Source organism: Haliotis rubra, unplaced genomic scaffold, assembly GCF_003918875.1.
Source record: "Haliotis rubra isolate DU_JTF1 unplaced genomic scaffold, ASM391887v1 Scf578, whole genome shotgun sequence".
NCBI lineage: Eukaryota > Metazoa > Mollusca > Gastropoda > Lepetellida > Haliotidae > Haliotis > Haliotis rubra.
In genome coordinates this window covers 76742-129744 of record NW_025767277.1, presented here as the reverse complement: position 1 = coordinate 129744, position 53003 = coordinate 76742, and the positions used below count along the sequence as shown (strand labels likewise).

The 53003-nt window shown below is 41.9% G+C and overlaps 2 protein-coding genes across 3 annotated transcripts; both read left to right on the top strand.

Annotated features, from left to right (window-relative positions):
* Positions 1–3534: 3534 nt before the first annotated feature.
* On the top strand, positions 3535–16054 carry LOC124254620 (beta-1,3-galactosyl-O-glycosyl-glycoprotein beta-1,6-N-acetylglucosaminyltransferase 4-like). The gene is made up of 4 exons (XM_046688456.1): positions 3535–3728; positions 10785–11483; positions 13602–13834; positions 15251–16054. The coding sequence occupies exons 2-4, from the start codon at positions 10789–10791 to the stop codon at positions 15559–15561; spliced, it is 1239 nt and encodes a 412-aa protein (XP_046544412.1). The 5' UTR covers positions 3535–3728; positions 10785–10788; the 3' UTR covers positions 15562–16054.
* A 9867-nt stretch (positions 16055–25921) lies between these two features.
* On the top strand, positions 25922–40880 carry LOC124254619 (beta-1,3-galactosyl-O-glycosyl-glycoprotein beta-1,6-N-acetylglucosaminyltransferase 4-like). Of its 2 annotated transcripts, XM_046688454.1 has the most exons (5): positions 25922–26054; positions 26573–26668; positions 33460–34170; positions 35473–35705; positions 40385–40880. In XM_046688454.1, exons 3-5 carry the CDS (start codon positions 33464–33466, stop codon positions 40693–40695), a joined length of 1251 nt encoding a protein of 416 aa, XP_046544410.1. In that variant the 5' UTR covers positions 25922–26054; positions 26573–26668; positions 33460–33463; the 3' UTR covers positions 40696–40880. The 2 variants fall into 2 exon arrangements, with proteins under 2 accessions (XP_046544410.1, XP_046544411.1); XM_046688455.1 differs by lacking the exon at positions 26573–26668.
* The last annotated feature ends 12123 nt before the right edge of the window (positions 40881–53003 follow it).

Here is a 53003-nt window from a genome sequence, read left to right as displayed (position 1 = left end):
AATACCAAGCGCCAGGCAGGAACCAACAAGTACCATATTTTAACGTCTTTTGGTATGACGCGGTCGGGTATCGAACCCGCGACCTTCCGCTCTCCGGGCGGACGCTCTAACCACTACACCACGGAGGCGGCCATATAATCTCTGTATTTTTTTATTGTTTAACACCTGAAGATATTCCACAAAATACGAAATACCTGTGAAGATGCGGGTTAGAATTGGTCTCTAGCAACCCTTGCTTGTCCCTTTAGATGCGATCGGTGGTCAGGCTCGCTGTCTTGGTTGACACATGTCATTTCATCCCAGTTGTGCAGATCGATGCTCATGATGATGATCACTGTGTTGTCTGGTCCAGGCTCGATTATTTACAGACCGCCGACATAAAGCTGGAATCGTGCTGAGTGCGTCATTAAACAGAAAACCCACCAACCCATACGGCAATAGGACAGGACTTCCCATCTGACGATTTATTCGTAGGACGGTGATCTGATTTCTCCAGCCTTGGTCTAGAGCGATTTGTTAACTTGAAATCACGTGATGAGTATCGCCGGCACTTTGGGGGAGGTATTTTACCGGAGAGTTTTGTATATTCCCCTGAGGAAGGTGAAGTGAATATATATCTAAATATCCCCATTGCTGACAATACACACGATACAGCAGCGTCGACATAATCACTGTAGCCTGCAATAGAGTCACGCATGGAAGAAGTTTTTCAAGATACTTCTTGGAACCCTGTAGTTTTAGTTGAACAGCTCACACAGATCAGACACAGACCTTTTCCGTGAGATTATAATTGAAATAATGATAACATCAATTGATTGTAGGTCTTTTAATATATTTCGCACTGTACAATCCATACATGGCCAGCAAAACATTGCATTATTGTCTAAATGTGTGTGCTGTACGACATGATGTTACCTTTTTACAAGGAGATATTGCTGTTTTGAACAGACCTGTTGGCTTGGTCCTCTCATCGCCCATAAACGCATATAATTTGTATGTGATGTCCGTTCTTTGTCTTTTTCTTTCCTTCGTGTTTCGACATATATTGTCTATGTTAAACGACAGTTTTGCTGGAAGATACTCTGGAAGCTCTCAAGTTAAAGGCTTACAGAAAGTTGTCACGGCCAGCAAGTTGAGAACACTATACAGGGGACGTTTGTTCGACAGTAGCCTCTTGTTCTGTAATACCCGACACCGCTCCATATAACTGGAAGACTAAGACTGACAACCCCGGCGAATCAGAAGAAACGGAAACGGCCGAATCGTCTCTTCAAGACCATAAACGTGAGACGCTCGCAGCGTCTCAGTTGGGTACGATATCCATGGTGTTTCGATAACAGGACACTTATCAAAATACCGTATTTCCACTAATAGGCGCCCTGGCGCTTATTTTTTCAACGGACTTCCAGACCAGGCGCTTTTATTGGAGGCCAGGCGCTGATTGGAGACCCGGCGCTTATTGCGCTTACTGGGTGTACCGTAATTAGTTGCTAGTGAGCTTTACGTCAAAGTTTGGATCGAGGGAGAACCCGGCGCTTATTGGAGACCAGGCGCTGAGTAGAGGAAATACGATACGTTGTGTATTTTAAAATAATCCCAAAGAACCAGGTGTTTACTTTGTATTGTCATTCAGTTTTGTTTTGGTCATTTGATTGATGGTTTAGCCAAAGTGGATCTGATTAAATATCTTCAATGATTTCGTGATTTGGTGTATGTTTTCAATACAATCCATCGAATTAAATCGTAATTCGTTCAAATAAAAAGAATTGTCAGCCTTGGTAAAATTAGTCATGCAATTGTGGATGCTTCTGTTATGGAATCACATGGGTACAATGTGTGAAGCCCATTTCTGGTGTCCCACGCCGTGATGTTGCAGGAATATTGCTAAAAGCGGCGTAAAACCAAACTCAGTCAGTCAGTGTATTATGGAAAGCAGCTTGAACTAGTAATATCCTTTTTTCAAACATATCTGGGAGAGTGCTAATCATATACGATGTACCTTATGTTGAAACGTCGTTTTCAGCACTTTTACTTTGTCTCAGGTGATGGTGGATGGTATAAAAAAAACAGGAAATTTGAAACTGTGAAGTGTATTTGTGTGTGTAATTTATTTTGAATTGTTTTCGACTTCAAAGTGAAGGTTGAAGAGGAGGGAAATATATGACCCTCTTATATCCAGGAGGTAAAATTGTGGAAGTATTCGTCATTGGAAGGTCACTTGTCTTCTGGTTTAATCCCAGCCAACACCCGGTTTGACGCACCTTCCTCAGAACTACCGGGTACCCTTGTTCTTCGGTCCGGACGATTTGGGATGTGCGAAATCTGTGTTATAAGCGCTGTCGTTGCCGTTGTTAACGGAAATGGTGACACAGCCGGTGTTGTTATTGTAAGTTGAGTTGTTCCAACACCGCTATTTTAGGTCAAGTCGCCCTGTCTCCTGTAACCGGGCCCAGGTTCCATCAGTGAACGTGTTATAATAAATCAAATTTAGTTACTTACAGATACATAACATTTACGCCACTTTATGTGAAACGGGGGCGGTGGGGTAGCCTAGTAGTTAAAGCGTTAGCTCGTCACGCCCAAGACCCGGGTTCGATTTCCCACATGGGTACAATGTGTGAAGCCCATTTTTGGTGTTCCCCACCGTGATATTACTGGAATATTGCTAAAAGCGGCGTAAAGTTAAATTCACTCACTCACACACTCACTCACTTATGTGAAACGCGCTTAAGTGTTTCCGTTAGTGAATGTAAAACCCGAGGATACTCGTCCATCGCGGAATGCGATCTATTTCACAGTGTCCGTGCCTGCCTGCGTGCGTGCGTGCGTGCGTGCGTGTATGAGTGAGTGCGTGCGTGCGCGTGTATGTATGACAGACATACCAACATACCAACAACCCTTGCTTGTCCCTTTAGATGCGATCGGTGGTCAGGCTCGCTGACTTGGATGACACATGTCATCGTATCCCAGTTGCGCCGATCGATACTCATGCTGTTGATCACTGGATTGTCTGATCCAGACTCGATTATTTACAGACCGCCGCCAAATAGCTGCAATATTGCTGAGTGCGGCGTGAAACTAAACTCACTCACTCACTCTTTACACATCTAAACCGAAAACATGCTAGAAATGTCGCCTGAACGCAGCCAAAAGATCATCTCAGCGAGGTCTGTGCAGAACGTGATTTCTTCAGGAGAGTGACGTCATTAATCAGAGGTAGAGAGTTTGCCTGACCATATACACACGTCAGAATTGCGCCCCTTGGGCACTCCAGAATCCTATGACGGGTTGCTTCGAATCCCGGCCCGATTATGTTTCTAGGTATGAGCACTATGCTAATGAGTTTGACCACAGTGGCAACCATGTGTGACTGCCGCACTTCCGACATAGCCGACATGCCATGTTATAACTGGTAACCCGCATAACTGGTTCACGTGCATGACCACGGTTGGTTTGTGATGAGAAAAAAGATACTTTGCTGTGTGTACTTACTTGAAACTTTCAAAATAACAGTCAACAAAACCGAGGGCGTGTCACCCGTGGAGAATCGCACTGTAAAGTTTACGTTTGTTGAACAGCCGGGAGAGGGGTGACCGAGAACACAGTTTCCGGAAATGTCGAAACGTTTTGCTCAGACGCAGCAGGGCCGACCACGCAGACCGTGCAGGTGAGACGGGGACGATGGAGCAGACGAAGTGACGGAGGGAGGGGCGAGTCTTGGCAGTCAGGTGGGTGACGACAGTTCTCGGTGACAGTTATGACAAAATATTCCTTGATACTGAATATGAGGAGTAGCGTTATAACGGGGTATTATTTCTCCCTGTTTCGTATTTGAGGCCTGTTTCACTATGAAAGCTCACTGATTGCTTCACTATACCGTGTATTTACATAAAGTGACGTACATGTGCAGCGTGACAAATCACTCACGCACAACGTCAAACATCCTCCCGGTGAAGTGTTTCATTCATGTGTCGACTGTATCGTATTTGTATAACGTTGGAAATGTAGTCTCAAAAATAGACCTGTATTATATTAAAAGTTAGCTCGGTGTTGAACTGTTGATGTTGATACTGTTAATATGATCGATACTGATACACGGTGACACTTGTGGATGGACATAGCATCAGCCGTACGCTGGGTTCCTATGTCCACTGTTCGTCAAGGAACGAGCCTTCTGTTCACCTCGTTATAGAGCGGTTAAGCGTATTTATCGTGACCGCTGTTGCCAGAATGAGAGGTACACACAGTATGTAAAGGATGATTATTTACATTGGCCGTGTACTCGGGGCTGCTGCTGTTGAAAATCACGTGAGTGAGGGTGATTTTACGCCGCTTTGGGAAATTCAGTAATATCACTGCATTGGAACCAGAGACCGACGTATCACATTATCATTATGGAATCGATCCCGGATCTTCGGCGTGACGACCAAACACCTTAATCATTAGGCTACCCCATCGCTTCTTATCACATTGGGTATAAAAGAGGATATGTTTGGGGGTTGGTTTGGATTTTGCAATTTTGTTTGTATGTTTGTTTTTTCTCTCATTCACCGTGTCTTTAAAACATCGATCATGGTTGGAAAGATGTATAAATATACCACTGGAATAAAGTACCTGTGCACACACGTGCGGGGTCATGTTTTCATAAAAGCGTGTGTTGCATGCACCGCGCATGGTTGAAATGGTCGGATGCGTCAGATTAGACCTGGCCATTATGGTATGAGCCCACATTAACTACCTTGTACAACCTAATTCAACATTACTCATTTCTCCTGGTGTGAATCTTTGTTGTTACTCAGTATACTACACGCCAAAAGAAACGTTACCCTCCTACCTTTATGAATTAGTGAAAAACTATCAAAGATATGTTAGAAGGTACTAGTTTACAAGAAAGCTTAACAACACAGCTTTATGAAAAAAAATAATCTCAAATGCATTCATATTTAGGTGGAATGCATCCTTTTCAGAAGAGTTTAATTTTCCTATTTTCGTCCATGCCGACCAACAACAGTGATTTAGATGTCCAAAAGAAAGGTTGAAATATAATTCTGCTTTGAGACAAAGATAAACCATTTAAAATCACCATGTTGCAACTATTAAAACAAGAAACAACTGTTGTAGAGTGTGTAAAATTGTAAAATAATCATTTCTATGATTCCAGTCTTTTAAAACATTTTCTGCTGTTTTGCATTAGTGAAAACAAGTAAAACGTGTCTTTGGTATTGTGAAAAAAGTGTTTAGGAACATCTAAATTTATCTTTGTTAACATTTTTGCTTGCAAAGTAACATTTTTCCATTTTCTGTGTACACATAGCAATATCAATCGCCAAAACGCAGCAATATTCAAGCAGTATTTGCACCCATTTCACATGTAGAATGATTCAATATGGTATGAAGAGAGCCTAGAATACATGATATTATACACAAGTACGAGAAATATGCCACGATTAACAGCTGAAGAGAGAGAAAGAGCCATTGGGATGGTGCAGATGGGGTCGACGTACAATGCTGTATGCGGATGCCACCGTAACACGGTTATAAGACTTATTCTGGGCTTCAGACAGACTGGGGTCACCGTAGACAGACCAAGAAGTGGACGTCCACGCATCACAACGCCAGCTGAAGATAGGTACCTCCGTCACTAAGGCAGGAGGGTAACGTTTCTTTTGGCGTTCAGTGTACACATCTGAACCTGTTCTATTCTTTGAAAGTTATTTTCGTGTCATATATATACCATGTGATATGATGAAGTAAACTTATCTGAAGGAGAAAATATTTTCAATTCAGTGATCATACGGCAAGCTATTTGAAAGCTGATTGATGAACAGCGAGAATATAGAACCCATGCTCGAGACTAAACATATCTTGTCGTAAACTGGCTTTTTTATGCATGTGTAGGTCGACTTCGAGTTTACATATTGTGTGATTCACATCTAAATCATTTTGGTCATTTTTAATTTTGCCTTGCCAGTTTGTTGTTTGGCATAGATTAAACAATGTTCCCAATACTTGGTGTGAAAGATTTGCCTGGCATAACCGATTATGATGTCTGCCATTTTTGTTGCCGGTTCCTGTCAAAATAGGGACAAACATTGTGTTCGATTATGTGAAAACCTGATCGATGGCTTGATCGTTTGGTCTTCGATTATTTCGATTAATCGGAACACCACTACTTAATGTCTTAATGTCAGGTGTCCCGGTCTCAGCATGGACATCAGTGGGACTGCACGGAAACACTGCATATCCCTTTGATTCCGGATGAACAAATGCCTCATGATGGAGTTTCGCTGTTACCCAAGGACTAAAATAGATCACGGTTCACGGGTATATCACTGCGCCGTACACGCATGCCCTTTGCAACTACTGTAACGTCGATCAGACGGCAACGTTACTTCCACTGTGGTCGCTGCACAAACGCGTCAGCCTGTAGCATAAACGGAGTCCGTACATTTACCCTGTGATAGGGCACATATGTTATATTTGGGATTGCACTTTCTTAGTAGAGTACCACTCATTTCAGCCACCGCGGCTTCCACAAGAAATGGAAGTCTGACAATCGGGCCCTGGAAGTCTGGAACACGGACTTCGTGTACCCCTCTGATAAGAGAAAATTGGTACGGCTCCCACGGCCGAAAGCGATGAATACACATACCGGAATTGAACCCACACCCTCAGTCAGGTACCTAATCGCCAGCACACAAAGTCAGCCATCTAACCCATGCAGCCGATTAGGTGCCTGACTCTGACTGTGTGGGTTCGAATCCCACCAAAAGTACTAGAATCTGTACTTTACTGAGAAAGAGTAATCCCAAATATAACATGTTACATTTGACCACTTTCTAAATGGCATTGGGGGCAGTCGTCACGCCGAAGACCCGGGTTCCCCACATGGGTACAATGTGTGAAGCCCATTTCTGGTGTGCTCCGCCGTGATATGGCTGGGATATTGCTAAAATCGGCGTAAAACTAAACTCACTCACCCACTCACTGAATGGCATTGTGAAGTCACGTGATGGAGGTGTTTGTTTGTTTCCTTTTAACAAGTCATCTGGTACAGGGAGGGTCAAAGGTTTCTGATTGAGCCTCTACCTGAAATAAGTGCCCTCTCCACTTTATACTGTATGTTAACTTACCTTTTTCATGACTCACACCAAATATGTGTTTTATTACCCTCCTCTAGAACCTGTCCTATAATCTTCAAAAAAAGGAGGGAACCTAAACTTTTTGCAATTTGGATAGGAAGTATAAGAGATAAGTAAGTTTTCAAAGACAGACATCTTATGAACGCACCACCATTTCTCTTCATCACCACCCCTAAACACACCGCATGGATGCACGTGCACAACGTATTAGCCCCACACGCGTGCATGGGATGTCATTCTTGATTTTGACGGTTTTCATAAGGTCGATAAATCACTGAAGACCATTACTTTTGACAGTCATTTTGCATCACATAGTTGTTAGTGTTTCTTTCTGGCCAGTATTTTTTTGTTTGAAAATGAAATTCGTACACATGCAAATTTCACGTCACATACCAATCATCTTTCAAGAGCGATTACCGTACACACAACGATGGCCATAAGGAAGTGCAAGTGGTGATGCACTCTCAAAACATTCATTATTATCATATCAACTTTGATTGATTCCGATATATCTCCCAATGTTTTCAGTCGTACATTAAAAAGTTCCCCTGCTTTTTTAAGAGTATATTCTGGTGACTCTTCCCTGATCTCCGGTGACCGCCCGCCTTTGTAACGAATGGCTGGATCCTGTGCAGCGGTAAACCCTGTGACACTTGCACAACGAGCTTATACAGGATGTTTGTCACCATATGAGAACGATGAATTGCAAATATAGTGAAGTGGTTTCGTAGGCCTGGTAGGAAAGGTGACATTCATCTGTTGCCACCACGTGACCATATCTACTTCAAGGCTAATAGACGTCGGCATCATGTTTAAAACACCATTCCCCATTACTGTAAATCAGATTTTTTGCGTCACTATATTTTTGTTTTGTGTCACGCTCAAAACTAAATTGTAACTAAAAGTTCAACCTAAAGTGAATCCAATCACACATTAAAGGTTCCGCTAATCCTGCACTGAGCTCAGGAGAGTACTTCCGTGTGTAAGCAATCAGTGATGTTTTCCTAAAACCAACACACGCTACATAGGCCATAGTATGTGAGATTTGTTGCATTTCATCGTTCTCGGAGACAAACGCGGTGCAACTCCTTTAAACGAATTAATAAAAGTGAAAGAGATGCAATGTGTTATACAAATAAAAAACACATGGAGTATACAGAAAATAACTTAAAGAAATACATGAAATTGTACATAAGAATAGGTATATAGACTGATAAGGCCCTGCTACTCTGAACATGTATAAGCACTGGATTTGTTGTCGACATATTGAACCAGTGCTTCATAAAGAATATATATGTGTGTGCATCACGTTGTGTTTTGTTTCGTTGCTGTTGCTGCTGGTGTTTTTCCGGGGGTGGGGTGGGGTGTTTGTTGTTGGGTTTTGTTTTGTTTGTTTGTTTTTTGGGGGTTGGTTTGTTGTTGTTGTTGTTATTGTTGTTGTTGTTGTTGTTAAAGCGGGGTGTTAAAGCCATAGGTGTTTTCAATGTTGGGGAATAGAAATATCATTGTAGTCCATGGTATTTTCTATAAAAACGGGAGCCGGGCACCTCGCTAATCAGGAGTAATGTGTACCAGCACCAACCCATGGCCAGACAACGAGAGACGTGTCAATAAACAATGAGTGTATTGACCAACTACAGAGTCATCATACATCATCACTATACGTGGCGGTGGGGTAGCCTAATGGTTAAAGCGTCTGCTCGTCACGCCGAAGGCCCGGGTTCAATTCTCCACATGGGTACAATGTGTGAAGCACATATCTGGTGTTCACCCCCGTGATATTGCTGTAATATTGCCGAAAGCGGCGTAAAACCATACTCACTCACTCATCAAGCTACAATAGAATATCCATAATCAGGTTTTGTGACATTTGTAGAGAAACATGATAACCAGGAATCTTAATAATATAACATTTGTAGAGAAACATGATAACCAGGAATCTTAATAATATAATATTTGTAGAGAAACATGATAACCAGGAATCTTAATAATATAACATTTGTAGAGAAACATGATAACCAGGAATCTTAATAATATAACATTTGTAGAGAAACATGACAACCAGGAATCTTAATAATATAACATTTGTAGAGAAACATGACAACCAGGAATCTTAATAATATAACATTTGTAGAGAAACATGATAACCAGGAATCTTAATAATATAACACAAATACACAAGGAAAATAGCCTGTTAGTTACAGTACGTGTTCAGGCGCGTAGCAGGCCACGTTTTTAGTGTAAGCCCGAGAGGTTTATATTTAGATAGTATTGAGGCTTTCATTTTTTATGAGAAATGAAGTGTTATCGTTTGACGTTTGATGATTTCAACAACTGCAAAATGTTGTTATCTTATCAATGTTTTGAAATGATAAGGAGGAGAACTTAAGAGTAGCCTACTATTAATTGTAGTCAGTATGGTTCATAGAGGGGTTAGTATTTCTCAAATTATTCTGATAACGTGACTGTAGGTTTTTTGGCAAGAATTAGAAGAAAAACAACGATTGTTTTATAGCAAAACTCATATGTAAGCCAAGGCTTTATTTTATGATGGTAGCTACGCCCCTGGTGTTCCGATGTAACCAGCGTAACACAACTGTTTATACATGACTGAATATCATATATTGTCTGACATAGTCTAAGACATAACCACAGTAGGTATTCACACAATATATACAATATACATGATCATAATATATATTCAAAGGTAAACAGTGCAATAAAGTCAAACTGAATTAAAGTAATATGTTATAACAGTAGTACATGAGATTAGCAGTGGAATGACTAAAGTATGACGTGTTCCACATAAACCTGACGGTTGTGCCAAGGATAGTAGCATATTAGGATACATCAGATTACAGTTAACATATAACAGAATATTTATTATCTTCAAAGTAGAAGATAGTGATGTTTATTACCTGAGTGAATAAACAAAATCACACACACACAATGAGTTGGGACTATCGTCGTATCTTATACCTATTTCAGCCATCACAGAAACTCGCAGTTACTGAGATGATAAAGTAGTTATTGTGAACGTCTTGACAGAATTATGTCATTTAGTTTGACCAAAGTATTGATGATAAATGTGTATAACAGCTGACCAGCTGACACGATTGTGTAACTGAAAAAGTAATTGACGATGACAATGGGAGGTACTGGTCTCTGATTTTGCCTGATGCTGGTTACCAACTGTAACTATGGCAGGTTTAAGACTGTGGAACATGATAGGTTAGTGGGTACTATTAATGATTTAAATCGTGAAACATATTTCTCAAATTTTGTTCATTTCCCCCTTGTTAATATTTCTAAAGCCTCATCTCATTCGGACCAGTGATGCTGAAAGCTTCAAATATGATGCTGGGGGGACGCTGGGGTTAGGCAGAGTGTTTGCATCTCACACGGAATGTCTGGGTTCAATTCCCCACATCGGTACAATGCACCGTTTTTGTTGCCCCGCGCCGTGATATTATTGAATATGGATTAAAATTATATTTACTTCTGTCTGCAACATGCAAAATTGGGAAAGAAAGGCAAAGGCACACGCCAGCCATCTTGCCAAGAACCCTGCGACGGGGCTGTGTACCCCGAGGTAATGACACCCGTATGTCCACCCTGTCACCATGTGCTTGTGTTTTACAGGGAGATGCGGCGGGGATGGAAGACCCTCGCCCTCCTGGGCGTCATCAGTTTCGTCATCGGATACACCATATATTGGAATGGGGACAACGTGAGGAACACGATCATCTCGATGAAACAAGCCGCTGCTTTTGGGTTCGTCTCTACTCCGTCCCACCCCTTCCACGTCAACTGTACTGCGCTGTTGCTAGGCAACAAGACAGAGATATACAACGCCATCATGTACAAACAGGTTCCGGCCAGTCGCGGCGCTCTACCGCCCATACAGTCATGTGAAACGTTCAAACAGAGGTACATCCTGAATGTCAGTGACGAAGAGATAGATTTCCCCATTGCCTTCAGTATCCTGGTGTATAAGAACAGTCATCAAGTGGAGCGACTTCTCCGGGCAGTGTACCGTCCGTCCAATGTCTACTGCATCCATGTTGACACAAAGTCAACGGCCATGTTGGAAGATATGCGCCGCCTAGCGGCGTGTTTTGACAACGTGTTCTTGTCTTCCCGACGAGTGAATGTGAAATGGGGAACCTTCTCCGTCCTTGAACCGGAACTGATATGCATGGAAGACCTCTTGAAGTACCGGAAGTGGCGCTACTTCATCAACTTGACTGGCCAGGAGTTTCCACTCAAGACCAACTACCAGCTCGTCAAGATCCTTCAGGCGTACAGGGGAGCTAATGACGTCTCAGGCACCACCACAAGGTCTGTATCATACGTTCTGGCGCATAATCCTGACGTCCGGTCGCTTGGGTGGGTAATGTAGTGGTTGGGGGAGATAGGGAATTCTAGTAGTTGGTTGGGCAGCAGGGGAGTCTAGTACTGGGATTGGGAGGAGAGGGAGCCCATTGTTGGGGAATTTTTCTTGTTGGGGGTGGGGTAGCTGGGGACGGGGAAATCCAGTGTTGTTTGAGTTATGGAGATTGGAAAGACATAATCCATTATGCGCTAATAATTTGCGATCATTTTCCTTGGCAACAAAGCAGTAGCCATTTTACTGCCGCTTTAGTCAATTTCCTTAGCCTTTGGGCGCATTGACGTCGTTTTTACCGAATTTTGTTAAGGTTTTCTAATGAAGGGTAGAGTAAATGTACAGGTAGCTGCTAAAACCGTCACAGAAACTGTCATTTGGATCAACACTGACGAACTCTCAGAGTGTCTTGGTATTTTCTGTGAGAAGTATAACGTCTCACAATTATCGGCTCTGAATTTGTCAATGACGTCAAAGTACGTGCTACGCACAGAAAGAGCTGCAAAATAGGATTTGTAGAAGTCTTTTTTGCCTTTTTCTGGAATGTTTTAATGAAGTGTCGGGAAGATCGATGGCGTAACCTAGTGGGAGGGGATGGGGTAGCCTAGTGGGAGGGGTTGGGGGAGACTAGTGGGAGGGGTTGAGGGAGACTAGTGGGAGGGGGGAGGGGGAGACTAGTGGGAGGGATGGAGACTAGTGGGGGGGGTTGGGGGAGACTAGTGGGAGGGATTGGGGAGACTAGTGGGAGGGTTGGGGGTTGGGGACTAGTGGGAGGGGTTGGGCAGACTAGGGGAGGGATGGGGAGACTAGTGGGAGGGGCTGGGGAGACTAGTGGGAGGGATGGGGAGACTAGTGGGAGGGGATGGGGGACTAGTGGGACGGGATGGGGAGACTAGTGGGAGGGGTTGGGGAGACTAGTGGGAGGGGACTAGTGGGAGGGGTTGGGGAGACTAGTGGGGGGGATGGGGGAGAGTAGTGGGAGGGATGGGAGACTAGTGGGAGGGGTTGGGGATACTAGTGGGAGGGGATGGGGAGACTAGTGGGAGGGATGGGGGAGACTAGTGGGAGGGGTTGGGGAGACTATTGGGAGGGATGAGGGAGAGTAGTGGGAGGGGTTGGAGAGACTAGTGGGAGGGGTTGGGGGAGAGTAGTGGAAGGGGTTGGAGAGACTAGTGGGAGGGGTTGGGGAGACTGGGTAGTCTGGTAGCTCAAAGCCTAACAATCAAGTCGTTCTGCGAAGTTGCGCCCCCTTGACCTTAAACAATAGTTTGGTCGATTATTCGCTGTGACTATTTTCTGAAGCTACCACACAGGTCTCACTAAAATGGTCCACTACTGTATTACCAGCCCTGTGTCACCTTAAGCCTGAGTTACGACCGTAACTGACACTCTTGACTAGTGGGAGGGATGGGGAGACTAGTGGGAGGGATGGGGAGACTAGTGGGAGGGATGGGGAGACTAGTGGGAGGGATGGGGGAGAGTAGTGGGAGGGGATGGGGAGACTAGTGGGAGGGATGGGGAGACCAGTGGGAGGGATGGAGAGACTAGTGGGAGGGATGGGGAGACTAGTGGGAGGGATGGGGAGAGTAGTGGGAGGGGATGGGGAGACTACTGGGAGGGGATGGGGAGAGTAGTGGGAGGGGATGGGGAGACTAGTGGGAGGGATGGGGAGAGTAGTGAGAGGGGTTGGGGAGACTAGTGGGAGGGGATGGGGAGAGTAGTGGGAGGGGTTGGAGAGACTAGTGGGAGGGTTGGGGAGAGTAGTGGAAGGGGTTGGAGAGACTAGTGGGAGGGGTTGGGGAGACTGGGTAGTCTGGTAGCTCAAAGCCTAACAATCAAGTCGTTCTGCGAAGTTGCGCCCCCTTGACCTTAAACAATAGTTTGGTCGGTTATTCGCTGTGACTATTTTCTGAAGCTACCACACAGGTCTCACTAAAATGGTCCACTACTGTATTACGAGCCCTGTGTCACCTTAAGCCTGAGTTACGACCGTAACTGACACTCTGGACAATATATGAAATTACTTTTCAAAGCAGGAAATCCTGTCTCTTATGTCGACATTTTTGTTCAAGATACAATGAGAACATACGGCGTTTCTGGAGAGCAGGCACGGCTCCACACGGTCTCCGTCCTGTCATCGGTTCTGTCCACGTCGTTGTCAACAGGAACTTTGTCAACTTCTCCGTGCACGACCCTATAGCCAAAGATCTACAGAAGTGGCTAAGGTTCACTAAAATACCAGACGAAGCATACTTCCCAACTCTCAACTACAGCCCCCAACTCAACATCTCAGGGACATCCAGGGGTAAGTGTGTATACTCCAGAACAGTGATTATAGAGATAAAGACAGTGATGACGTTATTTATAATTACCCCTAAGCAACAGTATCCCAACTTGCAAGAAAGGCCTAGGCAGAGAATAGCCATTGCAATGTAATGTCAGACGAGAGGCAGGAGCTAGCTCCCCTGATGTATCTAAGGAAGAGCTACCAAGACAGGCGCGTAGCAAGCCACATTTTTCGGGTTTGCCCGATAGGTTGCAACTCTTTATATTTAGATAGTACTGAAAGGCTTGCCCAACCTTTTTAGGAACAATCATGTGTAAGCCCGGGCTTGTTTTTATAATGGTAGCTACGCCCCTGCAGACGTTTCTATAATGACTAATGCATCAGAGGAGAGTTGCACCACAGGCAAACAGTAGCCCAAATAGAGTTGCACCACAGGCAACTGTAGCCCAAATAGAGTTGCACCACAGGCAACAGTAGCCCAAATAGAGTTGCACCACAGGCAACTGTAGCCCAAATAGAGTTGCGCAACAGAGAGAAAAGTTACCAGTCTTCCTATATGCGACCAAAGTGAGCAAAGGTTGGCAAAGTACTTCACTCGCTTCGGTTCAACGGAATGAAGGAACAAGAATAAGCAGAAATTAAAAAGAATTTGCCTAATTTTGCCATTAAACTGTTATTGATAGAATTTTCGTAACATTTATTCTGAAAAAAAACCCCACTTCATTGGGTGAACGAAAGCATTGGAGGTAACTCCGCAAGTAATTATTTTTGCGGGAATACAAGAAACTAACAGTCAACAAGTATATTTAGAGATAACTCACCTGTTCCTTCACTCCGTTGAACCGGAAGCTGGCAGGGGAATGGAGGCGAACAACAATTTGATATGCCACGAGTGGCGCTTAAAATGATGAATCAATTATGATTTACATGAGTAATTGTTAAATATGTTTGAAATCTGAGAGCACAACCCTGTGAGGAAATGGGTGTCTGCCTTTGACGGTGGCGATATTAAATATTTTTCGTTGTACTTTGCCAACCTTTGCTGTCCTCGCTCACAAGCAGGAGGACTGGTCATTTTTTGCGCCATTTGCGCTACAGTTTGCCTGTGGTTGTACATTCCAGTACTCTGTCTTAATAGGGTCCAGTATTGATATAGAGCATACTACTGCCCGTACACAATCAAAAAACACTGCCAGTCCCGGGGCTATCAAGGGTAAGCGTCTACCAAACTACCCAAAATTGGGCTTGAAAGGAATTGCCGAGTCTTGCCCCCTCCCCAACACACACATCCACACACGCACGCACGCACGGAAAAAAGCGCACACACACACACACACACGCACGCACGGAAACACGCACACACACGCGCGCGCACATGCACAAGTACAACTGTACACTACATCACGTACTTACCTTGACTCCATGTATTTGCAGCTGCTCCTCGCCTTGAACCATTCCTTGCTCGATATAAGAACTGGGATCACGGCATACTGGCTTACAAAGACGATTGCCAAGGCAAGTACCTGAGGGAGATCTGCGTGCTGGGGGCGGGCGACTTCGCCCAGCTGACCACGAAGAGACATCTGTTCGCCAACAAATTCGAGGAGGATTTCCAACCCGCTGGCTTGTCGTGTCTGGAGGAGTGGTACTACCACCAGACAAGACTGGAACTGGCTGGACACCGGGAGTACGACACTTCCTTTTACTCCAAGCTGGACTTTGTTCTCAATCAGATATCTCGGTGAGAGAGTAGGTTCAACATTTTGTGACTCTCTCATCGCCCATTCTGCCGCCACTGTAAGAAGAGTTTATTTGGTTTGCTAGACATACATTGGTACATTGACCACTACCCACGAGCCTATTAGACTCAGCACTCATTTCTTATAAACCTTGGACATTTTTAAGAAATGATAGTAATGGCAGTTGCATTTAGTTATGTTAATATAAGCAATACTTAATATGAATTATATATGCATTTAACTTTGAGAATATTGAGAACTTTCTTAGGTTTAGTCTGTTACATAACTACACATCAATGCAGAAAACACATGGAACAAGGATATAGGAACAGGCTAGACATTTTACATGTTTTTACCTGAAGGTTCCCTGTATCAGGTTCTGTCGATACATGACAAGACTTACCTCATAGAGAAAGAACAATGGACACTGTGCAGAAACTCACCATGTACACTCTTGACTAGTCTGTCTCACAGTCCCTGAACCATATTATTTTCCCCAATGCTTAGCCCTCCCTGCAATGCTAAAGCCCTAAATGAAGCAAGTCTAGATTTCCTCAGGTTCAGGAATCTCTGGTCTCACTTGGGCTCCTTTTCAATTTAAATGGGTTTATTTGCTAATATCACAATTATATGTAGGGACTAAACGTTAGTCTAACTCTTGACATTAAGACACTGTCTTATGCCAAAACGGTGGTTTATCTTGCACATATATATACCTTGTTCTCAAAGAATGCTCTTGGAACTTGCTTAGTTTCTGGAGTTGAACTCTGGTATTTTCTGAACCTGAACCTACTTTATAGTAGATTCGATGTCACCATGTTCATAGAATATCTTTCATGTCAAGGTGGATAACGTTTTTCAATGGTCGGTTCAAATAGCTCCTTAATGTTATGCTAGATTAGTGATATAGCCTGTCGTGTATATTTCATTGGTAGCTATATATATGTTGTTGAACTGAGAAGTCCAAGGAGTAACTAACTCGAAGAAAGGTATGAGAACCTCAGTGTTTATCTCATATAGGGCATTTTGTGGTAGAGAAAAATAATATTTCGTGAAATAATTTGTAAATCTGGGAATGAATTTTGACGGGAATGTATATGATTAGGTTATTTCTTAACTTTTGCAATGAATGTAAACAGATAATGTGTCTGGGTTTTAACCCATGTATAAGATATATTCAAAATTTAAATTTGATCCATTAACTGATTAAATTAGAATTTTAATAGATATGTCTAATATTGGTAAAGTGAAATTGAGGACTGTGGAGTAAGCTCTTACCTTGAAAAGGTTTGGTTGATAGACTGATAAGTTCAGCAATCCTGTGATTTTGGTTTGTAAATATGATTAAGATAATTGGAATATGTGTTAAATATGTGTGCGTGCGTGCGTGTGTACGGGGGTGGATGGGTAGGATTGTATTTGTCATAAACAAAGAATTTTTAACAAATCATGAATAATACACATGTAGTTATAGGTATGCAATTATAACTGAAGATAGGAAAGGTCATTATGATAAGTAATGCTTGTCATTTCCTAACCTATCAAACAATCAGGATGTAAAAAGAATCGTAACAGGTCACAGAAAATGCTTGAAGTATTGAGGTCTCTTGTCTGCAGCATAGGTTACTGATACCCCATGACTATCATGACATTAACTCCCCCATTGGTAAGTATATGACATACCTATGATGCAGCTTCCAAAACAAACACACCTTGACATTGCAAGTAGTAGTATTTCATTGTTATACTGAACAACAAAGTCATGTACAGTGTGCTCAAAACCGGCTGGTGAACATGAAACTCTTTCTGATATAATATGTCTGAGAAACGACTAGGCTTACAAAGTTGATCTTTAGTATAATGTGTGGAGACAACAGAACTTAGATATAATGTCATTAGAAACATCGTTATTGTTGATAGCACAAATTTTTATACTTAAACATTGGAAATATTCTCTCCAAAACATGTGCAGGTTCCAAGGAGATGAAGCTCTGTATTATTGTGAGGATAATTAGATCCCCCAATTGAATTAAATTTGTTTTACATGTTTGTTATTGGTATTGTTGAAAAGCATAAATTTCCTTACACGCCATAACATCCAGTGAGGTGATATTTGATAGCATTTGTATCTGCCTTGGTCGTGATGAGAGTAAGAGATTGTCTTTGATCTTAAGACGCTTCATTTATTCAAATACTACTTTTGCAGCTCCCATTGATAATATTACATTGATGTCATTCAGTCCAGCTGTCATCAGTAATATTACATTGATGTCATACAATCCAGCTGCCATCAGTAATATTACATTGATGTCATTCACTCCAGTTTTCATCGGCAATATTACATTGATGTCATTCAGTCCGGCTACCATCGGTAATATTACATTGATGTCATTCACTCCAGCTTCCATCGGTATTATTACATTGATGTCATTCAGTCCAGCTGCCATCAGTAATATTACATTGAAGTCATTCAATCCAGCTTCCATCGGTAATATTAAATTGATGTCATTCAGTCAAGCTGCCATCGGTAATATTACATTGATCTCATTCACTCCAGTTTCCATCGGTAATATTACATTGATGTCATTCAGTCAACCTGTCATCAGTAATATTGCATCATTGTCATACAATTCAGCTGCCATCGGTAATATTACATTGATCTCATTCACTCCAGTTTCCATCGGTTATATTACATTGATGTCATTCAGTCGACATGCCATCAGTAATATTACATTAATGTCATACAATCCAGCTGCCATCAGTAATATTACATTGAAGTCATTCAATCTAGCTTCCATCGGTAATATTACATTGATGTCATTCAGTCCAGCTGCCATCGGTAATATTACATTGATGTCATTCACTCCAGTTTCCATCGGTAATATTACATTGATGTCATTCAGTCGACCTGTCATCAGTAATATTGCATTAATGTCATACAATCCAGCTGACATCAGTAATATTACATTGATGTCATTCAGTCAAGCTGCCATCGGTAATATTACATTGATGTCATTCAGTCCATCTGCCATCAGTAACATTACACTGATGTCGTTCAGTCCAGCTTGTGCTATGACGTTTTCTGTTTGTAAATACAAATGTGATGAATAATTTGTTTTTATAAAGCCAGCTCATATAAACTTTCCACTTAAATTCTTTATGCATACAGACTTGATCTCGTCGCTATATTGCTGAAATAGTGGCGATGCGACGTAAAAGTCAACTCCATAGGTAATATTACATTGATGTCATTCAGTCCAGCTGCCATCAGTAATATTACATTGATGATATTTACTCCAGCTTCCATCGATAATATTACATTGATGTCATTCTGTCCAGCTGCCATCGGTAATATTACATTGATGTCATTCACTCCAGTTTCCATCGGTAATATTACATTGATGTCATTCACTCCAGTTTCCATCGGTCATATTACATTAATGTCATACAATCCAGCTGCCATCAGTAATATTACATTAATGTCATACAATCCTGCTGCCATCGGTAATATTACATTGATGTCATTCACTCCACTTTCCATCGGTAATATTACATTAATGTCATACAATCCAGCTGCCACCAGTAATTAAAATTAATGTCATACAATCCAGCTGCCAACAGTAATATTACATTGATGTCATTCACTCCAGTTTCCATCGGTAATATTACAATAATGTTATACAATCCAGCTGCCATCAGTAATATTACATTAATGTCATACAATCCAGCTGCCATCAGTAATATTACATTGATGTCATTCACTCCAGCTGCCTATCGGTAATATTACATTGATGTCATTCACTCCAGCTGCCTATCGGTAATATTCCATTGATGTCATTCACTCCAGTTTCCATCGGTAATATTACTTTCATGTCATTCAGACCAGATGCCATCAGTAATATTGCATTAATGTCATACAATCCAGCTGACATCAGTAATATTACATTGATGTCATTCAGTCCAGCTGCCATCAGTACTAATACATTGATGTCATTCACTCCAGCTTCCATCGTTAATATTACATTGATGTTATTTACTCCAGCTTCCATTGATAATATTACATTGATGTCATTCTGTCCAGCTGCCATCGGTAATATTACATTTATGTCATTCACTCCAGTTTCCATCAGTAATATTACAATAATGTTATACAATCCAGCTGCCATCAGTAATATTACATTAATGTTATACAATCCAGCTGCCATCAGTAATATTACATTGATGTCATTCACTCCAGCTGCCTATCGGTAATATTACATTGATGTCATTCAGTCCATCTGCCATCAGTAATATTACACTGATGTCATTCAGTCCATATGGTGCTATGACGTTTTCTGTTTGTAAATAAAAATGTGATGAATAATTTGTTTTTATAAAGCCAGCTCATATAAACTTTCTACTTAAAATCTTTATGCATGCAGACTTGATCTCGCCGCTATATTGCTGAAATAGTGGCGATGCGACGTAAAAATCAACTGCATAGGTAATATTACATTGATGTCATTCAGTCCAGCTGCCATCAGTAATATTACATTGATGTTATTTACTCAAGCTTCCATCGATAATATTACATTGATGTCATTCTGTCCAGCTGCCATCAGTAATATTACATTGATGTCATTCACTCCAGTTTCCATCGGTAATATTACATTGATGTCATTCCCTTCAGTTTCCATCGGTAATATTACATTAATGTCATACAATCCAGCTGCAATCAGTAATTAAAATTAATGTCATACAATCCAGCTGCCATCAGTAATATTACATTGATGTCATTCATTCCACTTTCCATCGGTAATATTACATTAATGTCATACAATCCAGCTGCCATCAGTAATTAAAATTAATGTCATACAATCCAGCTGTCATCAGTAATATTACATTGATGTCATTCACTCCAGTTTCCATAGGTAATATTACATTAATGTTATACAATCCAGCTGTCATCAGTAATATTACATTAACGTCATACAATCCAGCTGCCATCAGTAATATTACATTAATGTAATTCACTCCAGCTGCCTATCGGTAATATTACATTGATGTCATGCAGTCCAGGTGCCATCGGTAATATTACATTGATGTCATTCACTCCAGCTTCCTTCGGTAATATTACATTGATGTCATTCACTCCAGTTTCCATCGGTTATATTACATTGATGTCATTCAGTCGATATGCCATCAGTAATATTGCATTAATGTCATACAATCCAGCTGCCATCTGTAATATTACATTGATGTCATTCAGTCCAGTTTCCATCGGTAATATTACATTGATGTCATTCACTCCAGTTTCCATCGGTAATATTACATTGATGTCATTCACTCCAGTTTCCATCGGTAATATTACATTGATGTCATTCACTCCAGTTTCCATCAGTTATATTACATTGATGTCATTCAGTCCAGCTGCCATCAGTAATATTGCATTAATGTCATACAATCCAGCTGCCATCAGTAATATTACATTGTTGTCATTCACTCCAGTTTGCCATCGGTAATATTGCATTAATGTCATACAATCCAGCTGCCATCAGTAATATTACATTCATATCATACGATCCAGCTGCCATCGGTAATATTACATTGATGTCATTCACTCCAGCTGCCATCAGTAATATTGCATTAATGTCATACATTCCAGCTGCCATCAGTAATATTACATTGATGTCATTCACTCCAGCTGCCATCAGTAATATTACATTAATGTGATACAATCCAGCTGCCATCGGTGATATTACATTGATATTATACAATCCAGCTGCCAACGGTAATATTACATTGATGTCATTCACTCCAGCTGCCATCAGTAATATTACATTAATGTCATACAATCCAGCTGCCATCAGAAATATTACATTGATGTCATTCCCTCAAGTTTCCATCAGTAATATTACCTTAATGTCATACAATCCAGCTGCCATCAGTAATATTACATTAATGTCATTCTGTCCAGCTGCCATCGGTAATATTACATTGATGTGCTTCATCAGTAATATTACATTGATGTCATACATTCCCAGTACTACCATCGGTAATATTACATTAATGTCATTCACTCCAGTTTCCATCGGTAATATTACATTGATGTCATTCACTCCAGTCCAGTTTATTACATCAGTAATATTACCATCAGTATATCATTCAGTCCTACTGCTGCCATCAGTAATATTGCATTGAATGTCATACATTATCATTCAGCTGCCATCAGTAATATTACATTGATGTCATTCTGTCCAGGTAATATTACTTGCCATCCATCTGTAATATTACATTGTCATGTCCATTGGTGCTATGACGTTTTCTGTTTGTAAATAAAAATGTGATGAATAATTTGTTTTATAAAGCCAGCTCATATAAACTTTCTACTTAAAATCTTTATGCATGCAGCTTGATCCATCGCTGTAATATGCGACGTACATTGATATTACATTGATGTCCAGCTGCCATCAGTTATATTACATTGATGTCATTCATCGATTGTCCATTCGCTGTAATATTACATTGATGTCATTCAATCCAGCTGCAATCAGTAATATTACATTGTGTCATTCCAACCCAGCTGCCATCAGTAATATTACATTGATGTCATTCACTGCCAGCTGCCATCGGTAATATTACATTGATGTCATTCAATCCAGCTGCCATCGGTAATATTACATTGATGTCATTCACTCCAGCTGCCATCAGTAATATTGCACATTAATGCCATCAGTAATATTACAGCCAGCTGCATCGGTAATATTACATTGATATTATACAATCCAGCTGCCATCGGTAATATTACATTAATGTCATTCATTCCAGCTGCCATCAGTAATATTACATTAATGTCATACAATCCAGCTGCCATCAGTAATATTACATTGATGTCATTCACTCCAGCTGCCTATCGGTAATATTACATTGATGTCATTCAGTCCATCTGCCATCAGTAATATTACACTGTTGTCATTCAGTCCATCTGGTGCTATGACGTTTTCTGTTTGTAAATAAAAATGTGATGAATAATTTGTTTTTATAAAGCCAGCTCATATAAACTTTCTACTTAAAATCTTTATGCATGCAGACTTGATCTCGCCGCTATATTGCTGAAATAGTGGCGATGCGACGTAAAAATCAACTCCATAGGTAATATTACATTGATGTCATTCAGTCCAGCTGCCATCAGTAATATTACATTGATGTTATTTACTCCAGCTTCCATCGATAATATTACATTGATGTCATTCTGTCCAGCTGCCATCGGTAATATTACATTGATGTCATTCACTCCAGTTTCCATCGGTAATATTTCATTGATGTCATTCCCTTCAGTTTCCATCGGTAATATTACATTAATGTCATACAATCCAGCTGCCATCAGTAATTAAAATTAATGTCATACAATCCAGCTGCCATCAGTAATATTACATTGATGTCATTCACTCCACTTTCCATCGGTAATATTACATTAATGTCATACAATCCAGCTGCCATCAGTAATTAAAATTAATGTCATACAATCCAGCTGCCATCAGTAATATTACATTGATGTCATTCACTCCAGTTTCCATCGGTAATATTACATTAATGTTATACAATCCAGCTGTCATCAGTAATATTACATTAATGTCATACAATCCAGCTGCCATCAGTAATATTACATTGATGTAATTCACTCCAGCTGCCTATCGGTAATATTACATTGATGTAATTCACTCCAGTTTCCATCGGTAATATTACATTGATGTCATTCAGTCCAGATGCCATCAGTAATATTGCATTAATGTCATACAATCCAGGTGCCATCAGTAATATTACATTGATGTCATTCAGTCCAGTTTCCATCGGTAATATTACATTGATGTCATTCACTCCAGTTTCCATCGGTAATATTACATTGATGTCATTCACTCCAGTTTCCATCAGTTATATTACATTGATGTCATTCAGTCCAGCTGCCATCAGTAATATTGCATTAATGTCATACAATCCAACTGCCATCAGTAATATTACATTGATGTCATTCACTCCAGCTGCCATCGGTAATATTACATTGATGTCATTCACTCCAGCTGCCATCAGTAATATTGCATTAATGTCATACAATCCAGCTGCCATCGGTAATATTACATTGATATTATACAATCCAGCTGCCATCGGTAATATTACATTGATGACATTCACTCCAGCTGCCATCAGTAATATTACATTAATGTCATACAATCCAGCTGCCATCAGTAATATTACATTGATGCCATTCACTCCAGCTGCCATCGGTAATATTACATTGATGCCATTCACTCCAGCTGCCATCAGTAATATTACACTGATGTCATTCAGTCCAGCTGGTGCTATGACGTTTTCTGTTTGTAAATAAAAATGTGATGAATAATTTGTTTTTATAAAGCCAGCTCATATAAACTTTCCACCTAAAATCTTTATGCATGCAGACTTGATCTCGCCGCTATATTGCTGAAATAGTGGCGATGCGACGTAAAAGTCAACTCCATAGGTAATATTACATTGATGTCATTCTGTCCAGCTGCCATCAGTAATATTACATTGATGTTATTTACTCCAGCTTCCATCGATAATATTACATTGATGTCATTCTGTCCAGCTGCCATCAGTAATATTACCTTAATGTCATACAATCCAGCTGCCATCAGTAATATTACATTAATGTCATACAATCCTACTGCCATCAGTAATATTACATTGATGTCATTCACTCCACTTTCCATCGGTAATATTACATTGATGTCATTCACTCCAGTTTCCATCGGTAATATAACATTGATGTCATTCACTCCAGTTTCCATCAGTAATATTACATTGATGTCATTCAGTCCTGCTGCCATCAGTGATATTGCATAAATGTCATACAATCCAGCTGCCATCAGTAATATTACATTGATGTCATTCTGTCCAGCTGCCATCAGTAATATTACATTGATGTCATTCACTCCAGTTTCCATCAGTAATATTACATTGATGTCATTCTGTCCAGCTGCCATCGGTAATATTACATTGATGTCATTCACCCCAGTTTCCATCAGTAATATTACATTGATGTCATTCAGTCCTGCTGCCATCAGTAATATTGCATAAATGTCATACAATCCAGCTGCCATCGGTAATATTACATTGATGTCATTCTGTCCAGCTGCCATCGGTAATATTACATTGATGTTATTTACTCCAGCTTCCATCGATAATATTACATTGATGTCATTCTGTCCAGCTGCCATCGGTAATATTACATTGATGTCATTCACTCCACTTTCCATCGGTTATATTACATTGATGTCATTCAGTCGATATGCCATTGGTAATATTACATTAATGTTATACAATCCAGCTGCCATCAGGAATATTACATTAATGTCATACAATCCAGCTGCCATCAGTAATATTACATTGATGTCATTCAGTCCAGCTGCCATCGGTAATATTACATTGATGTCATACAATCCAGCTGCCATCAGTAATATTACATTGATGTCATACAATCCAGCTGCCATCAGTAATATTACATTAATGTCATACAATCCAGCTGCCATCAGTAATATTACATTAATGTCATACAATCCAGTCCCCATCTGTAATATATCGATGTCATTCAGTCCACTTCCCAACAGTAATATTCCACGGATGTCGTTCAGTCCCGCCCTCTCGTGTCACTCCTCAAAAACAGGTGTGCAGAATTTATGCAATACCAACATAGCTATGTCGTAATTCCACGTAAGTGTTTTAAAGTGTCACTGTGCGTTCAACGATCATATGTTGTCTCAGCTAAGGGGCCGATCCTATCAATGACACCCTCCCCCATCTACCGCCCACCCCAGCCCCCACTATTCCCCTAATGTTTAAGCATCGTTTTTAAATTTTGACATAAACAAATCTCTCTCTCTCTCTCTGGCTCTCTGGCTCTCTCTAAAACTCTCTCTCTCTCTCTCTCTCTCTCTGTCTCTCTCTCTCTCTCTCTCTCTCTCTCTCTCTCTCTCTCTCTCTCTCTCTCTCTCTCTCTCTCTCTCTCTCTCTCTCTCTCTCTCTCTCTCTCTCTCTCTCTCTCTCTCTCTCTCTCTCTCTCTCTCTCTCTCTCTCTCTCTCTCTCTCTCACACATAGCATATGAATAGCCATGGAAGCAGGTGCTTGAGAATCGTGGGCACATGCTGTACTACCATTGGTATCTGTGACACACTCACACAAAGGAACGTCACCAGACCCCCATATGGTGCGTGCGCATAGAGATCAATTCATTCAACTAATACAGTGTAGGCTACATTGCATTCGCTACTTCTGTGGTAGTCATAAAAAAATCGATTTAAATGGATTTAAACACAACACTACGAGTCGGCCATAAGCTTAGTGCTCCTATCTTACACTTCGTGATGTTGACGTAGGGAGGTTTGTGTCTCTAGGTGTCTCTGGCAGAGCGCTCACGACTGGCTATCACCTCAAAGAACAGAGAAGGCTGTTCAGTTGTCGGCGTTTAATCGGCGGAGGCAGAGTGAGTAACATTTACATGTTATCATAATATAGTATGGTGCCTGTGCAAAACGTATAAAGATGCAGAAGGCATAATTCTAATACAATAGGTTACGTGTACACACGTATATAGAGGTAGGAGACATAATCATAATACAATAGGTTACGTGTACACACGTATATAGAGGTAGGAGACATAATCCTAATACAATAGGTTACGTGTACACACGTATATATGGGAAGTATCAGATGGCGCATACATTTTGGAATAAGAAAAGTGAAACGTATCATTGAGAAGATATTTCTTGTAGCATGAAGGAATAGTGTGCCTATGAAGTCTTGGTGCGTTCTAGACACGATACCTCTGTGAATAATAAACCAACACTGAACGGTTGAGGAAACTAGCATGAATGACAGTAGCTGTAACAACAATGGAATATGGGATTATGTAAATGGTAATTTTCAACAAAATCATATTCCGATCGTCGTGCAGTACTGCAGTAAATAGGCTTTTACGGAATTGTGGACTGTTTATCACAGTCCTGGTCGTATCCGAGTTCTGGTCAGTATAATCGAGAACACGGGGACGATGGAGCAGACGAAGTGACGGACTGAGGGGAAAGTCTTGGCAGCCAGGTGGGTACCCGACAGTTCCCAGTGGCAGTAGTGACTCATATTATCTTAACCGAAAACAAAATATTCCTTGATACTGGATATGGGGTGTAGCATTATAACGGGGATATTATTTCTCCCTGTTTCGTATGTGAGGCCTGTTTCACTATGAAAGTTCACTGATTGCTTTACTATACCGTGTATTTACATAAAGTGACGTGCACGTGCAGCGTGATAAATCACTCACGCACAACGTCAAACATCCTCCCTGTGAAGTGTTTCACTCATGTGCCGACTGTATTTGTATAACGTTTGAAAAGCAGTCTCAAAATAGACCTGTATCACAGGAATCCGGTATCGTTATGTATGTTATACATAGACCATAGATCTACACATATGTCATGTATGATATATAATATATATAGATCTGTTGTCATGTCATATTTGACGTGTATGTAGATCTATGGTCTATGTTTAACCTACATAACGATACCTGGTTCCTGTGACCTGTATTACATTGAAAGTTAGCTCGGTGTTGAACTGTTGATACTGTTGATATGTTCGATACTGATACACGGTGACACATTTGTGAATGGATATAGCATCAGCCGTACGCTGAGTTCCTATGTCCCATGTTCGTCAAGGAACGAGCCTTCGTCAAGGAACGAGCCTTCGTCAAGGAACGAGCCTTCTGTTCACCCTCGTTAAAGGGCGGTTAAGCGTATTATTCGTGACGGCTGTTGCCAGGGTGAGTTGAGTTGAATTGCAACGAGTTGTTTGTTGCCAAGGTGACAGGTACGCTGGATGTAAAGGTGTATTATTTCCATTGGTCGTTCACTCGTACTGCTGGTAAATATTTACTCGTGTGAGTCAGGGTGAAGTTACGCCGCAGTTGGAAATATACCAGAGGTAAGCTGCGTATCTGCGTAATTTATGCAAATATTTATGTAAAAACTCAATTTCTATTAAGGCTATTGCGTACAAGTACGCTTGAATTTTTGTAAATACTCAATAGATGTGATCTTACATGCGTACACACAAAAATGTCAAATCATAGCTTGCGTACCGGTGTATACAAAAAATAACTGAGGTATACTGAGAGGTTCTGTTTCAGGACTTGAACTTGGCAACTTGCAGTCTTTCCTATCGTTTCTCATATTACAGATCAAACATAAATAACAAACACTAACATTTAAACTTTTGATATTTTTTACAATTAATGGAAAATGACAAAATACCCAATTGAGTTTGAGTGAGGTGAGTACAATGTATTTGGTTACTCAATGGAAAATTAGGATACCGAACTGAGATGAACACAAGTGAGTACATAACTCAATGACCCAAAAAGTTATCTGTAGCTCTGGACAGATGCATTGATGCCCAAGTCCAAACTTGGTGTAAAAAATAGTTCTGTGTATCAGAGAAATTATGGATCATGTAAATCATTACTAGAACCCAAATTGTACATTCTGTAAAATTTGGAGAAATATCTTATGAGGATTCAGTCAAATTCCGATATTTATCACGTGGTTTAAAAATACAGCTTAAACTTAAGAAATACACTTCGCTCTACCACCATGTACTTTAATACTTTCTAAAGATAATTACGATTAATTTAAGGCAGAAAACAAACGACGGTGTCGGTGACCTAAATTAAGAATCCTCGCACAGCGCTAACTGGCGCGCTGTTCTATTGATGTGTCTGCCCACTACGTTAAGACGAACGTTACCAGAAAAAAACAAATGATAACAGTTTGATGACGGTTTGCTTTGGGATTAATTACCTTCTCTGAATTATTTTAATTACATCTGTCATTAACGTAAACCATATTGGGCAATATGAACGTTGCATTTCTACTACCAGCGTAAGTTTAGATCAGTACATCCAGAGGAAGTTGAGTAGTCAAGCGACATTCCACAATTGTATTGTGGGAATGTAAACATTACGAACGTTGCCGTGTCGCTGAAAACTTGTGAGTCGAAATGACACATTTTAACCGATGTAAAACATAAACGTAATGTTTCCACATGATGTTAGCTGCGTGAAGCAACAGCAAACCAAGAAACTGGATGCAACGGTGTAGTTTACTGTAGGAGGCCGTACGAGGCGATGACAACTGACATGCATCGTGACGTCGCTTACATTGTGACGTAATGTAAAATGGTTCGATTACGAGGGGGGCACACTAGAATGGCGCAGTGACGGGATAACGTCATTCAATTGTTACGTCATCAAAAAACTATACCTTAATTGTCTGATAATGTATTTTTTTTTGATTGTTCTAACCGCTAGGCGTCTTAGAAACCTTAATAAAACGTATAATCCAAAATGCCTAAGCTGCGATAAATGTAATTTCATGAAGATCGAGGACGGATATAAATGTTTATGAGTGTGTCATTACTATAAGTCAAGCAGAGAGATGTTGTTACCCATATACTATCATCGATAGCCATTAATACAGAAACTTGTAGATCTTACCTCAACAAGAAATAGCAGGGATGTTTATAACCATCTTTCTGAAAAGACACTTTTATAGAAAATGATATTCTCACCGACTGTAATCATATGCTGTGAAACACACATCACCATGCAATGAGTCTACGTGCACCCTGGACCACGGGGCCTCAAGCACTGAATAAACTGGTAGGGGCGTAGCTACCATTATTAAAAAAAGCTCGGGCTTACACATGATTTTTGACAAAAAAATGTCTAATTATGGCAAAAACTACCTATAAACACGTTATCAGAACAACATAAAAATGGTAATCCCTCTATGAATCATTATATTGACTACAATATTCTTCGATAACAAAGCATTACAAACAGAGTCACCATTTACAGTAAACATGTTATTCTTCATATCATAGAGTTGAAAGGCGCATTCTTTCATTGATGATTTTTTTCCATCGATATGTATGTGAATGTTTTGTTACAGTCATGATTATATGTGAATCATAACTGATATGCCGATATTTACAATCATTTACAAAAAAACAAATACTCGATGCATGGTATTGTATCAGTAAACGTACGATAAACAATGTCAAAACATATTTGCACATGAGAGTCACATTTCAATCAAACAATGGTAGACAACTCTAAGTTATCCTTATGATTTCAAAATATTGATAAGATAACAACATTTTGAAGTTATTAAATCATGTAACGTCAAACAATAACACTTCAGGTCTCATAAAAATAATAGAAAAACATATGACCGCCTCCGTGGTGTAGTGGTTAGAGCGTCTGCCCGGAGAGCGGAAGGTCGCGGGTTCGATCCCCGACCGCGTCACACCAAAAGACGTTACAATATGGTACTTGTTGGTCCCTGCCTGGCGCTCGGCATTAATGGGTACAACAAGGACTGGTCGGCTCCGAGTCAGTATAATGTGTCTGAGTGGGGTATTCATGCTTCACTGCGGCATGGTATCTCAGTGGGCTAGCACTATAAAACCAGCTTCAGTCTGGGCTAGTACAAGCAGCCGCACATACACATACACACGCATGCACGTCGTCATATGAGCGAAATATCTCAAGCACGACGTAAAACCCAATTTCACCTCACCTCACCTCATAAAAAATGAAGGTAGGCTATCTCAATACTATCTAAATTTAAAGCTTTGCAACCTATCGGGTTTACACGAAAAAAATGGCTTGCTACGCGCCCGACTGCCTGTCATGCCATCTGGCATAATTTGGACAGTTTACAATTTCAAACATTATTTCAAACGTTCTATCGATCTGACACATTTCGATTAAATTTCCAGAGATGGAAATGATTAGGAATTTGTACAATATTATTCCAATCTTTTGCGCATGTCTGGTATATATTTAGTTGTACTAAGAGAAACACTTGCCAATCCAGTGAGACGTGTGCCATTTGTATCTCCTTCCAAATCAACATGTGGGCATGGGTCACAGTCAAACCAACAGAAACATATCGGAAATATAAGGACATTTCACTAATTTTGTATTTGCAGGCGATCGGTAGAGTCACAGCTCATTAAGGTGGACAAAATGCTTTAGTGAGGAACATCTAATTTCTTGAGGCCACGGGGAAGATTTAGTCTAAACTTTATCACAGACGAATATTTGATGAAGAACTATTACGATAGAAACGCATTGTTTTAAATATTACGTGCCTACTTTTATGAACAACTCAAAGATATTCCTAGATATCATTTATATGAACATTTTGCTGATTCTATAATGTTAATTCAAATATGCATGCCTCGGTTTAGTAATATAAATGATATACACAAAAGACTTACACATAACATGGTCATGATACTGTGAGCAGCGATGTTCGCAAGTGGGATACGATGGCATGCATCAAACAAGTAAGTGAGAACGACCACTCGATCACATTAGTTCCTTCTTACAACAAGGGTTGCTGAGAATCAATTTTGAACCAGATTGTGTTACCGGGCCAATATATGTTTGAACCTCGTGATATGGTTGTAGGTCATTCCCACTGCTATTATAGACAACACAATGTATGTCGCCAATATCAACTGGTTTCTGTATAAGTCATAGCTCGGGGTGAGCATTGTCAAGTTACATTGAATCAATATCAGCTGTTCAATACGCGCACAGAAGGTGGTATAGACGTTGGCAGACAAGTTAGATCCATTAGGAATAGGTTTTGTGCTGAAGACCTTGAAATCGTATTTATAAACACATGTACAGCAGTGGGTGACCTCGTCTTGATGGATACTGCCACCTCAACTGTTGTTCATTTCCTGATGTCAGTATGTCGCATGACTACGTTGTCAGGCAAGCAGAGAGTTAGCGCACCATGGAATTGGCTCACGTGAATCACTATCTTCATCAGCTGTTGAACGTCAACAATACACCGGGCTTGAAATATCGACAGACTTCCCCGATATGAAACTACCGAGCCGGCTGTCGTCAGCTGCATTGTTCCAACATTATGAACTGAGCTGTGATCAGCAAAGCCTGTATTACAAATTTTATGCTTACCCAGATCTATATATTTATGTTCCAAACTACGAATACTAATATTACTGGGAGATTTGGGTTATAAAATGCGTTCCCTCCTTGTACGGGCCACATTAACTCTGTATCGCTGCGACCTTAGAGGTGCAAGTACTCAAACTTTCTGCCCAACCCTTTCTACAATGCAATAGCGAAAGTGAGTTGTGATTGGTTCGCTCAACTTCCCAGCGTAGACACCTGATTGGATAAAAAGCCAGCCAAGGGAGGAAATAAAATCCTCGGCCGTGAATGCATCCAGGGTATAGTGGAGAGTGATCCCAACCTATGCCCTGGAGTTTTTCGAATTTGGGCCAGTCTAGATTCCCACTGGTTCTGAGTCGCCGAGTCAACTGGGTCTAAATCAGTATAAACGGAGTTATCTATTTCTATCCAAATGTCCTATTTTCAGGACCTACCAATTTGTATAACGTGCCAGGATCCTGTAATTATGGATCGAATCATGCCCCGGATATGCTTATTGGATGTTCATGGCCATATCAGTATGTTTGAATTTCTTCTAAATTAGACAACTGTTGTAAGATTCAAAATTCAACCTGCACGCTATATAGACTCTTTCTGGCATTTGTCGTTTGTTTTGCTTTGTGTGTGCGTATGCGTATGCGTGTGCGTATGTTTTGTTGCATTGGTATGGGTTGGGGCTATTTAAGATGAAAGGCCATCTAAGCAGAATAAATTGATTGAATAAGGGGTCTTGTCACTATTCCATCGTCAGATGAAGCTAGTTCAGAATCTACCCGTGAAGGTCCGGGTTAGGATATTGATCTTCAGTACCCATGCTTGTCGTAAGAGGCGACTAACGGGATCGGGTTGTCAGACTCGCTGACTTGGTTGACACATGTCATCGGTTCCCAATTGCGCAGATCGATGGTCATGTCGTTGATCACTGGATTGTCTGGTCCAGAGTCGATTATTTACAGACTGCCGCCATATAGCTGGAATATTGCTGAGTGCGGCGTAAAACTAAACTCACTCACACACTCCTAGAGCAAGGATGTTTAACTGTGACTATAGATGTGGTTTATAACATATTTCAAGAATTCCTCCGACAATCAATAAACATCCAAAGTACACTATCACATGATGTTCAGATTTTAGCATCTTGTCTTCCAAACTTCACGTGATATTCAAGGAACTTCATATCCACCTAGCATAAAGTCAACTGCCACTTCATTGATCATAATTATGTCGTTTTCTGAGATCTCAACCCTGGAAATGTTTAATATAGAGATACCTTTTTCCATGATCAGTTGCCACGACTGTACACGTGGAACGCGTGTGGTCATCAGTTAACTCGATCTGACCAGCACCATCAGAGATACTGGTCTGTGATTATGTACGATTAGGGTTATTTCTTGTGATCCATGGCAGGTTTAAGATTGTGGAACATGATCGGTTAGTGTACTATTTATAGTTTATAATCGCAAATAACGAGAAACATTTATCAAAAACTTTGTTCATTTTCCCCTTGTTAGTATGAGGGGTTATCTCATTCGAACCAGTGATGCTGAAAGCTTCAAATATGACGCTGGGGTAGACAGAGTGTTTGCATCTCACACGGAATGTCTGGGTTCAATTCCCCAGTTCGGTATAATGCACTGTCTCTGTTGCCCTACGCCGTGATATTACTAAAAACGGCCTAAAACCAAAATTCCCTCGGTTTTATGCTGCAGCATCGAAAACTGGCCCCAAAAATGCGAACTACGTACACTGGTCATCGTGCTAAGAACCCTGCGACGGGGCCGTGTCCCCCGAGGCAATGCCATCCGTTTGTCCAACGTGTGCTTGTGTTTTACAGGGACATGCGATGCCACTTAAAGAAGCTCTGCCTCCTGGCCAGCATCAGTTTCGTCATTGGTTACTTCATCACAAACACCATATATTGGAATGAGGACACCGTGAGGAACATGATCATCTCCATGAAACAAGCCGCTGCTTTTGGGTTCGTCTCGACTCCGTCCCACCCCTTCCACGTCAACTGTACAGCGTTGTTACTAGGCAACAAGACAGAGATATACAACGCCATCATGCTCAAACAGGTTCCAGCCAGCCGTGGCGCTCTACCGCCCATACAGTCATGTGAAACGTTCAAACAGAGGTTCATTCTGAATGTCAGTGACGAAGAGATAGATTTCCCCATTGCCTTCAGTATCCTGGTGTATAAGAACAGTCATCAAGTGGAGCGACTTCTGAGGGCAGTGTACCGTCCGTCCAATGTCTACTGCATCCATGTTGACACAAAGTCAACGGCCATGTTGGAAGATATGCGCCGCCTAGCGGCGTGTTTTGACAACGTGTTCTTGTCTTCCCGACAAGTGAATGTGAAATGGGGAAAATTCTCCGTCCTTGAACCGGAACTGATATGCATGGAAGACCTCTTGAAGTACCGGAAGTGGCGCTACTTCATCAACTTGACTGGCCAGGAGTTTCCACTCAAGACCAACTACCAGCTCGTCAAGATCCTCCAGGCGTACAGGGGAGCTAATGACGTCTCAGGCACCACAACAAGGTCTGTATCATCCTGACGTCCGGTCGCTTGGGTGGGTAGTGTAGTGGTTGGGGAAGATAGGGAATTCTAGTAGTTGGTTGGGCAGCTGGGGAGTCTAGTACTGGGATTGGGAGGAGGGGTGGACCAGTGTTTGGGGTACTTTTTGTATTATTTTTAATACTTTTTTCATTATTTGAAAGACACTGCCTCCATATTCCATTTTGCGCGAATATTTTGCGATCATGCACATTCCTTGGCAACAAAGGCCCTCGCCTTTTTACTGCCGCTTTAGACAATTTCCATAGCCTGTGGGCTAATTGCCGTCGTATTTATCGAATTTGGGTTACGGTTTTAGTTTAAAGGTAAAGGGTATTCGATTTTGAATAAAAGTACTGGTAGGTGCTAAAACCTTCAAAGAAAGAAATGATTCAAGCTGTTCTTTGGATTAACATATGCTTGTGTTTGCTGTGAGAAGAATTAGCAATTAGAAACAAGAAGGCTCTGAATTTGTTCATGATTTCAAAGAACTTACTACACATGCCAAGTGAGAGGGGTCGGGTAGATGGGTAGCCTAGAGAGAATGGGTTGGGGAATTGGGGTGGCCTAGTGAATTGGTGATGAGCCTAGCTGGAGGAGAGGAGGGGTAGCCTATTGAGGGAGATGGGACAGCCTAGTGAGAGGGGTGATGGAGTAGCCTATTGGGGGAGATGGCACAGCCTGGTGAGAGGGGTGATGGAGAAGCCTTGTGAGGGAGATGGGACAGCCTGGTGAGAGGGGTGATGGAGAAGCCTATTGAGGGAGATGGGACAGCCTAGTAAGAGGGGTGATGGAGAAGCCTGGTGAGGGAGATGGGACAGCCTGGTGAGAGGGGTGATGGAGAAGCCTGGTGAGGGAGATGGGACAGCCTGGTGAGAGGGGTGATGGAGAAGCCTAGTGAGGGAGATGGGACAGCCTGGTGAGAGGGGTGATGGAGAAGCCTAGTGAGGGAGATGGGACAGCCTGGTGAGAGGGGTGATGGAGAAGCCTAGTGAGGGAGATGGAACAGCCAAGTGAGAGGGGTGATGGAGAAGCCTTGTGAGGGAGATGGGACAGGGTAGTAATTGATCGGGTATATTAGTAATTATGTTAGTGTTTCTTGTTTCGTATTTATCTGTGAATACTGTAAGTAATATGATGCAAAGGTCTCACTAAAATTATCCCCAACTCTGTTAGCCTTGTGTCACTTGGAGCCTGAGTTACGACCGTAACTGACACTCCGGAAAATATATGAAATTACTTTTCAAAGCAGCATTTAATCCTGTAACTGACACATTTCTTTTCAAGATACAATGAGAACATACGGCGTTTCTGGAAAGCAGGCACGGCTCCACACGGTCTCCGTCCTGTCATCGGTTCTGTCCACGTCGTTGTCAACAGGAACTTTGTCAACTTCTCCGTGAACGACCCTATAGCCAAGGATCTACAGAAGTGGCTAAGGCTCACAGAAATACCTGACGAAACATACTTCCCAACTCTCAACTACAGCCCACAACTCAACATCTCAGGGACATCCAGGGGTAAGTGTCTACGCCCCAGTTCAAGATAATGAGGATATTCTACGCCCACCCCAGTTCAAGATAATGAGGATATTCAAGGGTAAGTCTAGTTCAAGATCTTCACCCCAGTTCAAGATAATGAGGATATTCAAGGGTAAAGTGTCTACACCCCAGTTCAAGATCATGGGTAAGTGTCTACACTCCCAGTTCAAGGACATTCAAGGGTATTCAAGGTGTCTATACTCCAGTTCAAGATAATGAGGATATTCAATGGTAAGTGTCTACACCCCAGTTCAAGATAATGAGGATATTCAAGGGTAGGTGTCTACACCCCAGTTCAAGATCATAGGGACATTCAAGGGTAGGTGTCTATACTCCAGTTCAAGATAATGAGGATATTCAAGGGTAAGTGTCTACACCCCAGTTCAAGATAATGAGGATATTCAAGGGTAAGTGTCTACACCCCAGTTCAAGATCATAGGGACATTCAAAGGGTAGGTGTTCAAGATAATGAGGATATTCAAGGGTCCAGTTCAAGATACTGAGGATATTCAAGGGTAACACTGTCTTCAAGATACACAAGGGTAGGTGTCTACACCCCAGTTCAAGGATAAGGGTAAGTGACTACACCCCAGTTCAAGATAATGAGGATATTCAAGGGTAAGTGTCTACACCCCAGTTCAAGATACTGAGGATATTCAAGGGTAAGTGTCTACACTCCAATTCAAGATACTGAGGATATTCAAGGGTAAGTGTCTACACCCCAGTTCAAGATACTGAGGATATTCAAGGGTGTCTACACTCCAGTTCAAGTCTAGGATATTCAAGGGTAAGGGTCCCCAGTTCAAGATACTGAGGATATTCACCCCAGGGTAAGTGTCTACACCCCAGTTCAAGATCATATTCAAGGACATTCAAGGGTAAGATAGTGTCTATACTCCAGTTCAAGATACTGAGGATATTCTACACCCCAGTTCAAGATAATGAGGATATTCAAGGGTTAGGTAACTCCAGTTCAAGATACAAGGATATATCAAGGGTAGGTGTCTACACCCCAGTTCAAGATCATATGGACATTCAAGGGTAAGTGTCTACACTCCAGTTCAAGATAATATTCAAGGGTATATTCAAGGATCATAACATTCAAGGGTGTGTCTACACCCCAGTTCAAGATAATGAGGATATTCAAGGGTAAGTGTCTACACCCCAGTTCAAGATAATGAGGATATTCAAGGGTAAGTGTCTATACTCCAGTTCAAGATACTGAGGATATTCAAGGGTAAGTGTCTACACCCCAGTTCAAGATACTGAGGATATTCAAGGGTAGGTGTCTACACCCCAGTTCAAGATCATATGGACATTCAAGGGTAGGTGTCTATACTCCAGTTCAAGATACTGAGGATATTCAAGGGTAGGTGTCTACACCCCAGTTCAAGATAATGAGGATATTCAAGGGTAAGTGTTTACATTCAAGGGTAGGTGTCCACGACGGAGCTCAAGATCATATGGACATTCAAGGGTAGGTGTCTACACCCGAGCTCAAGGACCTAAGGACATTCAAGGGTAGGTGTCTACGACCCAGCTCAAGATCCAGAGGACATTCAAGGGTATGTGTCTACACTCCAGTTCAAGATCATATGGACATTCAAGGGTAAGTGTCCACACCCCATTTCAAGATACTGAGGGCATTCAAGGGTAAGTGCCTACTGTAACAAAGTAAGGAACGACAAAGAGATAGGATGGAGTATTTCTTGTTTATTCGTCAAATCAACAGCGGCTTGGAAGTCGGATGGTTGGAGCAGTCCTGGCCTGTCTGCTGAGACCAGCTGGTGTTGTTGCTGTCTCTGCTGCTGTCCTGTTCTCCGCTTTCTGTCAGGCCGCCTTCCTTTATGTAGTCCCTTGGTAATATTAATGGCTCAGCCATCTGTATCCCACAGGCTGTGCAACCAGCAGGACAGATGTCAGAAACGTCAGTGTTAATTCCCCATGGATTAGTTTCATCACCGGTCACAGGTAGTGTCCAAACGTTAATGTGCCATTGTCATCGTGGTGGATTACTTCACAGCAGTTCTTTGCTGCATGTTGACACATTCAGGGGACTGACCATGGATTTGACCTGGGACTGACCGGGAGAGGTGGCCATCAACTATGTTACACTACACTCCACCCTTAACATCCCAACATCCAACTTTAACCTCCCAGGGACATTCAAGGGTAAGTCCCCACACTTTAACCTCCCAGGGACATTCAAGGGTAAAGTGTCCTCACTTTAACCTCCCAGGGACATTCAAGGGTAAGTCTCCACACTTTAACCTCCCAGGGACATTCAAGGGTAAAGTGTCCTCCACACTTTAACCTCCTCCAAGGGACATTTAACCTCCCAGGACATTCAAAGTCTCCACACTTTAACCTCCCAGGGACATTCAAGGGTAAAGTGTCCTCACTTTAACCTCCCAGGGACATTCAAGGGTAAGTGTCCACACTTTAACCTCCCAGGGACATTCAAGGGTAAAGTGTCCACACTTTAACCTCCCAGGGACATTCAAGGGATAAAGTGTCCACACTTTAACCTCCCAGGGACATTCAAGGGTAAAGTGTCCACACTTTAACCTCCCAGGGACATTCAAGGGTAAGGGTAAAGTCTACACTTTAACCTCCCAGGGACATTCAAGGATAAAGTGTCCACACTTTAACCTCCCAGGGACATTCAAGGGTAAGTGTCCACACTTTAACCTCCCAGGGACATTCAAGGGTAAGTGTCTACACTTTAACCTCCCAGGGACATTCAAGGATAAAGTGTCCACACTTTAACCTCCCAGGGACAAGTGTCCACACTTTAACGTTCCAGGGACATTCAAGGGTAAGTGTCCACACTTTAACCTTCCAGGGACATTCAAGGGTAAGTGTCCACACTTTAACCTAAAGTGTCCACACTCCTCAGGGACATTCAAGGGTAAGTGTCCACACTTTAACCTCCCAGGGACATTCAAGGGGATAAAGTGTCCACACTTTAACCTCCCAGGGACATTCAAGGGCAAGTGTCTACACTTTAACCTCCAAGGGACATTCAAGGGTAAGTGTCTACACTTTAACCTCCCAGGGACATTCAAGGATAAAGTGTCCACACTTTAACCTCCCAGGGACATTCAAGGGTAAGTGTCCACACTTTAACGTTCCAGGGACATTCAAGGGTAAGTGTCCACACTTTAACCTCCCAGGGACATTCAAGGGTAAGTGTCCACACTTTAACCTCTCAGGGCCATTCAAGGGTAAGTGTCATTCAAGGGGACATTCAAGGATAAAGTGTCCACACTTTAACCTCCCAGGGACATTCAAGGGTAAGTGTCCACACTTTAACCTCCCAGGGACATTCAAGGTGAAGTGTTAACACTGTTGTATGTTGGCTCCAAAGTTGAAACTAGAACGTTTACAAGGAATCCAACAATCAACACAAAATTACCGTAATTAACAATTATATTTTCAAATTAACTAAGTTGGCAGATCAATACAAATCAATACAAAAGTATCACTATGTGAGTAGGAAATAGAGCGGCAGAACCAATGCAAGGTAATGTATGTTTGTTTGTTGTTTAACGCAGCACAATATCCAAGCAATATGGCGGATGTCTGTAAATATCTGGACCAGACAGTCCAGTGGCCAACAGCCTGAGCATCGATCTACGTAACTGGGATACGATGACACACTGACCACTCAATCCATAAGTCGCCTCTTACGACAAGCATGGGTTGCTAAAGACCAATTCTAGCACGACAATGTGTGATACTCGATTCTGATTGGCTGAGAGCTCATCAAAACCGTACTTAAATGACAGTTTAAGGACCGCTAATTAAAGTGACCGATTCACTGCGTATGAATACAACGAACTCGTTGACCCTGTTGTTTGTAAACAAACATGTCTGACATCGGAGACTTCTACCTCGGCAGCATCTTTGACGCGTTCGGTTTTTAAATTACATTTAGCGGTCTTAAATCAACGATAAAGGACCGCAAAATTGAAAACAGAGTAGCTTTATCTTCTAATTTTAACGTGGATCTTCACAGGTACCCAAGGTAATGTAATACAAGAGTAGGGATTACATCGATAAAGACAGTGATGATAGTATTTACCTCGCAGCAACAGTATCCGAACTTGCAAGAAAGGCCTAGGCAGAAAATAGCCAGGGTATGATGATCATTGGACATAATGCTCATCTTGCAATGTGGGACGAGAGGCAAGAGTTAGCTCCCCTGATGTATCAAAGAAAAAGCTACCAGATCTTCCCATAATGATCACTGCTTCAGAGGAGAGTTGTCCAATACAGAACTCTGTCTGAATAGGGTCCAGTATTGATATAAAGCATACCACTGCCCGTACTGAACGTCAACAGGCACAATGTATTACTGCCACATAACATCACCCCCACTATAACAGATCACGGGCTCTTAAGGGTAAGTCTCTACTAAACTACCCAAAATCGGGTTTGAAAGCAATTTCAGAGTCCCGTGACCCCAACCCCTCTCTAACCCAAACCAACCCCATTACACCACCACCACCAAAAACAAACAAAAAATAACAACAACAAACAAACAAAAAACAAACACCAACAATAAACAAACAAGACACACACACGCACACACGCGCGCTCACAAATACATAGACCATAAATCACGTACTTACCTTGCCTCCGTGTATTTGCAGCTGCTCCTCGCCTTGAACCATTCCTTGCTCGATATAAGAACTGGGATCACGGCATACTGGCTTACAAAGACGATTGCCAAGGCAAGTACCTGAGGGAGATCTGTGTGCTGGGGGCGGGCGACTTCGCCCAGCTGACCACGGAGAGACATCTGTTCGCCAACAAATTCGAGGAGGATTTCCAACCCGCTGGATTGTCGTGTCTGGAGGAGTGGTACTACCAGCAGACAAGACTGGAACTGGCTGGACACCGGGAGTACGACACTTCCTTCTACTCCAAGCTGGACTTTGTTCTCAATCAGATATCTCGGTGAGAGAGTAGGTTCACAATCACGTATTCGTTCGTCACTGTGGTACACTTGTCAGTGTCGGTGTGTGACACCTGACAATCTACACCAATATGTTTACAGCAAGATTCCGCACTCATGAATATTCCAGCTATATGGCGGCGGTCTGTAAACAATCGAGTCTGGACCAGACAATCCAGTGATCAAAGGCATGAGCATCGATCTACGCAACTGGGATACGGTGACATGTGTCAACCAAGTCTGCGAGCCTGACCACCCTCCCCCGTTAGTTGCCTCTGACGACAAGCATGGGCTGCTAAAGACCAATATTAACCCCGTTCTTCACGGCCCGTCATTCGGAATGATGGATTATGATGGAGTGAGATAAACAGTACGCTACTACATCGCTGGCTCGGTTGACAGATGTGGACATACAGGTAATGTGAGCAAGACATGACTAGGGGCCAGTCCAAATTTGCCCAATTTATCGCATGACAAGGATATAAGACATGACTATGAGGACATTCTAGGGTGGCCACCCCGTCGATGTCTGTTTGAGATACTTCTGTTAGAAGGGAGTCTGAAGGTAATTGTAATTGAAATTCACGCACTTGTGATTTTATCTCCTTATTGTGATTGTTCATTTTTGAGTGTATGCATTTATACCTTCTTGATACTTTGTCAATTGTTCAGTATTATTTTTAACGAAATCCCATGAAATGTGTTAGAATATTTGTCACAGAAATGAAATTCTGAGTCTCCCGCGTTTATTCTTCGGGGTCCAAAAAATTTATGTGTAGTATTCTTGGTGTTTCTGAAAGACAATATTGACACATTTTATGGGTAACAACGTCGTATATTTTGTAAGTACGATGTTTCGATACAGATTCTTGTACCTTTGTCAAGCAGGAGTGAGTGAGTGACAATCCAGTGATCAACAGCATGAGCATCGAACTGCGCAATTGGGAACCGATGACATGTGTCAACCAAGTCAGCGAGCCTGACCACCCGATCCCGTTAGTCGCCTTTTACGACAAGCATAGTCGCCTTGTATGACAAGAATGGTTTGCTGAAGACCTATTCTACCCCGGATCTTCACGGGTCTTGTCAAGCAGGAATGCGATTAGATAATGTTTTGAGATTTTACGTGCACGTATTGTGTATTCCGCACGCGGCTGTAATATGAAGAGGATGTATATATATTGTGTGTAACAAAAACAACATAATTAACGTAATTGGCTGGCAGTATAGGATTAAGTTGCTAAAGTCAGTGAGTTGATGTGGAGGCCAGAGGTGTACTAATCAAAGGGACATTTTAGAAGGAATGTCGGTTGATGATGGGCTTTTTGGCGTCTTGTGTGAATGGCTTGGTTGAGTTTGTGTTTGGTGAAGTCAGTTTAATTGTTCGCCAGAATGCTTATGTCAGTCCAGTTCATTTGGAAACGGGGGTTTGATTTGATGTGATCAAAGATGGCTGATTCGCTGTCGGGAGTATGTTTGGAGTGGTAGTGGGTGCACTGGCTCTGAGAAGGTCTTCTGTACACAGTGTTCTGAACTTAAAACGAGGCATGAAACACAAGAACGTCAAGGAAAGGTAGTTGGTTGTTCTGCTCTGTCTCCATGGTGAATTTGATGCGGATAGTGTTGGTTGTTGAGGTGTAGCAGGGCTTCTTCCCTGGGTACATGATGATGTGGCCAGGATTGGTAATGTCAGGAATTTAGCTTCAGAAATCAATTGATAAAAGAATTCGCAGATTTATCTAACGGGGAGAGTACTTGGGTGAGGTTTAGGGCAGTATTGTAGAACACACATTTTGGACTAGCAGTGATTCGTATGTATGTTGACCGTTGCTCAGGGATAGGGTGGTTGAGGGTGGAATACTGAAGTTTAGATTCATGGAGAGATTTATCACACAGTGTTTGGAGAGTGGCTTTATGCTGACGAACTAGCTTAGCATTGGGGTCTTTCTTCATCTTTTTGTAGGTTGTGGCGTCATCTAGCAGGTTGTCTACCATGGAGTGGAAGTGGTGCTTGTCTGAGACAACGATGTCTTGTTTTAGTTGTTTGAGGGCTTCTCTCACAGTTGGTGAAGAATGTTGTTGATTTGGTGTCAGAGCTAATCAACCTTTCTAAAGGATGCAAGTTGCTGCAGACCTTTCTCATTGTTGGCGATGAATATGTCCGAGTTAATTCATGAAAGTGTGTAGGGTCAAATTTCAGACCATTGATTCTTTATTATTGGTAAGTGACTTGTTGTGAGGTTGACAACTGTCCTGTTGGTGGCAGAGTGTGTATCCTTCTTGGGCGTGGTTGCTGATGGAGTAAGTTGTCTTAGTTGCGGTATCTAGTTTGTTTTGGCGGTAGTCTGGGCAGCTCGTAAAGAAGAGAACCCGTGAAGATCCCATGCTTGTCGTAAGAGGCGACTAACGGGAAAGGGTGGCAGGTTCGCTGACTTGGTAACCATATGTCATCGTATCCCAATGGCGTAGATCGATGCTCATGCTGTTGATCACTGGATTGTTTGGTCCAGACTCGATTATTTACAGACTGCCGCCATATAGCTGGAATATTGCTGAGTGCGGCGTAAAATTAAACTCACTCACTTGTAAAGGAGGAGGATGGTTGAGGGTGATGCTGAGAGAGATGTGACGTTCATTGATGACATATATAGAGAATCTCACCCGAGTGTCTTTTGATATCAAATATATCACCACGAGTTGATAAAGTAACAAATATCCGAGGCTTGCCGAGGATATTTTTACTTTTATCAACGAGTGTTGATATATTTGATATCAGAAGACACGAGGGTGAGATTCTATTTTATCATCCAAAATCATTCTTCATTAGTTTTCAATGAAAAATGTACATCTCTGAACACAGTACTGCCATTAGATTTGCAGTGCAGCGATGTCATAGCATTGTGACGTCATCAAGTTCATGACGTCATAGCATTGTCAGGGCATTGTGCAAAATCTACTGTCAAAACGATATCTCCTAGGAGATATCGTCTGATCTCACACAAGCGATATCTCCTGTGGAACACAGTTTTGGATGATAAATGGAGGTTGACTTCATCTTCCTATTATGTCGGATGCGTTCTGTGGGGCGTTTTCTGTAAGCTGGATGAAGGACAGTTGTGGCTGCTGCAGACAGGACGGGAGGGCGGATGATTTGTTTATCTCATCACATCAGGAAGGTGAGCGATTACTTGAGAGGATGTGCTCGTCTCAAGACGAGACAGGGACTTGATGGCATGAACTGCCATAACTCCAAGGATAACTTATTTTAGTGGCATTATAGAAGATGGAACTACAATGTTGACAAAAATTTCGTTACAAATTATTGTACCCTAGTCAAACTGGAATGTAATATGAAGAGGAGGGGATGTGTGTGTTATAATATACATATATATATACACACACACATACACATATATGCATGGATATATGTATATATGTGTGTGTGTCCGTGCGTGCGTGTGTGTGTGTCAGAGTTGTACAAATGCAAGGGTGTAGTTTAGACAGGAGGGGATGTTAGACGGTTGATTGTGCTTGGTGGAGGAGTGCATCATATGCTAATGGGATAAAATATCCTTGACAATTTTCCTGGCCAGATTTTTTTATTACATTAAAAAATGTATTCAAGTAAAAAATAAAGAATGTATCAATATATTTTTTATTCTTCTAATGGTTGTTTTTATTTCTAACGACAGCAAAGCGTTTACTATTTACATTCAAGAACTGCTCCTTGAGAGGGTCACCGCCATAACAGTTCTTCAGCAAAAACACCATGCAAAGCCGCGGAGATTGGCAAAAATGCAACCACGCCCAAAGCGAAAACTGCTCCTTTGTTATTTTCACCTTCGTTTCCTAAATCAGGACATTCGTCACCACTCGCCTCATTCCGTAACCTCCGAGAAGACCCATCCTTTATTAATGAATGTTTTTGCGAAAATACGACAATGGCCTATTCAGTACAAAAATCCCATTGGGATTCTTAAACCGTATTTAAAAATATACATTGGAAATATAAGGTGAAACGCTGATAATATTTATGTTAGAATGTGTTTTCAACAAATATTTTTTTCTTTTAATTGTACCAAAATGTTTTTCTAATTTAAAATACAGCGTTATGATGTGGACTTAAGTTTAATCATAGCTGGATATTTTATGTGCCCTTCTTTGAGTTTCTACAATGTCACTTAGTTACAGAAGAGTTATGTCCCTTTGTATAAAATATCACGACATGCAAGATACCATGAACTGCTGCCCGGCCATAGATAACAATATTGTTGTTTCTCATTACCGCCCGACCCACAAATTCGACCTGACCCTAGGATTTTTTTTTGATATTCTTCACACTAGAGAAAAGCAACTTTGACTCTGAAAATGTGCATGAATATTTCACACTGAGAAGTGTTTTGATTTTCTATCGGAGAAAAGGTGTAAAATTCTACAGAAATCAAGGGGTTTGGGACATAAAATAAAATGTAAAAATGAAATCCGGCGCCGGACCCATATATTTTGGTTTTTAAAAAAAGTGATGCGAAACAAGAATATATTTTTATGTGGCCAAATGTTTATATTTTATGAGTTTGCATTAAACTGCACTGAAATCTTCTTGTGACCAAGAGCCTAGTCACCATGGCAACAATCAGCAATACTAGAAGAAGAGAGAGGGGTTGTCACCAATTTTGTACATCAACACATTGATAAACGCATTCATATTGTGATGCTTTTCCATACAAATCATCATCACCCCGCTAGCCATAAACCATGAACGGTCCCTTATGTCAGAAAATAGCCTCTACTCCGGTCTACTGGCGGGCGCTGACTGGGATCTACACCTACTGTGGAAGCAACGAATGGTTAAGTACCGTTTAAGAGGGTGCCATGCCAATCTACACTTGTCAGAAGGGTACACAAAGGAATAAATTAATAGCAGTCCTGCTCAAATCTAGAATGACTGTGCAAGTCTACATTGCCTCAGCTCAAAAATGTATAGAACAATATTTCTGTTACATATTTGAATAAGAAAACTGTGTCTGGGACTAAATGTCAGTTTACTAAACTTCCAGACTTCCATTACATTGTGGAAGGTGAGTGGGTCGTATTCGTGACTGTCTCGTCCTGACAATAGGGGTTCAAATCGCAGACATCACGGGCATCAACCCCAAAAGTACCAGAAACATAAAATTATGATCATGATAAAATATACTGAGTCAAAAAAGAAACTTCACATTCTTTCTTCAGGGCACTATAAAAGAACAAGAGATGGTAAGATGGTTAAATTGTTATTATTATTTCATTGCTGAGATCTGTGTGATGTACTCGATACACTGACAGTGCCATAATCAGTTCCATTAGGCTACACCGCCGGTATACAGAATGTCAAGTCACAAGAATAAAATGCGAAATTTCTCAGTTCAGTATCGTGTATGGCCGCCCCGCGCATTCACCACTGCCAAACACCGTTTTCCTCATCGACTGCCTGATGCTTATGAACACGTGGTTGGGGATTCTGCGCCATTGCTCTTGCAAGGCAGCGCCAAGTTCCTGCAAATGCTGAGGTTGGTTCCTAAGACCACGAAGCCTTCTCCCAAGTGCATCCCAAACGTGCTCTACTGGATTAAGGTCAGGGGATCTCGATGGCCAGTCCATGACGTTGATTCCAGCGTTTTGAAGGAAATTTCGTGTCAACATCGCGGTATGCGGCCGAGCATTATCATGCTGGAACTGTAGACCTAGGCCATGAGCCGCCATGAAAGGAACGAGTTCAGGGGTGAGCACCTGGTCGTGGTAAGCAGCAGCTGTGAGGTTTCCACGGATGACCAGAAGTCGGGAACGGTTGTTCCCACAGAAAGCACCCCACACCATGCAACTTCCGCCCCCGAATCTGTCGACTTCCTGTACACAACATTGGGCATACCGTTCACGACGTTGTCTCCAGACTCTATGCCTGCTGTCCGCGAATCTGAGGGTAAACCTGGATTCATCGCTAAAGACGACTCGATTCCAGTCTCTCTGGGTCCATCGGAGGTGACGTTGGGCCCACAGCAGACGTTGACGTTGGTGAAACGGCGTCAATATTGGCCCACGATATGGACGTCGAGAATGGAGATTGGCAGCCCGCAACCGATTTCGAATGGTCTGTGAGAACAGTCGACAGTCACGTTGGTGACGTAAGACGATTTGACTTCTGCTCGTGACGTCACACGTGGACGACCCGACCTTGGGCGATCAGAAGTGGTGCCAGTTTGTTGTAGACGACCTCGCAAGTCATACACAGTACGACGGCTGCATCCCATTGCTCTTGCGACGTCAATAACTGATCTTCCCGCTTGCAATATGCCAACGGCACGTTCGCGTTGCCCATTTGACAATCGTGGCATTTCAAGTACCGTTAGAACTGTGGTTTAAAAGTGTTTTTTCAATTCTTGAGGCCAATGCAAACACGTGCATATGAAGGAAACTTCGATGCGAAGATCACGTGATCGACTGCACGTGCAAAAACCTGATTTGGCACTAACGTCATTTGCACGACGAATGGATGGGTTTGAGTGGGTTTTGCTAACGTTTTTCTAGAGTCGAAAGATAGGGATCCCATTTGGGATGCTTAGATGTATCATCAGAGAAACATTATTCATTATTTTTCGAATTACATTTTGTGAAGTTTCTTTTTTGACTCAGTATATTATGGGAACAGTCATCCAATGAATCAACTGCAAGACGGTAGGGAGACTATATGGTATAAGCTTGCAATCGTGCTGAGTTATCTCCGTTGACCTGGGTGAGAGATTTCCCTTCTCCCCGAGTGAGAGATCTCCGTTCACCTGGGTGAGAGATTTCCCTTCTCCCGGGGTGAGAGATCTCCCATCTCCCAGGGTGAGAAAACTTCGTTGACCTGGGTGAAAGATCTCCGTTCATCCGGGTGAGAGATCTCCGTTCACCCGGGGCTGAGATCTCAGTTCACCTGGGTGAAAGATCTCCGTTCACCCGGGTGTGAGATCTCCGTTCACCCGGGTGATAGATCTCGATTCTCCCGGGATGGGAGATTCCAACCACCTGGGTGGGAGATCTCCGTGCACCAAGGTGAGAGATCTTCGTTCACTAGGGTGGGGGATCTCCGTGCACCAAGTTGAGAGATCTTCGTTCATTAGGGTGGGGGATCTCCATGCACCAAGTTGAGAGATCTTCGTTCATTAGGGTGGGGGATCTCCATGCACCAAGGTGAGAGATCTTCGTTCACGAGGGTGGGGGATCTCCGTGCACCAAGTTGAGAGATCTTCGTCCATTAGGGTGGGGGATCTCCATGCACCAAGGTGAGAGATCTTCGTTCACTAGGGTGGGAGATCTCCGTGAACCAAGGTGAGAGATCTCCGTTCATTTGGGTGGGGGATCTCCGTGCACCAAGGTGAGAGATCTCCGTTCACTAGGGTGGGGGATCTCCATGCACCAAGGTGAGAGATCTTCGTTCATTAGGGTGGGGGATCTCCGTGCACCAAGGTGAGAGATCTTCGTTCACTAGGGTGGGGGATCTCCATGCACCAAGGTGAGAGATCTTCGTTCACTAGGGTGGGGGATCTCCATGCACCAAGGTGAGAGATCTTCGTTCACTAGGGTGGGGGATCTCCGTTCACTCAGCGTGAGAGATCTCCCTTCTCCCAGAGCACCAGAAAAGAGCTTTACACATTGTACCCATGTGGGAATCGAACCCGAGTATTCGTCGTGAGGAGAGAACGGTCCGCCACTAGGCTACTCCGGCGCCTTTGTGTAACAACAACGAACCGTCGTGACCGGCCTTTGGCGGAGATATTTTGTATCGGTGCATCCGGAATGGACTGATATACATACCTACATCCTTGACATGGTGATCAAATTTACATCCTGGTGTGCTTCGGTCCATATATGGTTCAGCTTGAGGCGTCAGTCAATCGATGATGTTGAAACTGTCTAAGCATCTTTAACTTACCGTCGACGACATAACAAATGTGTATTTTCCATAAAATGTTTACTAAGAAGACGACAACTAACAGACGTATTTCCACAAAAGATGCTTGATCATCCAACACACAACATAATCCTCTTTGCAGCCCTGAATTATACAAAAATTATTTTCGCGCTCTGTTTTATTTTTTTCTCTCCATTTGGGGGTTGACGTCTAACACACGATAACACAAAACACATCTATTAATTTTATACTTTTTGATGTTTCATGTACGGTCGAACCGTGTTCTTACCATAACAGTTTCGAAAGCAAATGACACCAAACTATTTTATATTTTGTCACATTGCTTTCAAGAGCAAGATATGAACAGAATATACGGAATACGATCTAAGGAATTCCCACGAAGGGTTTTTTCACAAAGGGTTTTCCCACGAAGGGTTTTCCCACGAAGGAATTCCAACGAAAGGTTTTCCCAGGAATGTATTGGATGACATTCAGGGCCTGGGGTCACATCTCGTGCGAGGCGTCTGGGCGTCAGTTTCCCCCACCTCACGTCCAATAGAAAAGCCGTACATCGTGTTTACAAAAAAAATTAAAAATAAGATAATGTAATCGTCTACAGTTTTTTGTTACATGTAAATCTACATTTATCTTAACTATTACTGTACTGTCTTATATATAATTGTTATTTTGTAACGGGGACTTTTTTGGACAGGTATTTTTGTCTGTAGACCGATCCCATTTTTTCTGAAGCATTGTTTAAACTGCAACATATATGAATATTATTAGCATGGATAAACGTTACGAAACGATATTACGCTTTGCATATTTAAAACCAATATTTCCCCCACCGACACTAATCTATTGCACACAAATTACCGTATTTTCTCTTAAAAACGGTGAAATTTGAGATAACACAGCACTAGACGGGATGGAATACCATTTAAATGGTATCATGTTCTGACAGGCATTGATATACATATATGTTCCGAGATTAAGATAACTGTTACGACAAAGTCGGAAATATCAACCAGCTTCTGACACAACTGCCCCTAATCCTCGCCGTGAATAGCTGTAATATATGGCTGATGCGGCTTAAAGCAGTAACTCTTCACACATTTTTCCTCGGTTCAAGCTACACCTGCTGACATCAATTCAAACAAGCGATTGTGTCCAGAACACCTCCCAATCACAGCATTGTGACAGTCCTGTAGCAGGTGACCAGCCAAGAGGAAGAATGAGTGATGTGCCAGACTTACCATTGCCACAGTCGGTTGTAAGCAGACGCATATATACTAGGGGTCATTAATAAATGGTCAAATGATATATATAGCACATGTAAAGAAACGTTTCTTAGAAATAATAGAACTAAGAGTGTCATCATAATGTTTAATGTGTTGACAAAGGCGACATATCGTGACATACAGACAAAAAGTTCAAACAGCACTAGCAAACAGCTGTATAGACTAACCCCCCAAAATGAAAATGACAAACATGAAGCACTCGGTCAGTCAATATCTTGTGTACCCTCCTCGCGCGTCCAAGACACAGGTGCGCCTTGTTCTCATGCTCCTTATTTAGCTCAGAAAGAAAACTTGCGAAATCGCATTCCATTCCTCTACTAGAGCTCTGCGGAGTCGTGGAAGATCCACTGGTGCTGGGTGAGTCGTGTGTACACACATCGACTGAGTTCATCCCAGGCATGCTCAATTGGGTTGAGGTCTGGCGAGCATGCTGGCCACTCCATTCGCTCTACACCCTGCTGCCAAATGAATTCCGTGACAATCCTGGCCCTATGATGCCTAGTGTTGTCGTGGGTCGACTATTAAAGCCATACATGCATAGCTTGCAGGAATGGTACTGCTTTAGGAGCCAAAATCTTGATCCGATAACGCTTCCCGGTTCGCTGACTCTGAGGGAGGAGAGGAGAGAGAGGAACGGCCAGGTGTGCGAGAAAGGCTCAGCACAGGTATAGTCCGTTTGGCTCATAAGCGGACCGATGAATTGCAATCTAACTCGAAAACTAATAAACATAAAATACTCAATGAAACGCTGATCATAATCAAAACATCATACCCACAGAATTGCAGAATTTTTGTCCTAAAAATAAAAAAGTTGTTTAACAATCTTAAAATATTGACACAATTCACTATTTGTTACGAGGGAGGAGTGCAGAGAAAGGGACAGCCAGGTGTTCGACAACGGATGGAGACTGCACAGCACAGGTTAATGAATAAATAACTTTGTCTGTGAACGTGCTTCTCAACACCTGGCTGTCCCTTTCTCTGCACTCCTCCCTCGTAACAAACAGTGAACTGTGTCAATATTATAATGATAGTTTGTTAAACAACCTGTTCATTATTTAATCATAATTCATTAAATTAAAAATTCACAATGGTAGAACAATGATAATACATCATGCCAGACGATGGTACTTGTAGTTCTTTCGTGAAGTGACTTAACACCGTCACGAAAAGATTTCTGCCAGACTATATGTGAGACAGTGGGGTAGCCTAGTGGTTAAAGCGTTGTCACCCGAAGACCCGGGTTTCTATTCATGATGGGTACAATGTGTGAAGCCCATTTCTGGTGTCCTACCCCGTGCATATTGCTGGAATATCGCTAAAAGCGGCGTAAAACTAAACTCACCCACTAACATGTGTATGGTCAATGTTAGGACCGGTGTTGCGACGGACGACCTTGCATCATGCATGTCATTAACTTTTGCTATTGTATGGTTTCAGAAAGTCTCAATCTTGCCATGTTAAAAACATTTAAGCTTTAACACAACAGTTCTGTCATCCGTTTGTAAAACTAGAGTACACATTCTGTAATTATCAAGTTTACCCATAGCCAACCAAAGCTTTTGATCATGAGATATTGTGAAAATTATTGCTTTAGTATAACTCATGTGTATGCATTGTACATATTACGACTGTAAAAGTAACACTTAAGTAGAAATGATGTTCGGATGTTTTGACCCACTGTCCTTGGCGAACACTTACGGGCAGATCTCGCCAATGCATGTTATTTGAGGTCAAGGCTTTCTTTCCCCTTTTTCCGGTTGGGATTCGCGGTTTTGTGTATTCTGATCGCGAAGGAAAACTGATTTGTATGGATAGTCAACATCTTTATTGCAATGAGTGCGACGTTTCGGTGTAGGTACTAACACCGATAACAAGCAAGTGATACAACAACTGAAGCAAGGAGAATATATACATGGCTGTATAGTGAGTATATACAATTAACAAGGTTGATGTACATTGGGTATTTGATAAGTGATTACAGCAGAGGAGGTTGATGTACAGAGTGATTAATTGTAATTAGAGTTGAGTTTATACAATTGATGAGTTGACGTACAATAGTTGTGATTACAAGCACAAAGGAGGGAGCATGGAAGCCAGATGGACAACGGAGGTAGGGAAGGATTACTGGTGGTGGTCTTTGATTAGGTGGTGATAGGCTGACGAGATGAAATAACCTTGATCTCGATTCATGGTGGGGTTGTGGCCTTGGATGTTTATGGCTTCTAGGAGTTTCCTAATTTTGTAGTCTTGTCGGTTGATTTCTAGGATATCGATGTTGTTCCATAGGATGGCATGGTCAGGGTTGGCTTGGGTGTGGTCAGCTATGGTGGATTTGGAGTCGTTTTTCTGGACTGACGCTTTATGTTCCTTGATTCGTAGTGGGAGCGGGCGGGATGTTTCACCAATATAGAAGTCTCCGCATTGACAACGAATCTGATCGCAACAGCCTTAGTATGAACAACCAACATGGCTTTTAACGGGTCAAGGTTTGGTATGTATGATGTATGTATCCATTCTCTGCCAACTTGGGTTTGCTCCAATAGGAGTAGTTGGTAGCTGTGAATAACGCTATGTCTTTTCGTGATCTTACCCGTGAAGGTCCGGGTTAGTATATTGATCTTCAGTAACCCATGCTTGTCGTAAGAGGCGACTAACGGGATTTGCTGATCAGGCTCGCTGACTTGGTTGACACATGTCATCGGTTCCCAATTGCGCAGATCGATGCTCATACTGTTGATCACTGGATTGTCTGGTCCAGACTCGATTATTTACAGACCGCCGCCATATAGCTGGAATATTGCTGAGTGCGGCGTAAAACTAAACTCACTCACTCACTTTTTGTGATCTGCCGATAATCACAACTCTTGGAGATCCGGGCTGGTGTTGTTCTCCAGAAAGCAAAGATCGGGTGTCAGTCTTGGGGACTTGGCTGATGTATGTCATGGTTTCCCAACTGCATAGACAGATACTCATGGTGTCATTCCCTGGAGTGCATGATCTAGACTTGATTAATCACAGACCACTGTCATATAGTTAGAATATTGCTGAGTGCCGTGTAAAATATCAAACACACAAACCGA

Excerpts from the sequence above, each read along its gene's own strand:
- LOC124254620 (XM_046688456.1), top strand. The coding sequence starts at position 10,789 with ATGCGGCGGGGATGGAAGACCCTCGCCCTCCTGGGCGTCATCAGTTTC. Across the intron at positions 11,484-13,601 it reads GTCTCAGGCACCACCACAAG|ATACAATGAGAACATACGGC; the intron begins GTCTGTATCATA and ends TTTTTGTTCAAG. Across the intron at positions 13,835-15,250 it reads CATCTCAGGGACATCCAGGG|CTGCTCCTCGCCTTGAACCA; the intron begins GTAAGTGTGTAT and ends ATGTATTTGCAG.
- LOC124254619 (XM_046688455.1), top strand. The coding sequence starts at position 33,464 with ATGCGATGCCACTTAAAGAAGCTCTGCCTCCTGGCCAGCATCAGTTTC. Across the intron at positions 34,171-35,472 it reads GTCTCAGGCACCACAACAAG|ATACAATGAGAACATACGGC; the intron begins GTCTGTATCATC and ends TTTCTTTTCAAG. Across the intron at positions 35,706-40,384 it reads CATCTCAGGGACATCCAGGG|CTGCTCCTCGCCTTGAACCA; the intron begins GTAAGTGTCTAC and ends GTGTATTTGCAG.